This window comes from Arachis hypogaea, chromosome 4, assembly GCF_003086295.3.
Source record: "Arachis hypogaea cultivar Tifrunner chromosome 4, arahy.Tifrunner.gnm2.J5K5, whole genome shotgun sequence".
Classification (NCBI taxonomy): domain Eukaryota; kingdom Viridiplantae; phylum Streptophyta; class Magnoliopsida; order Fabales; family Fabaceae; genus Arachis; species Arachis hypogaea.
In genome coordinates, this window is record NC_092039.1 from 20,581,188 (window position 1) to 20,653,276 (window position 72,089).

A 72,089-nucleotide genomic window follows, 5' to 3' on the forward strand; every position below is an offset into this window, starting at 1 on the left:
GTTTTAAATTGTTTCTTCAATCAATCTTTTTGTGTTACATTTAATGATAGTTCGGATGTTGGTTAAGACATAATTTAGTGCTAGGTAGAATTAATTTTGGTTTTATGTATTTTGTTATGGTTATCTTGATATATGATTTTGTGGATGATGTTGGTTCTTATGCTATACATTCGGTGTTAAATGGAATTAATTATTGTTTTTTATTTTTGTGTGATTTTCATTTAGTAATAAGCTGATCAAATACTTTGATTACAAATATGAATAATTTTGATATTGTTATTAGTTTACAATGGTGTCGTACTTGTAATTTTTTTGTGATTTTGTAATTTTTGTGTGATATTGATGAGTTGTTTGTGACGAAGGTTTGGATGATTTTTAATACATTTTAAAAAGCTGAATAATTTTACAAATGTCGTGATAAGGATGAAAGATGAGGTGGATAATCATCATTAATATGGGCGGTTGATTTTTATTTTCAATACTGAATGAAGTTAAAAATGCAAACTTCACACGCCTATAAATAGAAAAGCAATTTGAGGAATATTACACACAGAAGGAATAAAACACCTTTCTCTCTCTTTATACATTATTAATAGTTTCTCTCTTTCTCTCTCTTTACGTTACTGCATATATTAATAAATATATGAATTATCTTTATTGAGCTAATTATACTAGAGTCTTCTATTTACACATCTTTATTTTATATTTAGTATATCTTTTATTTATTTTACAACACGTTATCAACACGAGACTCTGATCAAATTTTAAGAAGACTCCAGGTAACAAATTTTTATTATGTTGAAACTCTCTCATCTTGAATTTAATGCTCTTGATATATCTGGGAAATAATTATTTATCATGGATACTTGATGCTAAAATCCATCTTGATTCAATGGATCTTGGAGATACCATTAAGGCTGAAACTAATACATCCCATAAGGATAAAGCCTAAGCCATGATTTTCCTTCGCTGTCATCTTGACGAAGGATTGAAAAACGAATATCTCACATTAAAAGATCCTGCAGATCTGTGGAAAGGCCTTGAAGAAAGGTACAATCATGTGATACTTCCTCAAGCCCAATATATTAGAGAAAACTTTCTCGACCTTCCATGCGTCGAAAGTACTCCTGCAGCAGCAGTATCGAGAAAAAAGGCTTTTAAAATATTCTGAGTTAATTTCTTGCCTTCCTGTTGCTGAACGCAACAATGAATTGCTTTTAAGAAATTATGAAGTGCGCCCAGCTGGCGCCGCCCCATTTCCTGAAGCAAATGCGGCAAATCATAACCTCAGAAGAGGTAAATAGCAAGGTTTTGGTAATAAGAAAAATTATGGAAGGAAGAAGAATTATATTCACAAGAAAGGATCTCACCAGAAGTGGGATAAAGAAAGAAACAATAGGCAAAGTAAATCAATTGAGGATAAATACTTCTGTTGGAGTGGAAAGAGTCATTGGTCACGTACCTGTCGTACCCCAAGGCACCTAGTTGATCTTTATCAAGCATCCTTGAAAAATGATGACAAAGAAAAGGAAACAAATTTTGTTTCAAATTATGAAAATTTCACCACTCATTATGATGTACCTAAAGAAAATATTGTCTATTTGATCAATGATGGAATAGTTTAGTATGTGTGTTTGTTAAGTATTCATGTGAATAATTTTACTGTGAATGTACTTTTACTCATTTTATTATTATTATTATTATTTGTTTTTGAAGAAAAATGGCAAGGACATATTGTGAAGATATTTGCCTTGCAGATAATGCAAGTTCGCACACTATTCTTAAAAATATTATATATTTTGCCCATCTTGTGCCAAAAGAAGAATATGTTAATACTATTATTGGCTTAGGCAATGTGATAGAAGGCTCCGGAAGAGCTATAATTTTGTTTTTCGGAGGAACAAAATTCATAATAAATAATGCACTATTGTCTACTAAGTCTCTGAGGAACTTATTGAGTTTCAAAGATATTCGCCGAAATGGATATCATGTTGAGACAATGAATGAGGAAAATCATGAGTATTTATATATCACAACTCATGATTCAAATAAGAAAGTTATATTAGAAAAGTTATCCTCACTCTCATATGTGTTATATTATACCAAGATTAGTGCAATTGAATCACATGCCATTGTAAACCAGAAGTTTACTAGCCCAAATGAATTCATAACTTGGCACGACCGATTGGGTCATCCGGGAACAACCATGATGCGAAGAATTATTAAAAACTCCCATGGATATTCACTAAAGAACCAGAAGATTCTTAAATCTAGTGAATTTTGTTGTGCTGCATGTTCTCAAGGGAAGTTAATTTTAAGGCCATCATCAGTAAAGATTAGATTTGAGTTTCCTGAATTCCTAGAAAGGATTCAAGGTGATATATGTTGACCTATTCATCCACCATGTGGATCTTTTAAATATTTTATGGTCCTAATAGACGCATCTTCGATATGGTCACATGTGTGCTTATTGTCTTCTCGCAACCTGGCATTTGCGAGATTACTGAGTCAAATTATTCGATTAAAAGCACAATTTTCAGAAAATCTAATCAAAGCAATTCGTCTTGATAATGCTGGTGAATTTACTTCCCAAACTTTTGATGCTTATTGTATGGCTAATGAAATAAGTGTTGAACATCTAGTAGCTTATGTTCACACACAAAATGGGTTAGCAGTATCACTTATTAAACGCCTCCAATTAATTGCTAGACCCTTAATTATGAGAACAAATCTCCAACCTCGGTTTGGGGGCATGCTATTTTACATGCCGCAGCACTTATTCGTTTGAGGCTAACGAGTTACCATCAATTCTCTCCTATGCAATTAGCTTTTGGCCAGCAGCCAAATGTTTCCCATTTAAGAATATTTGGGTATGCGATATATGTTTCCATTGCACCACCTAATCGCACCAAAATGGGACTCCAAAGAAAATTGGGGATATATGTTGGATATGATTCTCCCTTTATAGTAAAATATCTTGAGATACAAACTGGGGATGTATTTAAAGCCCGATTTGCGGATTGTCATTTTGATGAATCAAAATTTCCAACATTAGGGGGAGAGAGTAAGCTTCCTGAAAAGGAACTTAATTGGAATGCATCATCCTTGATGCATTTAGATCCTCGATCAGGGAAATGTGAACTAGAAGTTCAAAAGATTATACATTTGCAAAGAATAGCAAATGAATTGCCTGATGCATTTTCCAATACAAAGAGGATAACCAAGTCTTATATACCAACAGAAAATGTCCCAATTTGAATTGATGTCCCAGTTGGATAAATTGCCACCGAAGTAAATACATGCTAGAAGCGTAGCAGGCCTGTCGGTTCCAAAGACAAAAATCCTCGAAAGAGAAAAGAGGTAAATACTATTCCTGTTGAAAAAGACATAGTAAAGACACCTGCAGTTGTCCAAAATTCTGATATAGTTTTAACGCCAGAAGATGTTCAGGTACCTGAAAATTGGGAAAATGACGAGATCTCGATAAATTATGTCTTTACAGGAGAGAAATGGGACCGAAATAACACAATTGTCAATGAAATATTTGCATATAATGTGGCATTAAATATCATGAAAGTAAGGATGTTGAGCCAAGATCAGTCGAAGAATGTCGACAAAAGAATGATTGGCTAAAATGGAAAGAAGCTATGAAGGCTGTTGCAAAACGTAAAGTCTTCGGACCTGTAGTCCGTACACCAGAAGATGTAAAACCTGTTGGATACAGATGGGTATTTGTGAGAAAACGAAATGAGAAAAATGAAGTTGTACGCTATAAAGCTCGACTTGTGGCACAAGGTTTTTCATAAAGGCGCGGTATAGATTATGAACGTATTTCCCTGTAGTGGATGCGATAACATTGCGTTATTTGGTCAGTTTATCTGCATATCATAAGCTGCATATGCATTTAATGGATGTGGTAACAGCCTATTTATACGGCTCATTAGATCGGGATATCTATATGAAAGTCCCTAAAAGGCTAAAGATATCTAAACCATCCAATGAATATTCGCAAGGGTTATACTCAGTCAAATTGCAAAAATCTTTATATGGTCTGAAGCAATCTGGACGAATGTGGTATAATCGTCTTACTGAGTATCTGGCCAAAAATGAATTCAAAAATGATGATATCTGTCCATATGTTTTCATAAAGAAATTTGCATCTGGATTCATTATAATTGCTGTGTACGTTGATGATTTAAATATCATTGAAACTTTTGAAGAGATTCTAACTATTATAAAAGCTCTAAAAGAAGAATTTGAGATGAAAGATCTTGGAAAGACTAAATTTTGTCTTGGCTTGCAGATCGAGCTTACAAAAAATGGGATCTTTATTCATCGAACGACATACACAAAAAAGATCTTGAAAAGATTTTATATGGATAAGTCACATCCCTTGAGTACCCCAATGATCGTAAGATCTTTGGATGTGAAAAAGGATCAATTCTGTCCTAAAAAAGAAAATGAAGATATCCTTGGCCCTGAAGTACCATATCTTAGTGTCATTGGAGCGCTAATGTATCTTGCTAATAATACACGACCCGATATATCATTTGTTGTGAATTTACTAGCAAGACATAGTTCCTCTCCAACCAGAAGACATTGGAGTGGAATCAAACAAATCTTTCGATATCTTCATGGAACGGTTGATATGGGATTGTTTTATCCATATGGATCCAAGTCACAATTAGTTGGCTATGCAGATGCTGGATATTTGTCTAATCCACATAAAGAGAGATCTCAAATAGGATACCTGTTTACATATAGTGGAACAGCTATATCATGGAGATCCACGAAACAAACGATTGCTGCAATATCCTCTAATCATGCCGAAATACTAGCGATTCATGAAGCAAATCGCGAGTGTTTTTGGCTCAGAAGTTTGATCCAATATATTCTGTCATCATGTGGACTGATTGACCATAAGATAGCTCCAACTGTTCTGTTTGAAGATAATACAACATGTATTGCTCAACTTAAAGGCGGATACATCAAAGGTGATAAAACAAAGCATATTTCTCCCAAATTCTTCTTCACTCATGATCTTTAAAATCAAGGGACAATTGATGTCCAACAGATCCGCTCAAGTGACAATTTGGTAGATTTATTTACAAAGTCATTCCCAAAATCCTCCTTTGAAAGATTGGTACATGAGATTGGAATGCGCCGATTTCGAGACATTAAATGATGTCGGCAAGAGAGGGAGACTGTACTCTTTTTTCCTTGGTCAGGTTTTCTCCCATTGGATTTTTTCTTGACAAGGTTTTTAATGAGGCAGTCACCATCACAAAGGATTTTGTACTCTTTTTTCTTCACTAAAGTTTTTTTCCATTGGATTTTTCTTTAGTAAGGTTTTAACGAGGTATAATCCTAAATGGTCATCCAAGGGGGAGTGTTGTGATAAGGATGAAAGATGAGGTGGATGACCATCATTAATATCGGCGGTTGATTTTTATTTTCAATACTGAATGAAGTTGAAAATGCAAACTTCACACGCCTATAAATAGAAAAGCAATTTGAGAAATATTATACACAGAAGCAATAAAACACCTTTCTCTCTCTTTATACACTACTAATAGTTTTTCTTTTTCTCTCTCTTTACGTTAGTGCATATATTAATAAATATATGAATAATCTCTATTGAGCTAATTATACTAGTATCTTCTATTTACACATCTTTATTTTATATTTAGTATATCTTTTATTTATTTTACAACAACAAAGATTATTTTAAATTTTTTCTACTAAAATAAGAAATATAAATATGAAGAGAATTTAAATTAAGAAAAAATCATAAATATAACTTAAATGACACTAAAATCACTATAACTTTTTGTATGATCAAATTACATTAAATCCAAGTAAATGAAATCAAGTATATCTCATTTAAATCAGAATAATACCGAAATTATTTAATTATGATGAGCAACCAAAATTCAAAACAACTATGTTACATGCATGACTGTGATGCATTGAAACAATGATTGCATAACATATTCCCATTTTCCTACTTAACTGAATTCAGTTAAGCCATGTTGACCTGCTAGTCAAGCTTCTCAAAAAAATTCATAGCCATGCAAAAAATGATTTGATGATCATTGTCCCATGAAAGATATAAAAATAGATATCATATTCTCTTGTCTAAACCAAATACATCACAACACTGATTGGTAACTAGTAATTATAATTCACAAATACAAATTGATTTATCAATAAGTAACACTTACTAGTACTTAGATACAAGTACACAACTCATTTTATTTACTTTATGAACGACTACTTAGTTTTATTGATCACTTGTTTAAAGTTGAAAATGATGCTGCTTTATTTGCTTCCTTACTAGAATGATGCCGGCACATGGTTCCCGATCCGCTATCAGTGAAAAGATAAGAAACCGTTAACATCATTCAAAGTCCATAGGTTAAACAATATTTTATATCAACAAAATTGAAATAAGATCAACTTAAAATAAATAAAAAAAAGAAGGTATTACCAATCAAGCTAGTAGTTATTGCATATATCACCACCGTTGCCACTTTGACATAACTTTTTCTGTTATGTTGTTCAAGAATCGGAAGTAAGCATGTCTCCATGAGCGATTGAAGAGGATAGTGCCAAAGATCCCCCAGAATCCAACAAAGAATCCCAACCCCATGCTTGCAAAAAATGCTTGAATAAAACCATCATTCTCATCTTGGGTTTTAACCAAAGATTCTTGACATGGCCCTTCCTTGGGACACATTTTTTTGAGAGGTAGCCCACAGAGATTTTGATTTCCTTCATAACTTGAGGTATTAAAACTCTGCAACTGTGTGCCAGTTGGAATTTGTCCTGACAAATTATTATGTGATAGATCCAACACAGAGAGAAAATTAATTTGTGCAAGACTAGAAGGAATGGAGCCAAATAAATGGTTTCTTGACATATCAAGAGACTCCAATGATAACAACCTTCCAATTCCTGAAGGAATTTTTCCTGTCAAGTTATTTCTTGATAAATTCAATGAAACTAGCTCCACCAAATTCTCAAGTTCTGATGGAATGTCTCCTGACAAGTGATTGTTTGAGAGATCAATAGCTTTTAAAAGCAGGTTATCATTCTCAAATATATGTTCTACACCTTTCCACGTCAACAAAGAAATTATATTATAATCATACCCATACATTCCAAAAGTGTGGTTGACAGTATAAGAATGATAATAGGAATCTGGTAAGAACCTTTCTTGGATCGTCATTGCGCTGAAGTTAATGAAACATTTGGGAATTGGGCCCCACAGATGATTAACCGAGAGATCCAAGACGTGAATGCCATTTAGAAAACAAAGAGATAATGGTATACTTCCAAAAAAGTGATTTTTTCGCAAGCTTAACATTTGCAGTTGTTGTAAGCTGCTTCCAATCCAAGAAGGAATGATTCCTGAAAATTTGTTCTCTCCTGCATCCAGCATCACTAAATTTTTGCAATGCTTCATCGAGAAAGGAAGCTCCCCCGTCAAGCTATTGTTTCTCAATATCAATACACGAAGCTCAAGAACTGATCCCATTGAAGTAGGAATTTGTCCAGAAAAACTATTGTTACTCACATCTATATAAGCTAATGATTTAAAATTCTCCCAACAATCAGGGATTTGACCAGATAAATAATTGTTTGAAATATCTAATTGGCCTAATCTTTCAGCTGTATCATTGGCACATACAAATGAAGTAACATCTGAAAATTTATTGTTGGACAGATCCAGGGACACAGCTCTTCGTAAAAATGCTGGGATTGAGCCTTCAAATTGATTCGCAGCTAGGTATATGGAAGGATATTCCGTAAGCCTCAATGGAAAATCTGGAATTATTCCGGTGAGATTGTTGTACGAAATGTTCATCGTGTTTAGCCTTGTTGATAGAGCCCAAAACCAATTCGGAGTGATATCCGAAATGCCAGCATTAGAAATATCAAGCCGCGTTAATGTTTTCTGTGTCTTCAACCATTTTGGAAAATAGGGACCCAACATGCAATGCTGCAACATTATCACTTGCAACTGAAAAGGTGGAATCCAGTCAGGATTAATTTTCAAAACAAATGAGTTGCCAGATAAGCTCAAGACCTTCAACTTAGACATATTATGAAACAGAGAGTCTGTGATCACCCCTTCCAAAGAGTTTGAGTTCATGATCAATGTCTCCAACTGTGAGGGAAATTGAATTCCTTCAGGAACCTTCCCGTTTAGCTTATTTTGAGACAAATATAAATCTGCTAAAGACGGGAAAATTGAGATGTCAGGCAAAGTTCCATTGAATTGGTTATTTTGGAGATATAAATGTTGGAACGAGTATCTTGCGCATCCAGACAAGTGCTGGATTGCAACTGGAAGCTCTCCCGTCAGAGTGTTGTAGGACAAGTCTAATGATGCGAGATTACATATGTTTCCAAATGACTTTGGAATTCCACCTTCTATAGAGTTCGTACTGATAGAGAAAGCCTTTAACTGAGATGGCAATATGATATTGTCAGGTATTTTCCCTCTTAACTGATTATGGATGAGGGACAAATCTTTTAAAAATGGGAATATTGAAAGGTCATCAGGTATGGAGCCAGTGATCTGTTTGAAGTGAGTGAGTGACACAGCCAGCTGAGAGATTGTGAAGAATTGATTCCAAATCTTCAGTCAAATCGCTACCAAACACCCGCAAAGAAGATAAGGTGCATATATTCGCAAAGGATTTGAAATCCCTGGCTGTGATTTGATAATAAGATATGTCAAGCCGCTCAAGTGATTGCATTGTGATGTCAAAATGATTTGATGTGACAGGTGTGGAACTCCATAAGAGGCCGGAAACAAGGTGAAGTTCAACAAGGTTGGAAGTGACATTGGACAACCATTGGAACAACAGGGAAGAAGTGAAGGTGTTACCAAAAAGATTCAAGATTGAAAGAGAATTAGGAAATTTGAACATGGAAAGACTTAGCGTTTGTGAAGAGATAAAATGATCTGAAAGTTCACATTCGAATAGGCTGAGTTCTGTTGGTGTGGAGATATTACTGATGGCTTGTATCCAGTTATAAGAATTGTTGAGATTCAATATAGAGCTCAAGCCAAGATTGGTTAAAGAGGTAAGAGTGGATAACCATTGTCCTCCACCACCATTCCCATCATCATTCATTTTGAGAGAACCACCTGAACCGTCAAGGTAAAGCTCGTGCAAGCTTGAAAGGTTCCCAAGTTGAGATGGTATTGTTCCTTGAAAATCATTTAGATAGAGATTAAGATACTCCAACTTGGACAGATTTCCAAGTTGATAAGGGATTGAATCCTCTAATTCATTCCAATAAAGATTCAAGTATGTTAAATGAGGAAGAGATCCAAATTGAGTTGGAATTCTTCCACCAAAGCGACAAGATGACAAGTCAAGATACCTCAAGCTGGTGAGGTTACCAAAGAATTCAGGGATATGGTAGTCTTCAAAACCATTGAAACTGAGGTTCAAGTACCTGAGATGCTGCAATTCCACTAATGATCTCGGAATCTCACCTGTTAAAAATCTTTCTACCTCGGTATAGTCATTTCCGAACATGTCCTCACCGTGAAGGTCGAGACTGATTACATGGGCAGTGAGGTTGTTGCAGCGAACACCGTTCCAATGGCAGCAATCACGACCCTTCCACGAAGAGAGCATGCCGTAGTCATCAACCATGGCGGCCTTGAAATCCAGCAGTGCTTGCCTCTCCTGCTCTGCGCACTTGACCTTTCCTCTTGCTACAGTAGCACAAACAAGAAGGAGGTCCACCGTTATAAAGAGTAAAACAGCTTCAATCAAAATCAGATTATTCATCCTCATCATGACTACGCTCGTCCAAGTGAAGTATGAACTCAAGAATGAGTGGTAATAACTGGAATGTGCCTGTTATAGGACCATATATGGATCCAATATGTAGTAGAGGACCTCGATTCATTGCTATTAATTACTGTTACTATCATGTGCCACTAAATTTCCAGAGTATTTCTGACGTTGTTGCAACTTTGAAATTTCTTGCACCATTTTCTACGGAATGAAGCTACACGAGGAGGACCACAATCTTTATAGAGTATCTTCCTTGAAGCAACCATGCATTACTATCAATTATTTTCGTTTTGGGTAAAAAAATATATTCCTAGCATTTAAAATATGAAAAAGTTTGGTAACAAAAAATTTATTTTATTTATATAATTTAGTAATATTTTAATTTTTTATTTTACTCTCTTATCAATCCACTTATCATATTCTTATCAACTCTACTTATTAATGATATTAATTATAATATCATATCCTTAATTATTTGTCATTTTTATAATTACTACTTAATTTTTTTATAATTTAAATTTTATATTTAAGAATATAATAAATACTAATAATAATAAAAAATTGTAATAATAATATTCATTAAATGATTTTAATTTTTAATTCATTTATTTTATTTATTAACATGCCAGAAATTAGCAAACATAAAGGCCTTGTTTAATAGATTTATCATTGTTAGAAGAATCATAAAAGCTTATACTTTTTTATAGGTCAAAAATTACAATTCTAGTTCAATTACAAGCACAATTGAAATATGCCAAGAAAATTTATAAGAAGTTGTCTTTATTATTGCAAATAATATGACATTTGAATTCGATCTTAACACGATATCTATGTCGGAAGGAGTTAAAGAATAATTTAGACAACAGACGAACTCACTCGATGAGATTTTTGACAGTCAACTAATTTTAAAAAATATAAAAAACTACCTTAGCTTTGATGAGATATGCTAATAAACTGATTTAAATTTTTTCTTTTGTATTTTTATGTGCATTTATAATTATACTGTACTAACTAAGTTCATACACATAATATTCATAAGTTTATATACATAACATTTATAATTACGTACAACTAACATTTAAAAATTAAATTCATGTTTATTAGATATTACATTCATACACATATCATTTTTTAGTCATTGCATAAGTAACTATCAAGTTAACACATATATTTTTAAATTTTATCATAATTGAATTTAAAAAAGTGTCAAATTCTTAAATTAATTTATTCAATTGATTAATTTATTCATAACTTCTATAAATTCATACACATAACATCCATAATTTCATATTAATAACATCTAAAATTTTGTACTCATAATATTCATAATTTCATACATATGATGTCTATAATTAATACATTTTTTTAATTAATATTACCAAATTTTAAACTAGGTATCTTATTGTATTCTTTAAATTATCTCATATGTGCATTAATAAGTCATGATTTTAATTATTTTAATATATTTTATTTAATATTCATATGTATGCTTATTTATTGATTTTAATATGAGTTAATAATTATTCTTTAAAATTTATTTTTTAATTTTTGTTTATATTTTATATTTTATTTTTTAATAGTCTATATATAAAATATAAGTTGTATAGTAAAAGTTGTTAAATTTTTTAATCTAACTTCTATAATTTCTGCAGAGAAATTGTATTTTAATGGGTAATAATGTAATTGAGGAATATTAGGAATTTGATTTACGAGAAACTGAAATTGATTTCGAAAAGAATATTAATGACTTCAAGTATGCAGAAAAATAGTGGGTGATAAAGAGAGTGAATGATAAAGAGGTGTATGTCATTTGCTTATCAAGAGAATAAGAATTTTTACATAACATTTCTATATTGTAATTATTTTTTGGTTACCTAGCATTACCGTTAATATATATATACATATATATATATATATATATATATATATATATATATATATATTATTGAAGATTTTTTTGAGAAGTTCAATAAAAAATAGATTTTATCCTTTAATTTTTAATTAGTAAATATTAATTTATTTTAAAATTTAAATTTGTAATTTAAAATTTATAACTATAAATTGAGAAAAAGACAAATAGATCCTTGACCATTTGATCCGCAGACATTTAATTTCTCGAGAATTTAAAAATACACTTAAATCATTGACCTTTTCAAAACTTGAACATATCGATCCCTCATGTTCATTTGGGTATGTCAAGACTCAACGAAAAAATCAAATGTGACTCCCAACTCCCATTGTACTAACCTGATTGATATGGATGCAAGAGTTTTTATTTTTTGAAATTAGACAAATTAAACTCGGGAATCCATATGTTCAGATTTTGAAGATGTTAGGGACTTAAATGTGTGTTTAAATACTCAAGGACTTAAATTTCTATAGATCAAAAAGTCAGGGATTAATTTGTCATTTTCTCTTAAAAATTTATTATTTAAAGTTTAAAATTTAAAATAATAAAATAATTTTTAAAAAATTAACAACTCAATTAATCACAAAAATACATCCAAATCAATTTTAGATAAAAAAAAAAACCATGAATATGCTTAAATGACACCAAAACATCAAATCTAAGTCAATGAGACAAATTGCACTCTTTTAACTCAAAATGACACCAAAATAGTTAATGATAACGACATACGAACTCAATTCAAAACAAGCACACAAACATAATTCAATCAATCATAAAAACACTTGCATGTAATCTTAAATTTAGAAAAGTAATCAATATGGGTTAGATAATACCGGATTAGCACAATTATCATAAAATCAACACTTAAAGAGAACTATTCTCGTAATTCTACTTTAACAAAAAAAAAACACAAAATTAATAAATTTTTGTGTTATTGTAACAAATTTTAGAGTTATTTTTTTATAAATTTTGTACAATTCAAAATTTTTTTATCTTTTTAAAAGAAAAATCAAACAAAGAAAAAAAATAAATATAATATATAATACATGAGAAAGAGAAGATAAAGAATAAATAAAAATAAAACGTAACAATAATAATACCAATAGAAGAAGGAAGATGAGACGAAAACAACGCATATAAAAAAAAAACACAAAAAAAGAAGAAGAGATGAAAATAACGCACATAAAAAAAGAAAAAACACAAAAAAAATGATTTTACACACATTATGTGCGTAAATGTTGTTGACTTTGATCTAATTTAATCAAATTTGATTATAAAAAAATTTAAATATGTAATAAAACTGTTAAAATATAAGATCATCTTTTTAGTTGACCAATACTCCAATAATCTTTTATTGTCATTCCAAATACGTAATATTTATAAATATTTATAAATATATACATATAGATATACCTATTTATCTCATTTGAAATGATAACCAGATAAATAATGAAATGTAAAAATATAAATATTTTAATTTTATTTTATTTTATCACAATATCTTACATTTTCATTTTAATTAAGAAATTTTCATATGTGAAAGAGTTATTAAAATAAGCCAATATGGGCTAAAATAGTAAATAAGACTAATATATTTTCTTGAGAGGAGAAAAATAGCAACCCAACTCGACTTAAATAAATTAATATGTTAAATTAGTATATTTAAAAATGAAACATGTTGATTAAAAAAAAAAGCTTAAAAATAAAAAAATGGCATCTACTTATAATAAATATGATAGATATATTGCAATCAAATTTTAATTTGAAGCAACTAAATAAATTTATAGTTTTCTTCAAAAGAATAGTTATATTTCCCAAGAATAAAAAAGAAAAATATAAAATATAAAAACACGTGACAATCTACTGAAGTGTGAAGTCATGAGTGGATCACAAGATGAATCGGATCAAAATTAACTAATTTTTACTTAAAGAGTTACAGAAATAGGATGAAAATTAACTTAAAATTTTACAAGCTCTACTACAATTTTACGGTTATATATATGGTTTATGTAATAATATCAAATAGTATTTATAATTTTAATATAATTTGGCGTGCATTGGACAGGAGAATAAAATAAAACTAGTTAGAATTACTTCTGGAACGACGTAAGATGATTGAAACAATAAAAATTACTCTAAGGAAACCAAAAAACCAGTGAAAATTAACTAAACCTTGTACTATTAGATTTCGCTGCATGAAACAAACGATCATACCAAAACTCCCTATGATAAATTATGTCTTTAAAGTTTAAATCCTTAAATAACATGAAATTACTAAGCATGCCTACCCTTTTAATTAATCCATATAGTGGAAGGAAAACTCAGATCACTTGTGTTGACTCCCAATGTTCCTTCTTCTCAAATTTGAATCTCTTGTTTTTGGCAACATGCTGAAGAAGATCACAAACTTGCCTTGAAGATGGCCTCTCCTGTGGTGCAGTTTTTGTACACTGCATGGCTATCTCAACCACTTGGAACGCGGCAAACTCCTCGGTGGGTAAAGGCGGCTTCAGCTCAGGATCTATGAGCTCCTGACGCATGGCGGCATCTTGGTTGTGGAAGTGCATCTCCACCCATCTCACCATGTCCATGTTTCCCCTGAAAGCTTCATCTGTTGGCATTTTGCCACTTACAAGTTCCATAAACACAATTCCCATACTGTACACGTCACTCTTCTCTGTTGCCTTCATTGTGTATGCATACTCTGATGGACAATATCCCAATATTAGTTAACTTCCTCATCAAGTAACAATTCTACTATTGCTATAATTCTAAGTCCTAACAAACCTATGTAATTGTTATTCAACTAAGTTTGATCCTACTAAATGAGTTGGACATCTTGGTAAAAAACAATTTGAGAGAAAGAAGAGTTATAATGAGCAGCATGATGATTATTACCAGGGGCTATGTAACCATAAGAGCCAGCAAAACAGGAAGTGGAGTCAGAATTGTCAACGAGTGCTTTTGCAAGTCCAAAATCTCCCAAATGTGCATCCATCTTTGAATCCAGCAATATGTTACTGGTCTTGATGTCCCTATGAATAATCTTTGGAACACAATCATGATGAAGGTACTCTAATCCATGAGCCAATCCCACAGCAATTCTGAACCTTGCATCCCAATCAAGAATCCCTTTTTCCTTCAATGTTCTTCCATGAAGCCAATCCCACACACTCCCATTCTTCATGTACTCATATATCAGCAGATTCCAACCTGAACATCCTTTCTTTCTGTTGCTACAACAACCAATCAGTTTCACCAAATGTCTATGCCTAATCCTCCCCAAAGTCTTCATTTCTCTTATGAAGCTCTTGTTTAAGAGATACTCATCTTTGAATGAAATCTTCTTCACAGCTACTGTCTCTCCGGTGGCCCATTCGGCTCGGTACACCGTCCCGGAACCTCCAGAACCAATGATGAATTCCTCACTTAGATTGTTTGTAGCATCCATGATATCTTCCCACCTGTATTCTCGGTTCCCACCAATGTTAAGAGGAAGCAGAAATCGCTTCTTTGCATGTGAAGAAGAGGAGTAAATGCAATTCACTTCACCAAACTTCCTAAAAATTTCTTGCTTGTTTTTAAGGAAAACTCTGCCTGCAAACATTAGTATTGCAATTGCAACAATACTTGAAACGGAAGAGACTATAACTAGTGCTGACAGACTCATCATTGGTAGCTTATTGCTGTAACCATTGCCTTTGCTGCACTTAGAGGCGCCGCAAAGGTGAAGGTTCCCGGCAAAAGCTTCCAAAGGCCAGCGGCGGCAGAATCGCATATCCAGCTGGCCTTGTAAATTATTGTAAGAGAGATCAAGTTGGTCCAAGCTTGACATTTCACCAAGCAGCAGAGGGACTCCACCACTGAGTTGATTGTGGGAAAGATTAAGAGCTTGCAATTTCAAAAGCGAACGAATTGAACTTGGGATCTCACCAGAGAGATTATTGTAACTGAGGTCCAGAATGTTCTGAAGATTCTGGAGGTTTCCAATCTCAAATGGAATCTCACCACTGAATCCATTTCTTGAAAGCTGCAGCTCATAAAGGTTGATTAGCCTACCAACTGTTTGAGGAATTGACCCAGTGAGATTGTTTTGGCCAAGCCTAAGGACATTCAGTGATGTAAGATTACCAATATGCCCTGGGAGGCTTCCATTAAGGGAATTTCCATCAAGGCAGAGTACTAGCAACTTTGTACAATTGAATAGGCCTAATGGAAGAGACCCAGAAAGTTGATTGAACGAGAGCTTAAGCTCTCCCAGTTCCGGCAAGGTTCCGAGCCACGATGGTATCGGTCCAGTCAGCGAATTGTTGTTCAGATCAATGTGGGAAAGATTGTGACACAAGGAAAGCTCATCTGGTATTGGTCCAGAGAGTGAGTTTCTTGATAAGTCTAACAATGTCATCTCAGTGATTTTCCCCAATGTCCTTGGAATTTCACCAGAAAATCTATTGTTACCTAATCTGAGCCTATCAAGAGAATGTGAATTTCCCAATTGAAAGGGAATCACACCATCAAATTTATTATCAGTTACATCAAAGGAAAGAAATGAACTTGAGCTACACAATGGAGCCAAACTACCATTAAGCTTGTTCCTTGAAAGGTTCACTCTTGTCAAGTTTGCTACATTTGCAAGCTGGTGAGGAAGATTGCCTTCAAGAGAATTGTTGTATAGCATGAGCTGATCCAATCCTCTCAGGAACCCTAATGTTGCCGGAATTGAACCTGATAGCTGATTATTTGCCAGATCAATCATCTTCATCTTTTGACAGTTACCAAGTGTGGCAGGAATTTTCCCCTCAAGGTTATTATTCCTAAGGTGAAACCAATTCAACTCTTTAAGCCTTCCAATAGTGATCGGAATCCCACCACTGAATTGGTTCCCAAAAAGATCAATCAATTGCAACCCTAGACAGTTACCAATCTCCAAAGGTATCTGCCCAGATAATTGATTCTCAAAAAGGGACAAACTTTGCAACTTGCCAAGCTTCCCAATCTCTCTAGGAAAAGAACCATGCAGCTTGTTTCTGTACAAATAAATTTCCTCCAAATTTGTAAGGTTCCCAATAATGAAGGGAGAGATTGAACCACTGAGAGAGTTATTAGCCAAATCAAGAACCTTCAATGATACACACTGAGCTAACTCAATTGGAATCACACCATGAAGCCCACAATCTGAAATACTCAAAGACACCAACTTTGATGCATAATTGGAACACATAGTACTAGGAATAGTACTACCATGAAATTGGTTCCAAGAGAGACTCAAGTTCTGTAACTCTCTCAAGTTTCCAAACTCACCTGGAACCTCTCCAGTGAGATTGTTCATTGACAAGTCCAGAATTTGAAGCTTGCCCAGTTGAAAAAGAGACTTTGGAATGTTACCCACAAGCTGGTTATCCATGAGGACCAAGTCAGTGAGTTCACTCAGCTCCCCGAGTTGACTCGGTAACTGACCCGTCAGCCTGTTACTTGCAAGGTTGAGTATCTGGAGACTGGAGCAGTTCCCTAACTCAACGGGAATCGTCCCCGTCAACATATTTCCCTTAAGAACCAGCTGCTGCAACTCGGTGAGTTGACCCAGATGAGTTGGAATCGTTCCAGCGAGTGCGTTATAGGCGAGTCCAAGAAAGTTAAGCTTGACGAGGTTCCCAAGGGAAGGAGGAATAAAACCAGTGAGTAGGTTATCACCGAGTTTGAGGATTCGGAGAGTGAGCATGGAGCCGAACTCGGCGGGAACGTGACCGGTGAGTTGGTTGGAGAGAAGAAGAAGGGACTCCAATGAAGTGAGGTTAGTGAGAGTGACAGGGATGGGACCCACAAGACTGTTAGAAGAGAGGTCAAGATGAAGAAGAGATTGTAAACGAGAGAGTGACGGTGATATTGAGCCATTAAGTGAAGAGGAAGATAGGTTGATTCCCACGACGGTTTTATCATCATTGCATGTGATTCCATTCCATGAACAGTAGTTAGTGTTGTTGAATCTCCAATCCGCCAGAACCTTCAGTGGGTCTTGAAGAAACGATGACTTGACCTCCAAAAGAACTTTGAGAGTAGTTTCAGTCACGTTGTTGGCGCCATTAGAAAGGCCCAGGAAGAAGAATAGTAGTAGTAGTATCATTAGTGAGAAGTTTACGTAAATGATAATGATGATGGCGATGGGTGTTTAGTTTGTGAGAAGAAGAATGAAGTTGATAGTAATATTTGATAATGAAAAAGGTAAAGTGAAGTTAATGTTAGAAGGTTGGAAAGCGGTGGTGGTTGGTTTTACAGTTTCTTGGATTGTGTGGGAATTGGCAGAGAAATGAATGAAGATTGAAGGAAGTATGGTTTGTGTTATGTGGAAGAGTGCAGTATTGTCAATAAATGATGGAAAATAAGTAGGACTGGCAAAAATACCACCTTCTAGTTCCTAACTTTCTACTACTCTAGCCATGTCTGCTACTTGTGTATTGTGTTAATTAATTAGCTATATATACACCAAGGAGAAAGATAAGGAGAATCCAGTGAGAACGAAAGCCAATAGTAGTTCAATTTCCTTTGATAGGAATTGGTTTCAGTTTACAAAATCGTATGTGTATTTGTAATTTTATATGGCTATAACAAAATCTAATGAATGTAGTGCCTCACAAATTAAAAGCATTGTAATATATTTCCACTCTACATACATAAATTGTTAAATTCCTTTGGTATAATATTTTTGTCTTATATTTAAATTGACATTAAATATTTTTTATTTTTCTTTACTAAAAATATTGCTCTTCTAACCCTTTTTTGTTTTAATATTTCTAATGTCGTAGAGTCAAATTGTATTTATTGGTTGGATCATCATCATCTACCAAAACTAACGTGTCCTGCGTTTGGTCTTTTTGATTGGTTGCATGTTCTGTGTGTTATAAAACCTTTAAAATACTGTGTCTTCAATCTTCATTAGTATTTTTCCACTGAAGGAATCAAAACTGTGTGCTACTGTTCTTAATTTTTTTTTCTTAATTAAGCTATTTGACTTTGTATTACGTTATTTACCCAAATCTATTAGAGAGAGCAAGGATATGTAAATAATTCTCATCAACAATTAAATTAACAATTATCGAAAAGAAAGAGAAATATATATCCATATTTCCTGTACTCTATAGAATTTATTTTTATAGGAATTATTGATGTAAATATGTAATATTTTTCTTTTTAAGAACATATTGATAAGAATAAAGTTGCACTGTATGAACTAAAGATTGTGGCCATTGTGTATTTTAGACATTGGATCGGAATGCGATGATCCTTTTTGTAAATGTCATTTTTATTGAACTGTACAATGTTATGATTATACTAATTCCATGGATCATATCTTGTTTTGGTGTGTCTAAGGTTTGGCGAGTGTGGTCTCTCTTGGGTCGTCTTTTCACACTTTCTGAATCTTCTGATTGGGTTTCGGCTCATTCAATTCTGAATGAGTAGAAATTTTCTATGACAAAGCCCATTAAATAACTAAAAAATAATAATTATGTGTATCTATGAATTTTGTAGAGTGAACTACTAACTCGATCCCTGTCTATTTTTAAGAATGACAAAACGACCTCTCAAAATAAAATCGATCCGCTTCGATTCTTGTCCCCGATTTTCGTCACACAAAGCGGTCCCCATACGTTTTTTCCGGCGAGACTTGATGAAAAACGCTGAGCTGGTTCATTTGGTGCGTGACCTGTCATATGAGCTGGATGATATATTCATTCAGTGCTGAGATGAACAAGTTGAAATGGACAGGGGCTGATTTGTCCACCCCTTCACCCTAAAAATGACGTCGGTTGCGCAGAAAGCAACGTTTCAGTTGCTTCTAAAACGGTGTGTTTCCATAAAACTCCTTTCTCCAGCCTTCACATTTACAACTGAAACGTTACTTCCCGCGTAAACGACGTCGTTTTTAGGGTGAAGGGGGTGGACAAATTAGTCCCTGTCCATTTCAACTTGTTCATTTCAACACTAAATGAACATGTCATTCAGCTCATATGATAGGTCACGCACTAAACGAGCCAGCTCAACTTTTTTCGTCAAGTCTCACAAAAAAAAAAACGCATGGAGACCGCTTTGTGTGACAGAAATTGGAGACAGGGACCAAAACGGATTGATTTTATTTTGAGGGGTCGCGTTGTCATTCTTGAAAATGGACAGGGATTAGGTTGGTAGTTCACTCTTTTGTAAATGCTGACAAAAATATCTATCAAATAATAAAATTAACGTTATATCCATAAAAAAATAAATTTTGTAGGATAAAAATATCTAAATATTCATTTTTATTAATTTTTAAAATTTTTAGATTATCTCATTATTTATTTTCAACCTCAACTCCACCGTTATCGTCTCTTTTTTTTCAAATTTTAAACTTTTTTAAAATATGTGGGTACAAATATTAAATGGAGATACTTTTATATAAAATAATAAATAAAAAATTTTAAATAATTTAATATATTTAATTAAATTCTTTAATATTATACACCTTCTATTTGTGTTGACTAAATTATTATTCTGCAAGAGTGAAGCCTCGCCAGCTGTTATTGAAATGTCTCCTCTTACTATAGCATTTTCTAAACCAAATTAAAAATCAATAAAAAAAATTCCCAACCTAAAAAAAAGAAAAAAAAATTATATCAACTAAGTTGTTCTAAATAATGGATAATATGTGTTTTGATTTTTTAAACAAAAAATTGAATTTGATTTTTAAAAAAATAGAATTAAAAAAATGTTTTCTTAGTTGAATTAAGTTCGTATAATAATTCTTAACAAAGAAAAACTAAAAAAAACTTACCAAATATATTGAATGACAATCTCACTGTCTAATTAAGAAGGATTCTATTAATTACTCCTGTCAATTTTAGTTGAGTTGGACTTTAAAACCCATAAAAAAAATACACTTCAATTACTCAAATTTATCATAATTTAGAATTATATTTTATCACTTTTTAATGGAAGTATTTTTTTTTACTGGACCAGTGTCTTTTTATATGGTCGTATCTTTTTTATTAAAAGTATTTTTGTAAATGTATTTCCTCGATGTGTCTCCTTATGCATGTATCTTTTAGTGGAAGTATCTTTGATTGAATTGAAAAGGTGAAAACGAGATAGCAGGAGCGCGCTGTGGTGGATGGCGGCGATGCAGATCGCAAGGGGGAGGGTGCCGTAGTGATCCTGCAGAGGAGAAAATTACGCTTGCAAATAGCGCGTTGTGGCGACGGAAATTTGTTCCGAAGGGCACCGGTACTGGCCAGAGGATCGTCGGGGTAGAGGCCCCGGCAGTGGCGTAGACGCGAACCAGCGCACGCATTCCGAACAGTGCAACTAACGGCACGACGCAGCTGCGAAAACTCCACGGGGAGGGGAATCCGCATGGCGGTGAAGACGACGGTGGTGAAGGAGGAACGACGTGACGACAAAGACAACAGTGTGTCGAATGGTGTGCGCGGCGTTCCGGTGAGGACGCACGCAAGTTCGATGATGCTGTTGATGACCGAAGAAGGTAATTGTTACTTGATGTACTAGCTTAGCAATTAGTTAGTTGATTTATTAGTTGTAGCAACAAGTTAGTTAGACAAATAGCCTATAACAGAATTTTTAGTTAGCCCCCTAATTACTCAAACTCAGTTGGTTAGATGAACAATATATATATATATGTATGATTGTTGTAACAGTGTAAAGTGTGATTCATCATTCTGTATATTGAGTAAACAAGAACTCTCATTTCTTCTCTCTGTTTTCACTTCTGCTTTGTTCTCACACTCCCCTTGTGCACCTTCAACATGGTGCGGTGAGCGTGGAACCCAAAGAGGTGAGAATAGAAGGAACAACGATTGAGGAAAGAGAAGCTCAGAATTCAAATCAAAGCACACATCAAGTGCACGATCTGAAACCTAGTGATGGATCCAACTCAAAATTTAGAGCAACTCCAAATGAACCAAGGCAATTCCTTCCAAGGCCTCGATCCTCAAGGTATCGCGGAGTTCTTGAACCAGATCTCATCGATTCAGGCTCACCTCAACAGGAACGGCAGCAACCCTGGTCAAGATTCATTGAGCCACTTCTACCTTCATCCTTCCGAAAACACTGGTATTCCCCTCATCCCTACCATTCTTGATGGCAAGAATTACAGTAGTTGGAGCAATGCGATGTTGTTAGCCCTAAAATCGAAAAATAAGCTGAAATTTGTTGATGGAAGTTTAAAAAAACCTGATAAGAATGATCCGTTGTTCGAACTGTGGGATAGATGTAATACATATTTCTTAGCCTGAATTAAAATCTCACTGAACCCTGAAATCACCCGAAGCGTGATGTGGAAAAAGGTTGCATATGAGCTATGGGAAGACCTAAAACACAGGTACCATAAAGGTGATAGATTTCGAATTACAGAACTGCAGGAGGAGCTATACGGAACAAGACAAGGAAAAATGAGCGTGACACAATACTTCACAAAATTGAAGTCGTTGTGGAAAAAATTTGATGATTTTAGGCCAATTCCACCCTGCAATTGTGAATCTGTGTGTACTTGTGGATTAAGAGAAATGCGAAAATATAGAATGAAAGATCATATAACTTGATTCCTAAGAGGACTTAATGAACAGTTTGCGAATCTTAGAGCTCAGGTCATGCTAATGGAACTCCTATCAGATTTAAAGACTGTGTTTTCCATGATGACTAGACAAGAAAGGCAAAACCAAACCATGGATGATCCATAGACCCCAAGATCTTATTACACTCTACCAATTCCTTCAACACTGCCGAGGCCTCACAAGGCAGAGGGAGAGAAAAAGGTAGAGGAGGTAGACTCCAAGGCTCTGGGAGAGGACAAATGGGAAAAGGTAGAATGCAGTGTTCATACTATGATAAAGGAGGCCACACAGTGGATGTATATTACAAGAAACATGGTTTTCCTCCTCATCTTAGACAGAAAAATCTGAACTCGAATGGAGGTTTGGGAGCAGTGAATTTCAGTGCTGAAATAAATGGCGATGGCATTGACGATTCTGGTTGTGTGGAAGAAAATGAAACTTCCAATGTTGACTTTACTCTAGAGCAGAAATCAGCCCTACTAGCTCAGCCCTACTAGCTTTATTCAACAGGGGAGAGGCAAAGCAGATCCACAGTGCTAACCAACTCACAACTCTAGAACAAGTACCTCATCAAGGTAACTTGGTGTATATCATGCATTTTAAGTCAAGCGTGTTGGCTTTAAACATTTCTGCATCAAAATATGGTTCTTGGATAATAGATACAGGAGCTACTATTCACGTATGCTATTGCCTAGAAGATTTTCAAACTCATTTCAAGATAGCTCCTATAATCATTCGGTTGCCTAATGGTGCACAAACCATTAGCAACATAGATGGAACTATCAAATTTTCAAACAAATTGCACCTCAAAATGCACCACCACTGCCCCTGTTAATGCTGTCAAAACAGTCTTGGATGATAGGTTCAAAATCAAGGATATTGGAGATTTGAAATTCTTTATTTGGGTGGAGGTTGCACATTCTTCTTAATCAAAGAAAGTATGCTATGAACATCTTGAAGGATGCTGGTTTTGAGAACTGTAAGCCTGCTTCTACCCCTATGGATTACAGTACCAAACTCAGTAAAACTGAAGGCGTTCCCCTCTCAGATTCTACGGAATATCGAAAGTTAGTTAGCAAATTGCTCAATTTGTCCAACACCCGACTTGACATTAGCTTTGCCATAAAGTTAAGTCAATACCTTGACCATCCCACTACTTCTCACCTCAGTGCTGTCCATCGAATCCTCAGATACATCAAAATTTCACCTACCACTAGTATAGTATTCTCGGCCACCTCTGATCTCTGTGTCACTGGATTTGCTGATTCCGATTGGGCGGCATGTCCTGATTCAAGAAGATTTGTGACAGCCTACTGCTTCTACATCGGCACTGCCCTGATTTCATGGAAGAGCAAAAAGCAAGTGACAGTTGCTTGCAGTTCAGCCGAAGCTGAATATCGGGCGCTCGCCGCTGCTACTAAGAAGGCTATTTGGCTCAGTTTCATTTTGAAGGACTTAGGAATGCCTCTCACCAAGCCCATCAGCACCTACTGTGACAGCCAATCTGCAATTTACATCGCCTCCAACACGGTGTTCCACGAGCGCACGAAGCACATAGAGGCCGATTGCCACATTGTACGCGACAAGTTCCAAGAAGGTCTTATTCATCTGCTTCCCATCTCTAACACTGAACAGGTTGCGGACATCCTGACCAAACCGCTGCTTCCGTCTATGTTCTCCACACTCTTTGGAAAGTTAGGATTGGTCAACTTGTACAAGAACTCTCATTACTTCTCTCTGTTTCCATTTCTGCTCTGTTCTCACACTTTTCTTGTGCACCTTCAACAGTAATAGAGAATTGAAAATAGCGTGACTCTTATTACTTCACGTTACAAACACTTCCAATGGTTACGACCCTAATTTTTAAATATCTAATTAATTGATATCAATATCTTTTTAATTTTAATTTAAAAATAATAAATAATTATTGTTGTCAAATGTTGGTTTTCTATATTTTTCATTCAATAATGCTCATACGGTGATCAATCATGCAGTCATTAGTCCTCATACCAATGACAAATAATAAAAGAAAACACATATTAATTTATTTCATGCTAGACATGATCGACTTTGCATTTAAAAAAAAAAAGGAAAACAATGCTACATGCTAGCATGTCATGCATGCATAATAATTTGGTGCGCCCCACGTTTGTCTATAATACATGTATATACTACTAACCACCAATGCCTCTAATCTTCATGTATATATCACACAGAAGGAAGAAATTTATTATATGACAATTCATATAAAGTGAATATGGCAAATTCTTCCTTCTTCACATTCCTTCTCCTTTTGCTTCTTTACACCATTGTAGCCTCAGCCAACAATCCTAATGATGATGAGACAGTCCCAAGTGACAATGTTTTCACACTCCAAGTTCCAACATTAGATGATAGCATTTTGGATAATCTTCTTTCTTTTGGTTACTATCTTAAAAGTTGTCCTGAATTTGAATCCATCCTACATAACAAAGTCAAAGTATGGATTCAAAAGGATCACACTTTGGCAGCGAGTCTTCTCAGGTTGCAATTTCATGATTGCGTTGTTAGGGTATGTATGTACTTTTCATAACTATTAAACTAAATTTATTGTCGTCACTACTGATGTTTAAAAGAGAAAATTTAGGGTATGTACTTTTATTAAAATCTGGTTAGTACTTAATTATTAAAAGAAAAATGAATAATTTTATATTATTAAAAATACTGATAATGATTAATTGATGACTATACATTACAAATTCTGCTAACTCCTCTATTTAAAAAACTGTGACTATAATTAAAAAAGCATTGCCAGTTTTGTGGTTATGTTTTTTTTTTTACTTTTTGATACGCTTTTAAACGTGATAAAATTAAATTTTTTTTATAGTGTCTAAACATTAAATTGTAAATTCTAAAAAATAATTTCGACAATAAAAAAATGAACTGATGTCGACTAATCTAAAAAATAATTTCTTATATATTTTCATTTATTTTACTCTTATTTTTATAAGTGGGACTAGAATTTAAGAAAAAAAAAAACAATATTAGAGATGCTCTTGAAGGATTCTTTAAGATCCGAACTCAAATTACTTGATCAATTATTTGATACAGGGTTGTGATGGGTCCATTCTATTGGACCATGATGGGAGTGAGAGAAGAGCAGAAGCAAGCAAGAAGCTAAGGGGGTTTAAAGTGATTAATGATATAAAGGAAGAGTTAGAGAGAATTTGCCCCAACACAGTGTCTTGTGCTGACATTCTAAGTGCAGCTGCAAGGGATGCCACTGTTGAATTGGGTGGACCCTATTGGGCAGTTCCTTATGGTAGAAAAGATGGCAGAATCTCCATTGCTAAAGAAACTCAAATCATTCCCATTGGCCGTGAAAATATTACTTCTTTGATTGAGTTCTTTCAATCCAAGGGCTTGACTCTCCTTGACTTAGTTGTTCTTTCAGGTAATCTAACAAAATATTTATAACTCAACTATTATTTTTTTCAATTTTATTATGGGTTACTTTTATATTAGTTTTTTTTTAATAACTAACATGTATTCTCTTTGGTTTATTAATTAAAGAGTAAAGTATTGTTTTTGTCCCCAACGTTTGGGGTAAATCCTATTTGTATTTCTTAATGTTTAAATCGTCCTATTTGTATCCCTAACGTTTGTAAAAGTGATTTAATATTATCCTGCCGTCAATTACACAACATGAACGCTGTAGTTTGAGTTTTAAAAATCTCTTCTTGAAGTTAGAATACAAATGTTTGGGATAGAATCGTTGATCCACTTTGAAAAATAGCTCATCAAAAGTTGAAACTAATTCCTACAATATTTACATAATTCACTTTTTTAGGGACATAATTGAATCTAAACACAAATAGTGAATATAATATTAAAATCGAACACATTCAAGTGGGACCTAATTGAGAATGAATATATCCAAGTGAGAATAATTAAAAGATATAATCTGATTTGTTAGTATAATTGATAGTAGGATAACATTGAATCACTTTTATAAACGTTAGGAATACAAATATGACGATTTAAATGTTAGGGACACAAATAGGACTTACCCCAAACATTGGGGACAAAAACGATACTTTACTCTTAATTAAAAAATAATATTCACCAAAAAAAGATTTTAAAATAATCTAAATACATAATTAATTAATAATAATAATATTTTTATACAGATGTTAAGAGTATTTTTTTAGGTTTAATTATTTTATTAGTTCCTATAATTTTACTAAATTTTTAATTAAGTTTTTATATTTTTTTCTTTTTAATTAGGTACCTACATTATTTTTAATTTTATAATTTGGTCCTTCTTAATGTAAAAAATATTAAAGTTAATCAAATATCTCTTCGTAAATTAAAGGTATTCATACTTAAAAACCTAATTAGATTTTTTACCGCATATATTGTAGAAAAAATATTCTGTTAATTTTAACATTTTTGACATAAAAAGAATATAATTATAAAATTAAAAATAGTGTAAAAACTAAAAAAAAATATAAAAACCTAATTAAAAATTTAGTAAAATTATAAAGACTAACAATAATTAGACTTTTTTTAACTAAATGTTAACCGTATTTAGTGTATGAATAGTATTATTTTTTAACCTTAATTATGATTATTCATAGAATACTAGATTTTAACTAATATTGTTTGAATTGTCTCTATTCATAGACTAGTTGTTTTTGGACATTCCATGCAGTATAGAGTTCAGCCTACTGTATATCACTAACATGTTAATTAAACAAGCAATGATATAGGTAGGTTATTCAGAATCTAAAGATAAGATGTATGTAATTGAATTCTTTAATTTGATATAATTCCATGATCAACACTCTTTTGGTCAAAGTGATAGATAAAATTATCCTTTTTCAATAGTTTTAAATTTAAATTATTTTAATTTCGCTCTCTTCACCTTTTAATAAGAGAGATTTTTTTTTGTTGTCCATGCTATTCTTCAACCTGATGGGACAAGGATTAATAATTCGTTGCGGATCTAAACTTCATTTAAGGTTCTATCGCTAGCCAATGTATTATTATATATACAAGACGAGATTCAAAGTTTTCTTTTAATAAAAGAGATATTAAACCAAATTAATTGAATTTCAAATAATAAATTTTGAGTAGTAGTTGAAGCCCAAAATAAACCCAAAAAAAAGCTTTCAATTCCATGGTTTATTTTCAAACACCCTTTTAAACCAATAAAGTGCTAGCTAACTTGGATTTAATTGGGAAATATTAGCAAGAAATTACTTAAAAATGTTGAACTAAACATTTCTATATTACCAATGCATTTGTAGGGTCTCATACAATTGGAAGAAGTTCATGTGGATCCATTCAATATAGGCTATACAACTACCAAGGGAGTGGAAAACCAGACCCAACAATAGATCCAAAGTATCTGAATTTCTTGCAAAGAAAGTGTAGGTGGGCCTCAGAGTATGTGGATCTTGATGCCACAACTCCAAACAAATTTGACAACAATTTCTACATTAACCTCAGCAAAAGAATGGGGTTGTTGTACACAGACCAATTGCTTTATTCTGATCCAAGAACTTCACCACTTGTTTCTGCATTGGCTTCAACACCCTCCATTTTCCAACATCAATTTGCTGTGTCTATGTCCAAGTTTGGAGTAATTGATGTTCTCACTGCTCAGGATGAAGGAGAAATCAGGACCAATTGCAATTTTGTCAATGCTTATTGATGAATATTGATTATTTCTCTGTTTTTTTTTTATTATTTGTACTTTGATCTCGTTATTTTCTACTTAATTTCTTCTTTTGGTGCATACTTTTACTGTTGAAATTGTTACATCATATATTAATTTTATTTCAAATGTGACAAAAAAAATAAGCACGCTATGATAATAAAACATTAAAGTAAAACTACCGCAATGGCCCAAACTTACTGAATTTACAGAAAGGCCCTATCTTACTTGGTTAGAAACCTCCACCAATTTGTTGAAATTAAATTCTTAGCAACGATAGAGGGAGGACTACAACCCTTCAATGGGAATCCTTCTTTTTGAGGACAAATATAAAGCTTGGCCGCGCACTCTCATGTCGATCTTGAAAATCATGGTCTTAGTGAAAACTCAAATGCACTCAACTTCACGTTAAGTTAATAGTTGAGAACAATTAGATAAAAATTTAGTCAAATAAGTTAAATTATTTAATGACTTTTAACTATCAACTTCACATGAAGTTGACTGCACTTGAATTTTTACCTTTTTCTATACAAATGTCTACATAAAGAAGTTTTTTCAAGTTTTAAAAATCGAATTGGTGATCGAACCGATAAACTTAGATATTCAAAAGTTTAAGTAAAGTTTAACTTGAGTTGAAATCGAATATAATTAAATAATATATTTATATATAAAATATATAATTAATTTTTTTGGTATTTTATTAACTAAATTGTATCCACCTAATAGTCAATTTCTATTTAACTCAGTTAAGCCGATTAATTTGATTTGGATCTCAAAATTATGAGTTTTGTACAGTCATTTAATAATTATTTTTTATATTTATTATATATATTATCATTTAAAAGAAAATAAATTTGATTAAATAATAATGCAAAAAATTTTAGACAGCATTAAATTGCTATAAACTAGCGTTGATTTAGCAGTTTTAGATAAATCGTGGTAGATTATTATGTTTTGGTCAGGACATAAAATAATAGTAAATTTGCTTGTGGGAGACAAAAAGTACAAAATGAAAAATCATAGCAGATTGGTGGGTTTTTAATTTGAAATTGTATATAATACTTATTATGATTTATATATATACAAATATAGTGAGAATGAAGGTGAGAAAACTTCAGTTGAAGCTAAGTAATGTTTGAGAGGGGAAGAATATACAAAAACAAAAAGCAATATAATAAAAAACAATAACAACAAAAATAGTTTCACACGTTTTATATAACAGATAATTAAATCTAAATTAAAAAGGAAAAGAAACCAAAATTGTATTTCTAAGCCAAATCTATCATATAAAGTGATGGAATAACGCTGCAATTCGTGCAAAATCTATCTACCTAATTTAATCAATTTGTGTAAAACTTGTCAAACGGAAAAAAAATACCCACATAGGCACATATTACTAAATGATAAATCCAGCCACATGTACAATCCCATTAAATATAAGAAATATATATTTTTTTATATTTGGTTTTATACATTAAGATGACACACATTTCTTATTTGATAAAATATATATGATTCATACTAGATATGTCATATATGTATATTAACTTTATGCACAATAATAATCAAATAGACATGATTCATATTAGATATATAATTTGACCCGTTTAGTTTGTCCCCAACTATATTCTATACCCTTAAAGGGAAACTTCACTCATATAGTCATAGTCTCCTTTCCTCTTTACCTTATCACATCACCTTCATTGAGCTTCACCTCCAAAAAGTTTCTTTGGACAATTCTCATATACTAAAGTCCCTTTCAATATTGTTTTAGATTAACTAAGCTCTAGTACTTTGGTTTTTTGTATGATCATCAAATCTTCTTGCATGGCTAGTACTAGTAGTAGTAGTAATGATGCATCATTTTCATTTCTCTCTACAACTTCCACAATAACAACCCTCTTCTTATTGTTGATCTTTTTATCTTTACACTTCACTATGGCCACCCAAGAACACACCCTCTCTACTCCGTTAACTTCTAAAAAGGATGGTGCCATGATGAAGATGATAAAACTAGCTGCATCAACAAGAAGAAGAGGAGTAGGCAGTGAAAAAATCCATGTTCATGCTGATAATAACGAAGTGATGAAGAATGGTCTAAAGAGATCAGGAAAATCTATTAGGATTCCAAAGTCTTCAACAACACTTCAATGGCAAAAGAGAATCTTCAATGACAATGAGCATGAAGTTCCTAGTGGTCCAAACCCAATTTCCAATTAGCAGGTAACATCAATGTACCAATTAAGCTAGAACAAAAAAAAAAAAATAAGTAATATCAAGACAAGGTTTGTGATAAAGTTTTCAGTTTCTGTTTTTTTTTTTTTTTTTTTTTTTTTTTTTTTTTTTTTTCATTTTAATTTGTTCTCTGTTGATCTCTCCTTTTGATATGTATATAATATATAAATTTTTGGCCCTGATTATCTTACTATATCATATATAGTATATATTAATTAATGAATTTGCCAAAAGAAAAAAATAGTATCAATAATGTTTGGGATTGAAATGATTGTCACATACCAATCATAAGGACATGAAAGAAATGCGCTGTGTATGCATGATATTCTTAATTATTCAAAGTAATCATGATGTTTATATATTATTATTGCTGATTTTGTCATTATTGTTATGGTCATAGATACATATACACACGCGCTCTTTCTATGTCTTGCAATTCGATAATAGTAGAGAGTTGCTTTACCTAGCTATAGACAACATATAATATGAATAGCAATTTTATCATTAGTTAATGAGAGAAATACTAAAGAGTCTTTCGAATTTATTATTTTTTATTATTATTTTCAGTTATTAATTTAGTTTTTTTAGTTTAGTAATTTAAAAATATACATTAATCTATAATTTTAAACATTAATAATATTAATTAATAATAAAAAATAATAAATTATGATAACTCTCTAATATTTTCCGTTAATAAATCGATCAATCATTCAAACTTCACACGAGTTTATTTTAGTTGTAATTGTAATTTGCTTTTTCATTGCTGGACTGCTGGTAATTTATTTCCTATGCCCAACTCAAGAGGAAAATAAGTAAGACATTACGGTGCATGTACAACCCTACTTTATATTAAAAATTTATCAAAAATATATTTTTTACATACAAAATAATAAACAAATATGACATTCTTACTAATACTCACACTCTATGATTAATTTTATAATAAGTATTGTTTATTTTTTATATATAATATGAATCTATATTTTTTTTTTGTTTGGTATCATATAATATGATATGAATTTATAAGTTTAATTTTGATATATTGAAAATATAAAACGTTTTATACAGTCATGTAATTATATTCATATTTTTAAATAACCATTCACGTGGTTAATATAAAAGTAATTATTTTTATATTTTATATAGTTATATAATTATACATGATCAATATAAAAATAATTATTTTTATTAATATGATATTATATAATTAGATCTGATGTATAAAATTATTTTACAATAATCGTGTATCAAAATTAAATTGTATATGTTAAAACTCTAAAGGCTAAAGAGATATATACATGCATGCATGGAAAACTAATAAATATGGTGGGTACTCCCATGAAGATATTATAATTGTCTTCATGTGATGATTTTTCTTTTTGACCTTTAGATGATGGATTGTAGAGTTAGATTTTGATATGTTATAAAAGTGTTGTTTTTATTTGAAGTGTGGCCAAATTAATAAATCACACTTTTATACAAAGCATCTTCATAAAAAGATGTTTTTTACATCTTCATTTGAGTAGCTCCCAATAAATATTACTAAAACAGAGAGAGTAATGAATGTGGGGTAAATTATTCAGTTGTTAAACGGCACCACCGTGCAAGTGGCTCAGTAGGCATTGGACAATGGTCCAATCAACCATGAAAGTAATGATTCATTCAAAACTACAATGGCTACGAGGCAGAACAAATTATGAAAGAAGCCTCACTCATCAACAACCAAATGCCATTGTTTTGCGTGAAAAAGTTATATGCGGATTTGGTATCCAAAGAAGTCTTTCAAACCCCAACATGCACTGCTCAAAGCCGAATTCAGGATACATAGTTTCAGAACATGAATCATTTTGAATGGAGCGTAAACTTTATTATCTTTTTTTATTATTAAATTAATTTTGAACATTAAAAAATAGATGTTGTAGTTAGTAAGATTTTTAATAAGAGTTTAATGTAAACATAAGCGGATTTTTTAATTAAAATAAGAAATATGCTAAAATTTAGATATATTAAGTGTCCATATAAAATAAAAATTTTAGATATTTAAACAATTTTTTTAACATCTTTCATCCTCAATTTCCCACAATGTATATACTCATCATTTTGCCTGCTACTCCCACAGCACAAGCTGTCTCTTTCTTTTAAAACTCATGCAAAATATTATTTCTTTTTTTTTTTCCCCTCTAAAGTTAAAGGATACGTGATATGATTATGGTCCAAAAATGGATAGCCCAGCGAAATCTGAAAATTCATCCCTAACTATTCAAGAGGTCTATTTTAAAATTTTAACTTGATTTTAGATTCGATAAAAAAAATTTTTAGACTATAATTATATCGGATTTAAATTATATATATTTTGAGATTTTAGACTTAAAACAGATTACATATATCAAGAAACATATATAAATTAAACTAAAATTAAGATAATTATAATTTTTAAATAAAGTAGAAACTTATTTAAATTTTATAATTTTATCTTTTAACAAAACATACCTTAAAAATATTTATTGCTCTCTAATCTTGATCACATCCTTTATTATTATTAGGATCAAACCAAGAACATCTAACTATGTTACAACATCATAATACAATAGGATAAGTATGATTTTGGTCCCTAACATAGAGGACAAAAATTTATTTCGTTCCCGGCCTTTTTTTTGTTATGAAATGATCCACAAGGTTTCAATTTGTTTTAAAACCGTCCTTCGGACCAAAATGCTCCTATCCCTTCCCTTCTTCCCCAAAATCCTAAAAGCACAAGCAAAAACACCAGAAGCACAAACAGAAGCATCAGTAGAAACAACAACAGTTATCAATTAAACAAAGTAGCGACAGGACAACAACAACAATGAAACACCAATGAAACAACAAGGGAATCAAATAGAAACAGAAGAAGTAAGAGCAGAAACAGAACAACAATAACAATAATAATGTAACAATATAATCAATCAAGCAACCAGAAACAACAATAATAAAAAATCAACAACATAATTAAAGCAAAAGCAGAATGGAAGAAGAAGAAGAAGTGGTAGACGGACAGTGGCGGGATCAGAGACGGCAGGGTAGCGGTGCGGTGGTGCGCCAGTGCGGTGGTGAAGAAGAAGCGGTTGGGCAGTGGCGGGATCACAGATGGTAGGGCGGCAGTACGATGGTGCGGTGGTGCTGCAGTAAGAAGAAGAAGAAGAAGAAGAAGCAGCGGGCGGCGGCGGTGGGGCGGCGGGAAGAAGAAGCGGCGGGAGGCAGTGCGGCAGCATGGCGTCCCCCTTTTCTCCAACCTCCACCCTCCCCCACCCCCTTTCCCGGCCCCCTCCCCCCTTTCTTTCTTTCTCGGCCCCCCTCCCCCCACCCCGCTTCTCTGATCCCTTTTTTTTCTTTTTTCTTTTCTTTTATATTTATTTTATTTTAAATTTTTTTAATAAGGGGTAATTTGGTAATAAAAAATAAAATTGGTAAAAAAGACGATTTTAAAACAAATTGAAACCTTAGGGACCATTTTATAGCGAAAAAAAGGCCGGGGACGAAATAAATTTTCGGCCTCTACGTTAGGGACCAAAATCATACTTATCCCTAATACAATAGGAAAAAACATATCCAAACAACATCACATTGCATTAACAACTTTAATAATTTGTTCATCATATTTCCAAACTTCTAATTCATATTTTTTAAATTTTGGATTCAACCGAGTCAGATGAGAGACTGAAATCTTGGTCTCAACTGGTTGAATGGTTTTAGTCGGACCAATTTTTTAAGACTTTAACCCTAATCATATTTAACTTGAATTTTATTGGAAGCAACTTAGTCACCTTCTTTTTCCATTTATCTCTTACTACCTAACAATTTATTTCTATATGCTTTGTCCTCTCATGAAAGATTAAATTTGCTGTAATGTGTAATGTTGATTGACTATCACAATAGATCCCAATTGGTTTTTCTAACTTCACATTCAGGTCCTATAACACATATGTGATCCACTGAACCTCCCTTGTCGCCATTGCCAAAGCTCTATATTTGACTTTGCAAGAAAAGCTTGCCACTGTGTTTTGTTTCTTACTCTCCCAAGAAATAATAGACTTCCCTAAGAAGAAACTGTAACCTGACACAGACCTCCTACTCTCCAGGCAGGTTTCCCAATCGCTATCTAAATATCCTGCTGGCTCTAGGCTAGTTTGAGAAGAGAACATTAAGCCCAGTACTGGTGCACCCTTCAAATATTTGAGTACTCTGATCGCAACTTCAAAATGCTTATCTGTAGCACAGTCTAGAACCTGACTAAGTCTTCCAACTGCATACCCAATCTCTGGTCTAGTATTTGTTAAGTAAAGAAGCTTGTCAACTGGTGCACGAAATTTACAATCACAATTTTGTAATTCCGCACAACTAACCAGCAAGTGCACTGGGTCGTCCAAGTAATACCTTACGTGAGTAAGGGTCGATCCCACGGAGATTGCCGGCTTGAAGCAAGCTATGGTTATCTTATTATTCTTAGTCAGGATATCAATAATGGTTCTTAGTTTTAATTGCGAAAAGTAAAAGAGCATGAAATAAATACTTGTTATGCAGTAATGGAGAATAAGTTGGAGTTTTGGAGATGCTCTGTCTTCTAAATTTTTGCTTTCCTACTGTCTTCTTCTTCACACACGCAATACTCCTTCCATGGCAAGCTGTATGTTGGTGGATCACCGTTGTCAATGGCTACCATCCGTCCTCTCAGTGAAAAAGGTCCATGTACATGGCTAATCATCTGTCGATTCCCACTTATGTTGGAATAAGATCCATTGATCTTTTTGCATGCTGTCACTGCGCCCAACAATTGTGAGTTTGAAGCTCGTCACAGTCATCCCTTCCCAAATCCTACTCGAAATACCACAGACAAGATTTAGACTTTTCGCATCTCAAGAATGCTGCCAATTGATTCTAGCTTATACCACGAAGATTTTGGCTTCTTTTGGCTTCACAGATTTGAATGCTTTGTTGTCAGAAGAGGCAATCAAACTCGTGAACCAGAAACCCAAGAAATACACACTCAAGCTATTACAGATAGAATAGAAGTGATTATCAGGCACGCATTCATAAGTTGAGAATGATGATGAGTGTCACAGATCATTATATTCATCACGGTTAAGTGCGAGTGAGTATTTTAGAACAGAAACAAGCGTTATTGAATAGAAAATAGAAGTAATTGCATTAATTCATCGAGGCACAGCAGAGCTCCTCACCCCCAACCATGGGGTTTAGAGACTCATGCTGTGAAAGATACAAAATTCAGATCTAAAAATATCATGAAGTGCTGAATGAATCTCTAAAAGTAGTTTTTATACTCAACTAGTAACCTAGGTTTACAGAAAATGAGTAAGCTAAGATAGATAGTGCAGAAATCCACTTCCGGGGCCCACTTGGTGTGTGTTTGGGCTGAGCAATGAAGCTTTCACGTGCATAGACTATTCCTGGCATTTAACTCCAGCTTTTGTGCCAGTTTGGGCGTTTAACTCCAACTTTTAGCCCAGTTCTGGCGCTTAACGCCAGAATAGGGTAGAAAGTTGGCGTTAAACGCCAGTTTGGGTCTTCAAAACTCGGGCAAAGTATGGACTATTATATATTTCTAGAAAGCTCAGGATGTCTACTTTCCAACGCAATTGAGAGCACGTCAATTGGGCTTCTGTAGCTCCAGAAATCCATTTCGAGTGCAGGAATGTCAGAATCCAACAGCATCTGCAGTCCTTTTTCAGCCTCTGAATCAGATTTTTGCTCAGGTCCCTCAATTTCAGCCAGAAAATACCTGAAATCATAGAAAAACACACAAAATCATAGTAAAGTCTAGAAAATATGATTTTTGCATAAAAACTAATAAAAATATACTAAAAAGTAGCTAGTTCCTACTAAAAACTATATGAAAATACCCCCAAAAAGCGTATAAAATATCCGCTCATCACAACACTAAACTTAAACTGTTGCTTGTCCTCAAGCAGCTAGATAAATAAAATAGGATAGAAAGAAAATCAAGAGGCAATAACATCTCAGAGTTTTATATGAAGCTCAAATTCTCATTAGATGAGCGGGACTAGTAGCTTTTTGGTTTCTGAACAGTTTGGCATCTCAATTTATCCTTTGAAGTTCAGAATGATTGGTATCTATAGGTACTTAGAATTTAGATAGTGTTATTAATTCTCCTAGTTTAGTATGTTGATTCTTGAACACAGCTACTTTATGAGTCTTGGTCGTGGCCCTAAGCACTTTGTTTTCCAATATCACCACCGGATACATAAATGCCACAGACACATAACTGGGTGAACCTTTTCAGATTATGACTTAGCTTTGCTAAAGTCTCCAACTAGAGGTGTCCAGAGTTCTTAAGCACACTCTTTTTTGCCTTGGATCACGACTTTAACCACTCAGTTTCAAGTTTCTCACTTGGACCTGCATGCAACAAGCACATGGTTAGGGACAGCTTGATTCAGCCGCTTAGGCCAGGATTTTATTCCTCTGGACCCTCCTATCCATTAATGCTCAAAGCCTTGGATCTTTTTTACCCTTGTCTTTTGGTTTAAAGGGCTATTGGCTTTTTCTGCTTGCTTTTTCCTTTTCTTTTATTTTTATTTTTTTCGCAAGCTTTTGTTTTTCACTGCTTTTTCTTGCTTCAAGAATCAATTTTATGATTTTTCAGATTATCAATAACATTTCTCCTTCTTCATCATTCCTTCAAGAGCCAACAATTTTAACATTCATAAACTTCACTATAAAAAAATATGCACTGTTTAAGCATTCATTCAGAAAACAAAAAATATCACCACCACATATAAATAATTTGAATTTTTCTTATTAAGAATTCGAAAAAAATTGCCTCCTTATTCTAAAAAATCTGCTATTTTATTCATGTTTAATGATGATGAGAAAAATAAATTATAGCTTACTTGGAGATGATAAAAATAAAAATACTAATTACTACTATTCATATGACTCCTAAGGTAGATCTCTAATAGCAGAAGCTATCACAGAGTTAAGATTAGGACTCAACAATCTTTATTTTGGGAGATGTGTGCTCCTTCAATCTGTGGTGTGTCTGGTCCTTCAAGGGATAGCTTCTGGCTCTTCAGATCCTGTAGTTCACACCTGTTGATACCCTGGGTCGAGCTGTCCGACCCGGGATGTTCTACAGACAAAGCGACCGACCTCTTCAGGTCGGGACAACCCGACCTCTTCTCAAAGATCTCGGCCAAGTCACAGGAAAGCCCAAACAAAGGGCCCAAATAGAGGAACACGTCCCAAATCCAAGGGCAGCCCAAGCCCACAGAGATAAAGGCGGTTCCCTTAAAGATGACCTCACTTAAAGATAAGATAAAGATAAGATAAGATAACTAAACTTATCTTATCCACAGAAGGTCACATCTCACCATTATAAATATACTAGAGCACCCAGGTATAACTCATACTCTGATTCTACTCAATACCTGCTTAATACCCTTGCTAACTTAAGCATTGGAGTCCCTTGCAGGTACCCCCACCCTCCGGGGACGAAGGATCAGCACCACCACCAAGTCCAACAAGTCGGACACACCAGCTTTGGCCGCCGTACACCTGCCGGACACGTCGGCTCCGACCAACACAGAAGATCTCATCCGAGATCGACCTACAGTTTCAGGTAACCCTCGGAACATTGGCGCCGTTGCCGGGGACCTGGAAGTCATCCCATTAACATGGCAGATGACCATGACAACGACCACGATTCAGGTTTGGAAGACAGAACGCCGCATAAAAACACGGACACAATACTCAAAGATACTCCAGAAACCAACGGAGACAAAAATTCATCAAATCCAGGAGTAATAGAAGCACTTCAAAATCGATTGGAGCAACTTGAGAAAGAAGCCCAACATCAACGTGAAAAAGATGAAGATCTACACCGGGAGATAAGGCAGCGCCGAGAATTAGAAGATAAGCTCATAAAACTCGAAGCTGATCTCAAAACTAAAGCTACTCGACCATCCACAGAGGATAGCTCTCAGAAAGATCAAGATCCATTCACCAGAGAAATTATGAAAACCAAAATTCCGAAAGATTTCAAGCTTCCGGATATGACTCTATATGACGGCACCTCAGACACCAACCATCATCTCAGCAACTTCAGAAGTAGAATGTACCTCACTGATGCCTCAGATGCAGTTCGCTGCAAAGCTTTTCCAACAACTCTCACCAAGACAACCATTAAATGGTTCGACAACCTACCTCCAAAATCCATCTCGAGTTTCGACGACCTGGCCAAGAAGTTCCTGGCCCGATTCTCCATACAAAAGGACAAAGCCAAACACGCACCTAGCCTACTAGGGATCAAGCAAGGAGATCGGGAGAGCCTTCACAACTACATGGAAAGATTCAACAAAACATGCATGGACATACAAAGTCTTCCAACAGAAGCTGCCATTATGGGCCTCATAAATGGCCTACGAGAAGGACCATTTAGCCAATCTATATCAAAGAGATACCCGACATCCTTAGACGAAGTACAAGAACGGGCACAGAAATACATCAACATGGAGGAAAATTCTCGACTTGGCGAAGCCTCAAGGTTCGGTTCGGCCTACCGAGATAAAGAATCCAAGAAAAAGAAGGATCGCTCCGGAGAGAAAATCAAAAAGTATCATAACTATACTCCTCTTAGGGTATCCTTGGTAGATGTTTACAAAGAAGTCTGCCATACAGAAAAAATCCCTCCAGCTCGGCCACTTAAAGGCAAAAGAGGAGGAGGAAATCGGAATGAATACTGTGAATATCACCGACTTCGAGGACATTCCACCAATGAATGCTTTGATTTGAAAAACGTCATAGAAAAACTAGTAAGAGAAGGAAAACTAGATCGGTTTTTGGCTAATCGGGATGACGAACCAAGAAAAAGAAGAAGGGATGAGGATGTTGGATGATCTGAACGATCACCTCGCACACCAGAAAGACACGTTCACGTAATACACGGCGGATTTGCTGGAGGAGGAATCTCCAAATCATCTCGCAAGCGACACCTCAAAGAGGTGTACCACGTCGAACGAAAAAAGGAAGCCCCAGACATCCCAGCAATCACGTTTACCAAGGAAGACGCATCTGGAATCATCTCGGGACACGACGACCCCATGGTCATTACGATCATATTGGCAAACGCCAACTTTCACCGTACACTAATTGACCAGGGAAGCTCTGCCGACATCTTATTCAAAACTGCCTTCGACAAACTCGGCCTAGAAGAAAAAGAGCTAAGAGCGTACCCGAACAGCCTGTTTGGACTAGGAGATGCCCCAGTTCAACCGCTGGGATACGTATCGTTGCATACAACCTTCGGGAAGGGGAACCAATCCAGGTCGACGTAAGCTCAGCCTACAATGCCTTAATAGTTCGAACAACGTTAAATCAACTCGGCGCAATAGTTTCAACTCCACATCTATGCATGAAATTTCCAACTGCGGAAGGGATGGCTACAATAAAGGCAGATCAAAAGATGGCACGTCGCTGTTATAACGAAAGCCTAAACCTCCGAGGTGAAGGAGGAGAGTTCCACACAATCGAGCTCGGTGGAGTTCAGAGGCGAGAAGAATTCCGACCACGACCCGAAGGAGAAGTAGAAAGAGTCCAGATCGGAGACACCTCAGATAAAACAACTAATATTGGCACGATCCTGAAAGGAGACACAAAGGAATCACTAATACAATTCCTACGAGATAATGTTGATCTCTTTGCATGGAAAGCTGCCGACATGCCAGGCATTGATCCCGAACTAATGAGCCACAAATTGGCAATCTACCCGGGATCCCGGCTGGTACAACAAAGACAAAGAAAACTCGGACTAGAACGAGCTCAAGTTGTAGAAGAACAAGTACAAGCGCTACTAGAGGCCGGGTTCATAAGGGAAGTCAAATACCCACTATGGCTAGCAAACGTCGTCTTGGTGAAAAAGTCAAATGGGAAGTGGCGAATGTGCACCGACTACACCGACCTCAACAAAGCCTGCCCAAAAGACCCTTACCCACTCCCAAGCATCGACGCTCTAGTAGATGCTTCATCAGGATATAAGTATCTCTCGTTCATGGACGCATATTCAGGGTACAACCAAATCCCTATGTATCTGCCAGATCAAGAAAAGACCTCGTTCCTAATGCCGAAAGCAAACTACTGTTACATTGTGATGCCTTTCGGTCTCAAGAACGCAGGAGCTACTTATCAAAGGCTAATGAATAAAGTTTTCTCAGATCACATCGGGAAAACCATGAAAGTTTATGTAGACGACATGTTGATAAAGACACAAAGCGAAGATACATTATTATCCGACCTGGCTCAAGTATTTTACACTATCAGGAAACACGACATGCGGCTCAATCCCACAAAATGCACCTTCGCAGTAGAAGCAGGCAAATTCTTGGGCTTCATGCTCACACAAAGGGGGATTGAAGCAAATCCAGACAAGTGTCAAGCCATACTCAACATGAAGAGCCCAACTTGTGTCAAAGAAGTACAACAACTCAACGGGAGGCTGGCCGCTCTATCCCGATTCTTAGCAGGAGCTGCAATAAGATCTCTTCCCTTCTATGCTACTTTAAGAAAGGGAAAACAGTTCGAATGGATGACAGAATGTGAGCAAGCCTTCCGAGACTTCAAAGAGTTCTTAGGACGGCCACCTATTCTATCTCGGCCATGAGAAGGAGAACCGCTCATATTATATCTCGCAGTAGAGAGCCGGACAATAGCCTCAGCACTAGTCAGAGAAGACGAACATGGGCAAAAACCCGTCTACTTCATCAGCAAAGCGCTACAGGGATCTGAGCTGAACTACCAGAAAATAGAAAAGTTTGCCTACGCTCTGATCCTCACATCCCGGCGGCTTCGCCCATATTTCCAAGCGCATACCATTAAAGTTCGGACCAACCAACCCATAAAAGGGATATTGCAGAAAATAGATCTAGCAGGAAGAATCCTACAATGGGCAATTGAGTTGTCTGAGTTCGACCTCCAATACGAGGCGCGGACAGCCATCAAATCACAACACCTGGCCGACTTCATCACAGAATTCACAGACACCCCATAAATCCCCATAGAATGGAACATATATGTAGACGGATCATCGAATAAAACAGGAAGCGATGCGGGCGTGATAATCGAAAGCAACCTAGGAACTCAACTTGAGCTCTCCCTTAAATTCGGATTCCCGGCCTCGAACAACCAGACAGAATACGAAGCATTATTAGCAGGTTTGAAGCTGGCTAGGGAGGTTGGAGCTCGGAAACTCAACATCTACAGTGACTCACAAGTCATCACCTCACAAATAACAGGAAGCTACCAAGCCAAAGATCCGACCATGAAAAAATATTTGGATAAAACCAAAGAACAGCTCGGACAACTCGGGGAATATAGGATCTATCACATACCTCGTGAGCAAAATGCCCGAGCTGACGCCCTTTCAAAATTAGCCAGCACCAAACCAGGGGGCAACAACAGAAGCCTCATCCAGGAGATACTACAGAACCCGTCAATAGCGGAAGAAGAAAAAATCCTAGCCATAATAGGTCGGAATCAAGGATGGATGACCCCCATAATAAACTACCTCAAAACAGAAGCACTCCCTATAGATAAAAAGGAGGCAAAGAGGCTGAAAAGGGAGGCACAGTACTACACTTTCATAAACAACACACTATACAAAAGAGGGATATCAACACCTTTACTAAAATGCGTACCGACTTCTAACACAAAGGAAGTCTTGGAGGAAGTGCACAGCAGCATTTGTGGTAATCATCTTGGAGCGCAAGCTCTCACCAAAAAAGTACTACGGGAGGGATTCTATTGGCCAACTCTACAAAAGGAGGCTACAGAATTTGTGAGGACATGCCCACCATGCCAGAAGCATGCCAACTTTCACATTGCTCCACTAGAAAAGCTCATCAGCGTGACCTCACCCTGGCCATTTGCGAAATGGGGACTCGACCTTCTCGGACCTTTCCCACAGGGATCGGGACAAGTAAAATTCCTCATAGTAGGAGTAGACTATTTCACAAAATGGATCGAGGTAGAACACCTAGCCAATGCCACCACTCAAAGAAGTCGAAAATTCCTATATAGGAACATTATTACGAGGTTCGGAATACCATACTCCATCACCACGGACAACGGTACCCAATTTACAGATGCAGGCTTCAGAAAACTAGTGGTCGACTTGAACATAAAACACCAGTTCACCTCCGTTGAACATCCCCAAGCCAATGGACAAGCCGAAGCGGCCAACAAAGTCATATTGCCCGGACTAAAGCGGAGGCTACAAGAAGCAAAGGGAGCTTGGGTCGAGGAACTTCCACAAGTCCTATGGGCGTATCGAACAACCCCCCATTCTACTACAAACGAATCACCATTCCGACTAGCATACGGAGCGGAGGCAATAATTCCGATAGAAATCGAGGAAGGATCTCCCCGAGTAGTCCACTACAATGAACGAGCAAACTCCCAACTTCAGAGAGAAGAGCTCGACTTGTTACCCGAAATCCAAGAAAGAGCTCGGATCAGGGAAGAAGCTCTAAAACGCCGAATGGCTTCCAAATATAATCAAAAGGTAGTGCCAAGAAGTTTTGCAAAGAATGATCTCATCCTAATCCAGAATGACATTGGAACAACTCGACCCGGAGAAGGGAAGCTGGCAGCAAACTGGAAAGGACCCTATCGAGTCATAGAAGTACTTGGGAAGGGCTACTACAGACTGTCCGAGCTTGAGGGACGAGGGCTTCCCCGATCGTGGCACGCCTGCAACCTAAGAAGGTACTACAGTTAGAAAAGGTCAAGGATCTCACTAAATGGATGCGCTCTTTTTCCTGAAAAGGTTTTTTAATGAGGCACCATGTTGAGATCTAGATCATGCCCGACTTAAAGGATAAGAAAATTTTCACATGTATATATTTGCATTTTTTCTTTGAATAAAGTTTATTTAGATATTCCACACGAGTCCAAGACGCATTAATCTGAAGTATTCATCGTCTGATTATAAAGCAACAGGTCGGCAGAAAGTGAAAAACAAATTCACTGCCCGACCACGATAAAGATAATCGTCCGATAAAGGTGAAAACGCGATTTACCCAAAGGACGATCTAAAGATGCCAACCATTTTCTACAAATCGGCAAAGATGAACACAGAATAATGTAACAAGTTATCGAAAGCAATCCAAAAAAGAACCTGACGAGGTCTTACGGATAGCTAATATAATAACTTAAAGACTGGCCGACGTGTGGAAGTCGGACCAAGTCAAACCAAGTTATAAGTAAACCCTGGAAAGAGGTCTGGCCAACCCTATTAAAGAGGATTACTTTAACTTAGAAGGGCCCAATATAATAAAGTCTGCCCAAAACGAAAAGTTATACAAGTAGTCCCTAAAAGAGATCTGACAAAGATCCAAGAAAGAGGACTACGAAAAATAACTTAAAGGAGACCGATACAACCAAGTTGGACTCCTATCACTAAAAAAGTTATACAAGTAGTCCCTGAAAGAGATCTGACAAAGATCCAAGAAAGAGGACTACGAAAAATAACTTAAAGGAGACCAACACAACCAAGTCGGACTCCTATCACTAAACAAGTTGTAAAAGTAATCCCTGAAAGAGACTTAACAAAGGTCCAAGAAAGTGGATTACAAAAAGCAACTTAGAAGAGATCGACCTAACGAAGTCGGTCTCCTACAAAACAAGTTGTAAAAGTAATCCCTGAAAGAGACCTAACAAAGGTCCAAGAAAGAAGATTACAAAAACAACTTAGTAGAGATCAACCTAACGAAGTCGGTCTCCTACGGAACAAGTTGTAAAAGTAATCCCTGAAAGAGACCTAATAAAAGGTCCAAGAAAGAGGATTACAAAAACCACTCAGAAAAGATCGACCTAACGAAGTCGGTCTCCCACAAAAATAAGTTATGAAAGTAATCCCTGACAAAAGGTCCGGGAACGAGGATTACAAAAACAACTTAGAAGGGGACCAACATAAAGAAATCAGTTATGAGGTACTAAAAATACAAACAAGAGCGAGGAAACCGAGAAACAAGTCGGACCCCCCACAGGCACGGCCTCAAAAGGATCCAAGCTACAAACAATAAACACGAAAGCAACCTAAAGAGGCCAGACAGCAAAATTTCAACAGATATCATGCATAATACGATAAAACTTCAAGGGGTCACCACAAACCAACCTCGGAAGCTACTTTTGTTTTTCAAAAAAGTTGCAAGGCAGACAACTAGAAGCGTCAGCAGTTAAGAAGAACAAATAAAACAAAGTTCAAAAAGCCCACAAACCGGGCTATTTACACAAAATATTCAGAAAAAGATCAGCTAAAGATCGGGAGCTTTCCCGGCAGCATCAGTATGGGGAGAAGGAGGACAAGTCTGAAGGGGCACAGTATCTACAGTTCCATCATCCCGATTAAGGATCTGGCAGTCCGGATCAGACGTAACGGGAGGAACTGAGGAGGTCGACACCTTAAGAGAAGGCACTGGAGGAGGATCAGCATCATCATCATCTTGGTCATCAGGGACAATCTTACCATCCCTCACGACATTGTCCAGACTGATGAGAGTCAAGTCGGCATCAGGAGCGACAACCCGGAACTGCTCTATCAGGTTCTCGGAGGCGGCAGTCACGCTGCCCACAAGATGACCCTGAAGCTCACCATAATTAACCCGAGCAGTCTCCAAATCATCCCGGAGACGCATCAACTCCCTGTAAGCTGATACATAGCTATCCTTGTGCTTCAGTGCCATGTCCTCAGCCAGCTTCAAAGAAGCAGCAAGGGCAATAGAGCTGGCCTTCTCACCCTCCAGCTCCTTCTCCACCTTTGCCAACTTCACCTCCAACTCCTCCTTCAGACCCTTGATCCGATCAAATTCTGACTTGGCTTCCTCCATAAAAGATTTGGTGGCATGAATCGGAATCCCCTGAACTGTTCGGAAAATAGCCGCACCCATATGAGCCATCTTCACACTATTTTTAGTGATAAAATCCAAATGCTGAAGAAGAGACACCTCGTCCATGGAAAGCCCACCATAGGGGGCAATTTGCTGGTCAACAAACTCGATGGCATCAAAGTCTGGGGCATCCAAGTTAAAAGGCTCGGATGTTTTTTGCTTTTTCAAGGGTGGGGCACCAGAAACAGCAGCAGAAGTCTGAGGAGGATCGACCTGATGAAACTGAGGAGTAGGAATTACTTTCCTCGACCCAAGGGAACTCGGCACAGGAGGCTTCACGGGGACCTGTGAAGATCCCTCGCCGGCCACCTTGGCCGAGATGTTCAGAGCAGCAGTTGCCTTCTTTGCCCTTTTGAAAGCCTTCATAGAGTCGTTGTTCTTTGATATCTCTACAAACACAAAAACAGCCACGACAAAGTGTTACAAAAGAGGAAGAAAAAGGAAATAAGTATAGAAACAAGTCAGACAAATCGACAAACAAATACCCAAAGCAGTCCGAACCAAGGACGGATTAGTCAAAAATCTTTTTGTATCAAGATGAGGTGGTTTTCCCCAGAGATCCTCAAGAACAACTACAAAAGCGCGTTCGACATCATCAAGCATCTCCCAAGTATAGCGAGACACTCTTACATCCTTCTGCCACTCTAGAGGGAAGGAGGGCTCGTCATTTTCATCAAGAAAAAAGGGGCGGGCCCCCTCAATAGCTTGAACTCTAAAGAAGTAGTTCTTGAAGTCCTTAAAGGACTCATCATACATTGCAAACACTTTATGGCCCTGGGCGGACCAGAAAGAAACCCAAGAAGCTTTCTTTTTTGAAGAACCGCTAGGTTTGGCAGAAACAAACAAGTAAAGAAACAGAGTCTGGGAAGGTGTTACATCTAGTTCACGGCAGAGAAGTTGAAAAATTTTAATAAAACCCCAGGAATTGGGGTGAAGCTGGGATGGAGCTATATTACACGACCACAACAGGTCGGTTTCAAAAGCAGTAAAAGGAAAAGTAACATTCAACTGACTGAAAAAGTATTCATAGGCATAGAAGAAGGGACGCTCCCTCTCAATGGAAGTCGGAAAGCAAACCCTCTCATCAGAATCAGGAGCAACAAGCTTGTAATCCCCCTCGCGAGCATTGTTACCATAAATCCTATGACGCTTCCTCAGCTCTGTACAAAATTCAGCATCCACAACGGAAACACACAACAAAACAAGGGAGTCCAGCCAATCAGACATCCCCTCGGGAACTCTGGAAGACATCTCTACAATGTTATTGCAAGAAGACATGAGGCCAACTAAATCCTACAAGTAAGAAAAGAAGATAGGGGTTACTACAAACATCTCGGATAGGGAGAAAACAACTCGATCAATACTTCTCAGATGATGAAACCACGAAAAGAAAAATCCCAAGACTCAAACCAAAGTCCTGGGGCATCTTTTGGAGGCAGCCATAAAGCAAGGTTTCCAGAAATACTCTACAGATCACATCCCAGCATTTCTAAAAAAGGATTCAAAACAACAAGCACTTTTCATCAAAGAAAAACGCAGCAAATCGTTACAAAGCCTACCAAACAAAAACATTCCCAAAGCAACAAAGCACGGGACCATTAAAGATGCAACCTTTTTCAAAGATCAGATAGGAAGCAATCTCCAAAAGTAAGAAACAGATGCAGATTTTCTACCAGTATCAAAAGCATATCACAGCAACAAGTAAAAGATCGCAAAAAGGTCCAAACTTTCAAACATGCAAAACCAGAACATTCACCAAAATTCAAGACGAAGCTACAGAAAAAGCAAGAAAAGCTAGTACCAACCTGGAAAAGAGCAGCAAGCTTCAAAGAGGGAAGACGAAATCTGGAAATGCCTTCTCACAAAGAATGTGAACAGGAGTAATGTCGCAGGAAGAAATGCAAGATCCCAAGCGCCTGAAAACACCAAATGACGCCGCAACGAAAGGAAAGTAGAAGTGCAAAAACAGAGAGTGGAGAGAACTGAGAAAATAAGTTACGAAAGAGCAAAAGGAGAGAAACTGTTTTCAGGTTTTTTCAAAATCCAAAGTAAAGAGCCTAGGAGAAATGGGGCAATTAATGCTCAAAATTAAAAGCATTAAACCCTCGCACGTTCCCAAAAATGCGCCGGTGTAAAAGCGCGCGTCTTCTAGAGGAAACGTTCTACATTCAAAGCTGATACAAAGGAATCGACAAAATGCTTGAGTTCGGCTTCACCAAAGAAGGACCGAAGTCAAGGACTCGGCCTCAAAAAAGAAGACCGAGCTCAAGCAGGGGCACTGTTCATACCCTGGGTCGAGCTGTCCGACCCGGGATGTTCTACAGACAAAGCGACCGACCTCTTCAGGTCGGGACAACCCGACCTCTTCTCAAAGATCTCGGCCAAGTCACAGGAAAGCCCAAACAAAGGGCCCAAATAGAGGAACACGTCCCAAATCCAAGGGCAGCCCAAGCCCACAGAGATAAAGGCGGTTCCCTTAAAGATGACCTCACTTAAAGATAAGATAAAGATAAGATAAGATAACTAAACTTATCTTATCCACAGAAGGTCACATCTCACCATTATAAATACACTGGAGCACCCAGGTATAACTCATACTCTGATTCTACTCAATACCTGCTTAATACCCTTGCTAACTTAAGCATTGGAGTCCCTTGCAGGTACCCCCCACCCTCCGGGGGCGAAGGATCAGCACCACCACCAAGTCCAACAAGTCAGACACACCAGCTCCGGCCGCCGTACACCTGCCGGACACGTTGGCTCTGACCAACACAGAAGATCTCATCCGAGATCGACCTACAATTTCAGGTAACCCTCGGAACAACACCCTTGTTTCTCCTGTCCCTTAAGCAGTTTGCAGAGTATGCTATTTTGATTTTGCTGTTCTTCTTTCATTTGATCCATGGCTTCTTGCAGCTTGGTGATAGATGCTTCTAGGCAGGTCCAGTAGTCAATTTGAGAGATTTTTGGTAGGAACTCCTGTGCCCTCCTTTTGATGGAGTTATCTGGCACTTGTTGTCCATCCATTGACGTCTTGGTGATTGGGTGGTCGACTGGAATATATTCATCCACTTTCATCTTTACCCCAGCATCTTTACACAGCAGAGAGATTAAGCTTGGGTAAGCCAATTTGGAATCAGTGGAGTTCTTGTTTGCAATTGTGTAAAACTCACAAGAAATTAGATGATGAATCTCCACTTTGTTTCCCAGCATAATGCAATGGATCATCACTGCTCTTTTGACAGTGACTTCAGAGCGGTTGCTGGTGGGCAGTATAGAACACCCAATGAAGTCCAGCCAGCCCCTAGCGACTGGTTTGAGATCTCCTCTCTTGAGTTGATTTGGGATACCTTTTGTGTTGGTTATCCACTTGGTTCCAGGGATGCATATGTCCTCTAGAACTTGGTCCAAGCGCTTATCTAATCTCACCATTTTCCTATTAAAGGATTCTGGATCATCTTGTAGTTGAGGCAGCTTGAAGACCTCTCTTATTTTGTCCAGGTGAAAGTAAATAATCTTCCCTCTGACATAGTTCAAAAGGTATAGAAGGCGGTTCCAGTCATTCTCTGCTTATCTATTTGCCACAAATTTGAGTAGAATTCCTGAACCATGTTTCTACCTACCTTTGTCTTAGGATTAGCTAGAATTTCCCAGCCCCTGTTTCGAATCTACTCTTGGATCTCCAGATATTCGTCTTCTTTCAGATCGAATTTAACTTCCGGGATCACTGACCTTAGACCCATTATTTTGTAGTAATGGTCTGCATGTTCTTTGGTTAAGAACCTCTCTTGATTCCAAAGTGGTTTTGGAGTGTTCTCTTTCTTGCCTCTTGAAGTGGTTTGTTTTCCCTTAGGAGCCATGATCTTAGTGAATCTTAGCTCAGTGATAACGAAAAATACACCAAACTTAGAGGTTTGCTTGTCCTCAAGCAAAAGAAAGGAAAGAAGAGGAATAGGAGGAGAGTCAAATTCGGGTTGAGGTGGAGAGAGGAAGGCCGACTGTGAATTTAAAAGGGAGGGAGTGGGTTCGAAAATTTTGAAAAAGATATGATAGAAGATATGATTTGTAAAAGATAAATATGATATAAAAAAGATGTAATTTTAAAATTGAAGAGATATGAGATGGATTTGAAAAAGATAAATCTAAATTTGAAAAGATAGTATGATGAGTTAAAAAAGATTTGAGAAGAAATTAAAAAGATAGATGAGTTTTGAAAAAGATTTGAAAAGAAGTTGTAGAAGATTTGAGAAAGATTTTTAGGATTAAAAATTTATTTTTAATTTTAATTTTTTTTATATTGAAATTGAAAGATGATAATTTGTAACATGTTTATGCAAGAAATTTTTGATGGAAACATGAAAATTTGAAAAAAATTTGAGTTGGAAACAAAACTTCCTCTCCTCCACATTACTGGCATTAAATGCCCAGAATGGCATCCATTCTGGCATTTAACGCCCATTTGTTGCTTCTTTTGGGCATTTAACGCCCAGCCAGGTACCCTGGCTGGCGTTAAATGCCAGAAAGCCTTTATCACTGGGCATTTTTCTAAACGCCCAGGATGCTACAATTCTGGCGTTAAACACCCAGAATGATACCCATTCTGGCGTTTAACGCCCAGAAAAGTAACTTTACTGGCGTTAAACGCCCAGAATGGTGCCCATTCTGGCGTTTAACATCCAAAATACCCCTTATTGGCGTTTTTGCGCCAGTGAGCTCTTTTTTCTCTGCTTTATGCTCTGAATCCTTCTGTAACTCTGTGAACTTCTGTAATTCAGAATCAATGTTGAAGATAATTTATATCAAACTCCTATAATTATTATTTAAATAACAAATAAACTTTACCAATGGCTGTGTTTCCTCCCAGCAAGCGCTTCTTTATTGTCTTTAGCTGGACCATACTGAGCTTTAATCTAGTCTCAGTTTTGAGCATTCTTGCTAAACATTGCTTTCAAGATAATGCTTGACTCTCTGTCCATTAACAATGAACTTTTTGTCAGAGTCAATATCCTGAAGCTCTACATATCCATATGGTGACACACTTGTAATCACATATGGTACCCTCCACCGAGATTTTAATTTCCCAGGGAATAGTCTGAGCCTAGAATTAAACAGCAGAACCTTCTGTCTTGGCTCAAAGACTCTGGATGATAGTTTCTTGTCATGCCACCTTTTTGCTTTCTCCTTGTAAATTTTTGCATTTTCGAAAACATTTAGTATGAATTCCTCTAACTCATTCAGCTGGAGAAATCTTTTCTCTCCAGCTAATTTGGCATCAAGGTTTAGGAATCTGGTTACCCAGTAGGCCTTATGCTCCATTTCCATGGGCAGATGATAGGCCTTGCCATACACAAGCTGGTATGGAGAAGTTCCTATAGGAGTCTTGAATGCTATTCTGTATGTCCACAGAGCATCATCCAAGCTCTTTGCCTAATCCTTTCTACGGGCATTTACAGTCTATTCCAGAATTCTTTTTAGTTCTCTATTTGAGACTTCAGCCTGCCCATTTGTCTGTGGATGATATGGAGTTGCTACCTTGTGGCTAATTCTATATCGGACCATAGCAGAGTAAAGCTGTTTATTGTAGAAATGAGTGCCCCAATCACTGATTAGTACTCTAGGAACACCAAACCTGCTGAAGATATATTTCTGGAGGAATTTTAGCAGTGTCTTAGTATCATTGGTGGCTGTTGCAATTGCCTCTACCCATTTAGATACATAGTCCACTTCCACCAGAATATAAGTGCTTGAGTATGATGGTGGGAAAGACCCCATGAAGTCAATACCCCATACGTCAAATAACTCGATCTCTAAGATCCCTTGTTGAGGCATGGCATAACCATGAGGCAGACTACCAGCTCTCTGGCAACTGTCACAGTTACGTACAAACTCTCGGGAGTCTCTATAGAGGGTAGGCCAGTAGAAGCCACATTGGAAAACTTTTGTGGCTGTTCGCTCACTTCCGAAATGTCCTCTATATTGTGATCCATGACAATGCCATAGGATCTTCTGTGCTTCTTCTCTAGGCATGCATCTACAGATTATTCCATTTGCTCATCTCTTAAAGAGATATGGCTCTTCCCACAAGTAGTACTTTGCATCAGAGATCAATTTTTTCATTTGCTGCCTGCTGTACTCCTTGGGTATGAATCTCACAGCTTTATAGTTTGCAATGTCTGCAAACCATGACACTTCCTGAATGGCAAAGAGTTGCTCATCGGGGAAGGTTTCAGAGATCTCAGTGGAAGGGAGGGATGCTCCTGCCACTGGTTCTATCCGGGACAAGTGATCAGCCACTTGGTTCTCTGTCCCTTTTCTGTCTCTTATTTCTATATCAAACTCTTGCAGAAACAACACCCATCTTATGAGCCTAAGTTTTGAATCCTGCTTTGTGAGTAGATATTTGAGAGCAGCATGGTCAGTGTACACAATCACTTTTGATCCTACTAAATAGGATCTAAACTTGTCAATGGCATAAACCACTATAAGCAGTTCTTTTTCTGTGGTTGTGTAGTTCTTCTATGCGTCATTTAGAACACGGCTGGCATAGTAAATAACATGCAGAAGTTTGTTATGCCTCTATCCCAATACTGCACCAATAGCATGATCACTGGCATCACACATTAGTTTGAATGGTAATGTCCAGTCTAGTGCAGAAATGACAGGCGTTGTGACCAACTTAGCCTTCAGAGTCTTAAAGGCCTGCAAACACTCTGTGTCAAAGACAAATTGTGTATCAGCAGCTAGCAGGTTACTCAGAGGTTTTGCGATTTCTGAAAAATCCTTTATAAACCTCCTGTAGAATCCTGCATGTCCCAAAAAACTTCTGATTGCCTTAACATTGGTGGGTGGTGGTAATTTTTCAATTACCTCAACCTTAGCTTGATCCACCTCTATTCCTTTGTTCGAAATTTTATGCCCAAGGACAATTCCTTCAGTCACCATAAAGTGACATTTTTTCCAGTTTAAAACCAGGTTAGTCTCTTGGCACCTTTTCAGAACAAGTGCTAGATGATCAAGACAAGAGCTGAAGGAGTCTCCAAATACTGAGAAGTCATCCATGAAGACTTCCAGAAATTTTTCCACCATATCAGAGAAGATAGAGAGCATGCATCTCTGAAAGGTTACTGGTGCATTGCAGAGACCAAAAAGCATCCTTCTGTAGGCAAATACTCCAGATGGACATGTGAATGCTGTTTTCTCTTGATCCTGAGGATCTACTACAATTTGGTTATAACCTGAATAGCCGTTCAAAAAGTAGTAATAGTCATGACCTCCTAGTCTTTCTAGTATCTGGTCTATGAATGGTAAAGAAAAATGATCCTTTCTGGTGGCTGTATTGAGCCTTCTATAGTCAATACACATACGCCACCCTGTAACTATTCTTGTAGGAACCAATTCATTCTTTTCATTGTGAATCACTGTCATGCCTCCCTTTTTGGGTACAACTTAGACAGGGCTCACCCAGGGGCTATCAGAAATAGGATAAATAATCCCAGCCTCCAGTAATTTAGTGACCTTTTTCTGCACCACCTCCTTTATGGCTGGATTCAGCCGCCTCTGTGGTTGAACCACTGGCTTAGCATTATCCTCCAATAGAATCTTGTGCATACATCTGGCTGGGTTAATGCCATTAAGATCACTTATGGACTGCCCAAGAGCTGTCTTGTGTGTCCTTAGCACCTGAATTAGTACTTTCTCTTCCTGTGGCTCTAAAGCAGTGCTTATGATTACCGAAAAAGTGTCACATTCTTCCAGAAATGCATATTTCAGGGATGGTAGTAGTGGTTTGAGCTCGGGTTTAGGAGGTTTCTCCTCTTCCTGAGGAGTTTTCAGAGGTTCTTTTATTTTCTCTGGTTCCTCCAGATCAGGCTGAACATCTTTAAAGATGTCCTCTAGCTCTGATTCGAGACTCTCTGCCATATTGATCTCCTCTACCAGGGAGTCAATAATATCAACGCTCATGCAGTCTTTTGATGTGTCTGGATGCTTTATTGCTTCAACAGCATTCAGCCTAAACTCATCCTCATTGACTCTCAGGGTCACTTTCCCTTTTTAGATGTCAATGAGGGTTTGTCCAGTTGCTAAGAAAGGTCTTCCTAGAATGAGAATTGCACTCTTGTGCTCCTCCATCTCTAGCATTACAAAGTCAGTGGAAAAGGCAAATGGCCCAACTGTGACAATCATGTCCTCAATTACGCCTGATGGATATTTAATGGAGCCATCAGCAAGTTGAAGACAGATCCGAGTTGGTTTGACCTCTTCAGTCAAGCCAAGCTTTCTGATAGTGGATGCAGGAATTAGGTTGATACTTGCCCCAAGATCACATAGAGCTGTCTTGGTACAAGTACCCTCCAATGTGCATGGTATCATAAAGTTCCCAGGATCCTTAAGCTTCTCTGGTAAGCTCTTTAAAATGACTGCATTGCACTCTTCAGTGAGGAAGACTTTTTCAGTTTCCCTCCAATCCTTTTTATGATTTAAGATCTCTTTCATGAACTTAGCATAAGAGGGTATTTGCTCAAGTGCTTCTGCAAATGGAATCTTTATTTCAAGAGTCCTAAGATAGTCTGCAAAGCGGCAAATTATTTATCCTATTCCGCTTGGTGGAGCTTCTGAGGATAAGGCATCTTGGCTTTGTATTCTTCAACCTTAGTTGCTGCAGGTTTATTTCCTACAGAGGTGGTTGGAGATGCCTTCTTAGAGGGGTTACTATAAGCACTTGCAGGTGTCTGATCCCTCATTGGCATTTGAACGCCATGATTGGGGGATGGATGGGCGTTTAATGCCAGATTCCCACCCTTTTCTGGCATTTGAACGCCAAAATTGGACATGGATTGGGCATTTAATGCCAACTTTTCATCCTTTTCTGGCGTTTGAATGCCAGAACTGGGAATCCACTGGGTGTTCAACGCCAGTTTTTCACCCTTTTCTGGCGTTTGAACGCCAGAATTATTCCTCTCTGGGCTCTTACTGTCCTCAGAGGGATTTTGGGTGGCAGTTTGCTCATTCTCTGTTAGTTGTTCTCTTCTTGACTTTCTGCTGCTTTGAGTTGAGGTATCTAATATTTTTCCACTTCTTAATTGAACTGCTTGGCACTCTTTTGTTATTTATTTAAATGACTGCTATTTTGTCTGATTCAATTGTGTTTCCATATCCTTATTGGCATTTGTGGTTTCTTGTAGCATCTCCTTAAATTCTGCTGACTGTTTTGTTATAGAAGATAGTTGCTGATTGAATTCAGCAACTTGTTCCTGAGGACTAAAGTCAGTGGATACTGCCTTAGCTTCTTCTTTAATGGAGGACTCACTATTTAAATATAGATTCTGATTTCTAGCAACCGTATCTATGAGCTCTTGAGCTTCTTCTATTATTTTTCTCATGTGTATAGATCCACCAGTTGAGTGGTCTAGAGATATCTGAGCTTTTTGTGTAAGCTCGTAGTAGAAGATGTCTAACTGCACCTATTCTGAAAATATTTCAGAGGGGCATTTTCTTAGCATCTCTATGTACCTCTCCCAGGCTTCATAAAGAGATTCATTATCTCCTTGTTTGAAGCCTTAGATGTCCAATCTTAGCTGTGTCATCCTTTTAGGAGGAAAATATTGATTCAGGAATTTTTCTGACAGCTATTTTCATGTTCTTATGCTTGCTGTAAGTTGGTTATTTAACCACATCTTAGCTTGATGTTTCATAGCAAATGGAAACAGTAATAGTCTGTAGACATCCTGATCTACTTCCTTATCACGTACTGTGTCAGCAATTTGTAAGAATTGTGCTAGAAACTCAATAGGTTCTTCCTATGGAAGACCGGAATACTGGCAATTTTGCTGCACTATGATAATGAGCTGAGAGTTTAGCTCAAAATCACTAGCTTTAATAGGGGGTATATAGATACTACCGCCATATGAAGCAATAGTAGGATTAGCATATGACCCCAAAGTCCTTCTGGACTGTTCATTTCCACTTAGATCCATGTTGGAGAAAGGGATATGATGTTGATTGTAAACAAAGAATTTTTATTTATTTTTATTGTATTTATTATTATTATTATTTAATTTTTTTTTTTAAAATAAAAGAAAATTGAAAACTAAAATGATTAATTAATTAAAATGATATGAAAATTTTTTGGGTGAGGATTTTCGAAAAATAAAGAGAGAAAAAGTGGTTAGGAAGTTTTGAAAAAGAAATGATTTCAAAATTTTAAATGTTGAAACTTTCTTAATAGGAAAATACCAAACGTAAAATTTTTCAATCACAATAATAGAATAAAACTAAAATTTCGAAAATTATGAGCAATTAAAGGAAATGATATATATTTTTTATTTTTGAATTTTATGAGGAAAGAGAAAAACCACAAAATGACACCAAACTTAGAATTTTTAGATCAAAACAAGGAAACGAACAAGAAAACTTTAAATGTTAAGATGAACACCAAGAACAAATTTTGAAAATTTTTAAGAAAATAATAACACAAAGGACACCAAACTTAAAAATTTTTGTACCTTGAACACTAACAATTCGAAAATGTATAAGATAAAAAGTAACAAAAGACACCAAACTTAAAAGATGAAACTAGACTCAAGGAAAAGAAATTAATAAAGAAAAATAAGATTTTTGAAAATGCTTTTGAAAAGAAAATAAAAGACTCTAAACTATCAAAAAGACAATTTTTCCTAATCTAAGTAACAAGATGAACCGTCAGTTGTCCAAACTCGAACAATCCCCGACAACGGCGCCAAAAACTTGGTGCACGAAAATTACAATCACAATTTTACAATTCTGCACAACTAACTAGCAAGTGCATTGGGTCGTCCAAGTAATACCTTATGTGAGTAAGGGTCGATCCCACGGAGATTGCCGGCTTGAAGCAAGCTATGGTTATCTTATTATTCTTAGTCAGGATATCAATAATGGTTCTTAGTTTTAATTGCAAAATGTAAAAGTGCATGAAATAAATATTTGTTATGCAGTAATGGAGAATAGGTTAGAGTTTTGGAGATGCTCTGTCTTCTGAATTTCTGCTTTCCTACGGTCTTCTTCTTCACACACGCAAGACTCCTTCTATGGCAAGCTGTATGTTGGTGGATCACCGTTCTCAATGGCTACCATCCGTCTTCTCAGTGAAAAAGGTCCATGTACATGGCTAATCATCCATCGGTTCCCACTTATGTTGGAATAAGATCCATTGATCTTTTTGCACGCTGTCACAGCGCACAACAATTGTGAGTTTGAAGCTCGTCACAGTCATCCCTTCCCATATCCTACTCGGAATACCACAGACAAGGTTTAGACTTTTCGGATCTCAAGAATTCTGCCAATTGATTCTAGCTTATACCACAAAGATTCTGCCTTCACGGATTTGAACGCTCTATTGTCAGGAGAGGCAATCAAACTCGTGAACTAGAAACCCAAGAAATACACACTCAAGCTATTACAGATAGAGTGGAAGTGGTTGTCAGGTACGCGTTCATAAGTTGAGAATGATGATGAGTGTCATGGATCATCACATTCATCACGGTTAAGTGTGAGTGAGTATTTTAGAACAGAAACAAGCGTGATTGAATAGAAAATAGAAGTAATTGCATTAATTCATCGAGGCACAGCAGAGCTCCTTACCCCCAACCATGGGGTTTAGAGACTCATGCTGTGGAAGATACAAAATTCAGATCTAAAAATATCATGAAGTGCTGAATAAATCTCTAAAAGTAGTTTTTATACTCAACTAGTAACCTAGGTTTACAAAAAATGAGTAAGCTAAGATAGATAGTGCAGAAATCCACTTCCAGGGCCCACTTGGTGTGTGTTTGGGCTGAGCAATGAAGCTTTCACGTGCATAGACTATTCCTGGCATTTAACTCCAGCTTTTGTGCCAGTTTGGGTGTTTAACTCCAACTTTCAGCCCAGTTCCGGCGTTTAACACCAGAATAGGGTAGAAAGTTGGCATTAAACGCCTATTTGCGTCTTCAAAACTCGAGCAAAGTATGGAATATTATATATTGCTGGAAAGCTCAGAATGTTTACTTTCCAATGCAATTGAGAGTGCATCAATTGGGCTTCTGTAGCTCCAGAAAAACCATTTTGAGTGCAGATATATCAGAATCCAACACCATCTGCAGCCTTTTTCAGCCTCTGAATCAGATTTTTTCTCAGGTCCCTCAATTTCAGCCAAAAAATATCTGAAATCAGAGAAAAACACATAAACTCATAGTAAAGTCAAGAAAATATAATTTTTACATAAAAAATAATAAAAATATACTAAAAAGTAGTTAGTTCCTACTAAAAACTATATGAAAATACCCCCCAAAAAGCGTATAAAATATCCGATCGTCATCAACTAATTTTTATACACATACGTGGAGCTTAAGGGTGTTCTTGAAGTCTTCGAGAGCTGAGTTGTATAGTCCATTGGAGTTGATATTGCCTTTGCTTTAAGTAATCTATAGTCCTTGAGTAACTCAATGCAGTAGTTTCATTAGCAAACCGAAAACCCCCTCTTGCTCCAAGCAACTTCTATACCAAGAAAGTATCTGAGCTCACCGATGCCCTTGATTTTAAACAAATCATGAAGATGCTGTTTGATGGAGTTAATTTCTAGCAAATCAATTCTTGTCACAATGAGGTCATCGACATAGACTAAGATGACTGTGGTATGAGACCCTAAAATTTTGGTGAACAAGCTGTAATCATGGCAAGATTGTACAAAACCAATAGCATTGAAGGAGTCACAAAGTCTGGAATTCCATTGTCTGCTAACCTGTTTAAGGCTGTAAAGAGATTGTCCAGCTTTCAAACTAGATTAGAGGTAGGAAAATCCAATCTGGGAGGAAGCTTTATCAAAACTTCTTCCAACAAATTGTCATGTAAGAAGCCATCATTAACATCAAGCTAGTGTACATGCCAATTCCTCACTGCAGCAATGGATAACACAATCCGAAGAGTGCTGATTCTCAAAATTAGACTGTAGGTCTCGTAATAATCCACTGATAAACCCCATTTTGTAGGGTTTATCTTGTATTGATTTTAAGGAATTTTATCACCTTTTACCCACATTTACTCAATGAAATAGCATGGTTTTGTATATTCTTCTTTAATTGTGCTTAAGAGTGAAAACATGCTTTTTAGGTCTTAAAATAGCTAAATGTAATTTACCTTGATTCCATTAGATGCCTTGATATGTTTGTTAAGTGATTTCAGATTTAGGAGGCAAAGATTGGATCAAGGGAATGAAGAAAAAGCATGTAAAGTTGGAGAACTCATGAAGAAATGATGGAACCAAAAAGCTGTCAAGCCTGACCTCTTTGCACTTAATTGACCATAACTTGAGCTACAAAGGTCCAAATGATGCGGTTCCAGTTGGGTTGGAAAGCTAACATCCAGGGTTTCAAAATGATATAAATTTTGCCATATGTTGCTTCGCGTTCAGGGGCGCGCATTGCGCGCGCGCGCCGATTCTGTCCGTGGCCCACTTTAATGAAATCGTCCCCAGCGGTTTTAGGAGCCTTGTGGGCCCAATCCAACTCATTTCTGATGCTATTTAAGTCAAGTATTGAAGGGGAATCAATATACTTTAGATACTTGTCATCATTAGTCATAGTTTAGTTTAGAAGTAGTTAGAGTTAGAGAGAGAAGCTCTCTCTTCTCTCTAGAATTAGGATTAGGAATTAGGGTTAGATTAGGATCTCATAGTTCTAGGTTTAATTCAAGTCTCCTTCTACTTCTACCTTCACTTGATGATTGCTACACTTTGGTTCTTCTTTCTATCCCTATCCTCTTGTTGTAATTTCTCTTATTTTGTTTCTAGGTTTTGTAATTGAGATATTTTTGTTCTTTTGTTTTCTTTTAATAATGCAATTTGAGATAATTCATGTGATTGTGATGTTGTTGATTGTTGTTTTGTTAATTCTTTGTAATTGTTGGTTGTTGATTCCTTTTATTCTTACAAATAAAAATGCTTCCTTTCATTACCCTCCAAGTGTTTGATGAAATGCTTGAGAGGATGTTAGAGTAGAGTTCTATGTTCTTGGCTTGAGAAGGTGACTTAGGATTTCTTGAGTTTCTAGTGTCCAATTGATTGATAGTTGATAGCCATTGACTCTAGCCTTCAATAATCCAATTAGTGAAAAGCTAGGACTTATGGACTTGGATTGATATTACTCACTTGACTTTCCTTTGCTACTTGATTAAAGGATGACTTAGTGGGATTAATCCTTGCGACTACCATACTTGTGGCTAGTGATAATGATGAAAACCCTTGACAACCAAACCTTGCCAAGACCATTTTGTTAATAAAGTTTTCTTACCATTTACTATTCATATTTCTCATCCGAAACCCCAAAATAAACAAGTCCATAACCAATAACAAGAACACTACCCTGCAAGTCCTTTGAGAGACGACCCGAGGTTTAAATACTTCGGTTTATAGATTTTAGGGGTCTGTACTTGTGACAAACAAATTTTTGTATGAGAGGATTATTGTTGGTTTAGAGACTATACTTCAACGAGATTTCATTTGTGAAATTCTAAACCGTCAAAAATCAAATCATCAAAATGGCGCCGTTGCCGGGGACTTGCAATGGTGTTACATTATTGGTTATTGTGAATATTGTGAATATGTTTGTCTTTTGCTTGTTTGTTAGTTTTTGTTAGGTTTAGGACTTCGTTGCTTATCTTTGTTAATTTTTGTTTTCTTTGCTATTATGAATTCTCATCCTCACTTTGGCTATGAGTTTGGCTCAAATTATGTTGTAAGAAATAGGAACTACAATGGTAATATGCATCAAGGATTTGGGCACAATCAAAGATGGGAAGAGCCTCAAGGGATTGATCAACCTTCTTGGCAACAACCTCCAACTCCTTTTGGGTATAACTCTTATCCTAATGCATATCAATCTAATGGATGTGGTAACCCTTATTGTGATTGTCAACAACCACTACCACATGCCTATGAACCACCTTCTCAACATGATTTTGAACCACCTTGCTCACAACTCACAAGCCCCATATCACCAAAACCCTCTATATGACCCCAATCCTTATCCACCATACCCACCACCTTATGAGCCATATGAACCATATGTAGAACCACCACCATTCCAACACAATTACTCTCAAGAACCACCTCAATGCACACCATCTCCATACCCTTACCAAGAAGAACCACCTTCCTACTATAAACCCTCTCTCCAAAATAATGAACCCTCTTATCCACCCCAAGCCCCAATAGATGACTCTCTCACATTGCTACTTCAAGGACAAACGGATATGCAAAGGAACATCGTAGAGTTTGTGACTAACTTGACCAAGGTAGTGTTTACCTTAGCCTACAAATTTTTGAACACTCAAGGTGCTTCCGTGGCCACATGTGAAGAATCCATTGAAGATCATAGCATGAAGGAGAGATTGAAAAACCCGGTGGAAAATGAGGGAGGCTATGTTGTATTAGAGCAATTGGAGGAGCCTATGGTTATTGAAGAAAAGGAAGAAGTGGTTGAAGATTTAGGAGACGTTGAGAGTCCATGGGAATGTAGCATCATGAAAAACTCTTCCAAGAAGCTTGACATTGATGTTGAGGAGGGTGCGCAACCTCCAGCATATCATGGTTGAAGACTTTGAAGAGGTTGATCAAGAGATGGATTCAATTATTGATGAGTTCCTATCCACAATTGAATACTCTCCCATTGAGCTTGACATAGAGGGTAAGGAAGAAGATACCTCACCTCCCATACCCTTGGTAAGCCACGAAGAAAATATCAAATTGGAAGGAAGCTACCAAGAGGAAGAGGTTGAAGTTGATATAAGTTGTCAAGAGGTGGAAGTTACAAGGGAAGAGCATAAGAGCGTAGACATCGCAATGGCTAAGTGTGGGGAGGCCCCCTTCCCAAGCCACTATCACCTAACATAACATTCAAGTGGGTAAAATTTCTATCCCTAAGCTTCACTTTCTCACTTGAATATGGTTTGATTGAAAATGATGGGCAACTTAGAGCTCTTTGTGGAGTTAAGTGTAAGAGGGAGTGGTGTAATGGTTGGAAAAAGAATGTTAGGCTCATTAAGGTTAAACCCTCAAGGCATAAATACTATGGTTGGAGGAATGCTAAATTGTATGGGTCTAGAAGGAGAATTTGGTGCATAAATGAGAATTCTATATGCCTACCACCCAAGTTGAATCATGATGATCAACTAGAAGATGGGTGTGAAAATAAGATATGGGATCCCGGATCACAACATGAAGACCAATTTTGGGAGCTCATATCTTGGGGAGAACCTCACCCTAAGTTTGGTGAAGATGGTTGGAAATTCTATCAACCAATTGAGAGGCAAAGATCCTTGGAGATTCAAGGATGAGTACAAACATAAGCCACCATGACAATGAGCTCCTCAAAATGTCCAACTTAAGGACAATAAATAAAAGTGCTAGGTGGGAGACACCCCACCATGGTAAACTCTCTCCATTCTCTTTTAGTTTTGTTTAATAAGTGATTTGAGTTGCCATTGTAGGTAGATTTTCATTTCATATTGATTTGTTTGTAAAGATTGATTGTTAGTATGTTGTATTCATTAGTAGTAGATGAATAAATCCTAAAATCAAATTGCATTTTTGTGAATTGTTTGATATTTGATTGAATAAAGAAGAGTTTTGGACATTATAGGGAGCTCTTGGGCATTTTTTTCTACTTTTTGGGCCAAAAAGAAAAAAAAGAAAAAAATGGCCATCGGCGCGCTAGCACGCTGTGCGCGTGCGCGCACATTGCACTTCCGCAACTTCTGGTACAAAAACCAGAGAGTTGTGCATGCACTGTGCCAGCATTGTGCTGGGAGCACAACCTCATCCACGCGTAAGCGCGCTGTGCGCGCGCGCGCTGATTGTCCCTGCTGCATCCACGCGTAAGCGCGCTGTGCGCGCGCGCGGATTTGCACCCTGCTTTTCTCTCTCGTCCTTTCTCCTTCTTTCCTCTTCTCTTCTTCCTCTCTTGAAAGATTTTTTTTCTTTTCTCTTTTAATAAAAAAAAATTTAATAAAAAAATATAATAATAAATAAATAAATAAATAAATAAATAAAATACTAAAAAAAATAAAAATAAAAAAATTATTAAAAAATATAAAAAAAAATTTTCTCTTCTTCCATTTCCTTTTGTCTATTACATTTGCATACTTTTATTCTTTGCATTTTAATTTTGTTTCTATAATTTGTTCTCATTTTATTTTCTAAATTTCTCATTTTAATAATGGTGTTGAATTCTCTCACTCAATTGTTGAGAATCTCTTGCATTTGTTTTGGTGCCTCATGACTTGTTACATTAATTGTAATATTTGTCAACACACAAGATTAGTGCTTTAGTCCTTCCTAATTCATTACCCTTTGTTTTTTTTTTCTTGTACCGCTTCATCATTGAGTTAGGATAGAATTAAATGCTTTCATGTGTATCACTAATCTTGTTTGTGTCAATTCTTATTTGATCTTGATGCTCAATATACTCTCCATGCTTTAACTTTACTCTTGCATCAAGTATCAGTTGATATGCCTTTTGCTTATTATGATTTCTCACTCACATGTTGTAGCTACCATGTAGTAGAGAATCATACTCTTATTTGGCATTAGCCCCCGCCTATGTTCTATTTACTTTGATATCTTTGTTGTAGGTTTAATTTTCTTTCTTTTTCTCTCCTTTTAGGCTGGCCACCAAGAAAGGAGGAAACAGAAAGGCTTTTAAATGGGGCAACGAACAAGTCATCCGCACAACCTTTCGAAGAAGCTCATCAATTGTAGCAACCCATCCACCTTGCTCTTCTTTGCATGCACCGAGGACGGTGCAATCTTCAAGTGTGGGGAGGCCGTTCGACCGATCTCCATGGGTAAAGATTTCCTCTTCAACACCAAATTTTTTATTTTCTTTGTTAGATTAGCTATTGCATTGCATGATAGGTTGCATGTTAGTTAGAATTTGTACATATTTTTACCACTTCTTTCTTATTAGGACTACTTGGTTAGGATGATGATTTCCTTTCCAAGAAACTGTTTTAGGGCACCCTACCAATTTGAAAAAGAAAATTTGTGGAACTTGCTTGAAAGAATTTATTTTGGAACATGGTTTTTGAGCTAATAACACAAGCATGTGAGTTTTGAGCCTAATTGTGTGGTTACATCTTATAACCACTTATTTTCCTTCTTGTGTGTAATTGTTCTCTTTCTATGATTGTAACCTTTGATTTGTTTGAATCTATATGTCCTATTATTCCTTGTATTCATGCATTTATATGATTGAGGCCATCATTTCATTAGCTCACTTACCCAAATGGCCTTACCTTTTATCTTCCTTTGTTAGCCAAATTTGAGCCTACGATTAACCCACTTTGTTCTTATTTTAGCACATTACAAGCCTTAAAGTGAAAAACAATAATTGTCCCTTATTTGGATCTTTGATTAGCTTAGGCTAGTGTGTCTAACATTCAAGTGTGGAAACCTTGGGACATTGGGTGAATAAAAGGGTAGTTTTGTATTATTAGTGTAAATATTGGAAATTGGGTACATACTCATGTATTGATCAAATGTAAAATCTTATGCATTGATGCTCTTGTATAAAAAAAAGTGAGAAAAAGAAAAAAAACAATATGAAAAAATAAAAAAATATATAGAAAAGAAAGAAAAAGAAAGAAATAAAAAGGGGACAAAATGCCCCAAAGTAAAGTCCAATAAAGATCAATGCATAAGTGCTGTGAAATGAAAAGGGATACATGAGTATGTGAAAAAGTGAAGAATGGGTAGTTGGGTTAGAATTTAATTGTATAGGATGTCATAGGTTAGGTGGGAAGTCTAAGCCTATCAAAGATTCAAACTTCAAGCTCACTTGACCAAATATGCATCCTACCTTAACCCTAACCCCATTACAATCTAAAGAAAAGACCTCATGATAATTGTATGCGTGCATTGAATAATTGTTGATTGTTAGATGAAAAACAAATTTTGGAAAGCATGATTAGGGGAGAATTGAGTGAATCAACCCCAAACACTTGAACGACTAGAGTGCAAACACTTCCGGTGAGGATTCGATGCTCAATTCCATGATTCCCGGCTTTCATAAGCTTTCTTCTTGCAAGTCTATTTGAACTTCAATTTTTATATTTAAATTGGTAGGATTCATGAATCATTATATGATCTTGACCCTACTTGTGCATGTATGACTTGGAGAATTGATTTATTTTTAACCAAGTAGGTAAAACCATTTTGTATTTTAGTTGCATATAGTTTAGGTTGCATATAGCTCATTTACATGGAATAAATGTTGATACCCTTTGTTTCTCTCTTGGCTTAAGCATGAGGACATACTTGGTTTAAGTGTGGGGAGGTTGATAAACACCATTTGTAGGGTTTATCTTGTATTGATTTTAGGGGATTTTATCACCTTTTACCCACATTTACTCAATGAAATAGCATGGTTTTGTATATTCTCCTTTAATTGTGCTTAAGAGTGAAAACATGCTTTTTAGGTCTTAAAATAGCTAAATGTAATTTACCTTGATTCCATTAGATGCCTTGATATGCTTGTTAAGTGATTTCAGATTTAGGAGGCAAAGATTGGATCAAGGGAATGAAGAAAAAGCATGTAAAGTTGGAGAACTCATGAAGAAATGATGGAACCAAAAAGCTGTCAAGCCTGACCTCTTCGCACTTAATTGACCATAACTTGAGCTACAAAGGTCTAAATGATGCGGTTCTAGTTGCGTTGGGAAGCTAACATCCGGGGCTTCGAAATGATATAAATTTTGCCATATGTTGCTTCGCGTTCAGGGGCGCGCACGCGCACTTTGCGCGCGCGCGCCGATTCTGTCCGTGGCCCACTTTAATGAAATCGTCCCCAGCGGTTTTAGGAGCCTTGTGGGCCCAATCCAACTCATTTCTGATGCTATTTAAGTCAAGTATTGAAGGGGAATCAATATACTTTAGATACTTGTCATCATTAGTCATAGTTTAGTTTAGAAGTAGTTAGAGTTAGAGAGAGAAGCTCTCTCTTCTCTCTAGAATTAGGATTAGGAATTAGGGTTAGATTAGGATCTCATAGTTCTAGGTTTAATACAAGTCTCCTTCTACTTCTACCTTCACTTAATGATTGCTACACTTTGGTTCTTCTTTCTATCCCTATCCTCTTGTTGTAATTTCTCTTATTTTGTTTCTAGGTTTTGTAATTGAGATATTTTTGTTCTTTTGTTTTCTTTTAATAATGCAATTTGAGATAATTCATGTGATTGTGATGTTGTTGATTATTGTTTTGTTAATTCTTTGTAATTGTTGGTTGTTGATTCCTTTTATTCTTACAAATAAAAATGCTTCCTTTCATTACCCTCCAAGTGTTTGATGAAATGCTTGAGAGGATGTTAGAGTAGAGTTCTATGTTCTTGGCTTGAGAAGGTGACTTAGGATTTCTTGAGTTTCTAGTGTCCAATTGATTGATAGTTGATAGCCATTGACTCTAGCCTTCAATAATCCAATTAGTGAAAAGCTAGGACTTATGGACTTGGATTGATATTACTCACTTGACTTTCCTTTGCTACTTGATTAAAGGATGACTTAGTGGGATTAATCCTTGCGACTACCATACTTGTGGCTAGTGATAATGATGAAAACCCTTGACAACCAAACCTTGCCAAGACCATTTTGTTAATAAAGTTTTCTTACCATTTACTATTCATATTTCTCATCCGAAACCCCAAAATAAACAAGTTCATAACCAATAACAAGAACACTACCCTGCAAGTCCTTTGAGAGATGGCCCGAGGTTTAAATACTTCGGTTTATAGATTTTAGGGGTTTGTACTTGTGACAAACAAATTTTTGTATGAGAGGATTATTGTTGGTTTAGAGACTATACTTCAACGAGATTTCATTTGTGAAATTCTAAACCGTCAAAAATTAAATCAACATCCACCCCATTAGTTTGGGTGAATCCTTGGGCCACCAATCTGGCCTTAAAAACCCATTTACACCTAACTAATTTCTTTCCATCAGGTAGCTTAGTTAGTGTCCATGTCCTATTCTCCTTTACAGCTTTCAATTCCACATCGATTGCCTCTTGCCAAATTGGATCACTGATGGCCTCAGCATAGCATCTCGGCTCTTTAAGTGAGTTTGAGGCAAGAGTATTGATAAAGTGTTGAGTGTGTAAACAATGTAACAAAGATTTTGACTTACAGAATAGTATAGTTGACTGTTCAAAAAAATCTTGTAAAATATCAAGAAAAGACACAGACAAATTGGTGTAATTAAGTGCAGACAATGCAGTCATGTAATAAAAATCATCTAAATATGTCGGTCTATTCCTAGTACGAGTTGAATGTCTAGTGTTGAGATGTTGTAAGGGTGATCTAGATGCATATATTTGTGATCTCTGAGGCATAATGTCAAATGAGCTATCTGTATTATGCATTTGAATATCCGATAATGTATCAATGTTATGTTGGTATGCTGCATTATTGTCTAAATGAGGCATGTTTTGAGGCATGTTTAGAGAAATGCATGGATTAGTAGAAAAGGAATCTTTAAAGCACAAAAAAAGGATTTAAAGTACTTGTTAATGACTTTGTGATAGATGTGTCACTGGTTTCAAAATCAAAATGTGTTGCAAAGGGGAATTCAGTTTCATAAAAGAAAATATCCCTTAAGAGAAATATTTTTAGCTGCTAAATCATAGAGCAAATACTCCTTTACACCATTCTTGTGACCTAAAAAAATACACTTTCTGGCTCTTTTATCTAATTTTGTCCTTTGTACTTGCAAAGTGGAGGCATGAACCAAACAACCAAACACTTTTAAGTATGAAATATCTGAAAATTTTCCTTTTAAAATCAAATAAGGTGATAAATTTTTCAACAAGGAGCTTGGGATCCTATTTATAAAATGTACTGCATGAGCAGTTGCAAAATTCTAGAATTTCTTGGGCATGCTTGAATGAAACATCAGAGCCCTTGTTACAGCCAAAATATGCTGATGTTTCCTTTCAACTATGCCATTCTGCTGAGGTGTTTCTATGCAAGTTATTTGATGGATAATACCTTTTGATGCATAGTAATTGTATAACAAGAACTCTGGACCATTATCAGTCCTTATTTTCTTTATTTTTGTATCAAATTGAGTATCCATCAAGGTTACAAAATTCTGAACTAATGCACTAGCTTCATCTTTGTTTTTCATAAAGAACAACTAGGTGAATTGACTTTTATCTTCTATTATAGTCAAGAAATACATATGAACAGAAATTGAGTTTACACTAATAGGTCTGCATATGTCCATGTGTACTAAGTAAAACAAATTTGTTGATTCAAAAATTCTATTAAAAAATAATAGTCTTTTTTGTTTGGCATAGTGACATGGATGACATGATTTATTACAACCAGCATTCTTTAGAAAATTATAATCCCTTTGCATAACAGAAATTGTACTATTAGGTATATGTCCAAGTCTAAGGTGCCATAGTATTTCTACTTGTATTTGTGTAGCTTGTGCAATGAGTGTAGATGCATATTTTGTGATTGTGCGTGTAGCTAAAACAGGTACTATGCTCTCAAGTGCATATAAGTCCATTCTTTATTCAGCTACACCAATCGTCTTCCTGGTGATTTTATCTTGAATTTCACAACAATCTTCATAAAAAAATAATTTGCATTTTGAATCTTTAGTAATCTTAGACACTGGAATAAGATTGAACTTGAAATATGGTATGTAGAACACGTGTGTGAGGTGAAAATGATCTGAAAAATATACTATTCCTGCTAGCTTAGCTATTGTATGATTGCCATCAGACATGTTTATCAAGAATGGTTTAATTTCATTAAGACACTAAAATGACTCTATAGAGAAAGCAACATGATTTGTGCCTCCTGAGTCAATGACCCATGAACTTGGGGCAAATACTGAAAGTGACATGACATAGGATATACCTTTGTTAGAGGGAAGTGTTGTGACTAAAATTTGATTGACGTTATGCCTTGGTTGTGAACCCTGATGGTTCAATTGAACAAGTGATGCTTCCTTTGTACCTGAACTTGAATCAGATATGGAACTTCCCTCACCATCCTTCCGAGAATTCAAGCTGATTTCTTCATAATTCTCATCAGCAATCATATTAATTGAGCCAGTATTTCCACCATCCTTCAAGTGTGGAGGATATCCATATTTCTTATAACACACATCCACCAAATGTCCAGTCCTTCCACAGTAAGTATACAATTTTGAGCTTCTTCCTCCGCTGCTATAGTTGCCTCTACCATCTCTATTTCTACCTCTGCCCCTAAAGCCTCCTGAATTTGCATTAGCAAACACAATTCTGTCTTCTCCTATCTCTACGGTGTTCATCTGTCTTTCTTGCTGTAGTAGTGACAAGAACGCCATTTCGACATCAGGCAGTGACTTCATCAACATTAGTTGTGATCTGTCAGTAGAGAATTGCTCATTTAGGCCTCACAGAAACCTCACAACGCATGCATCTTCCTTATATCTTCTCATCACGTTCAATCAATATCTACAAGTTTCTTCACACATGACACAGGAAGGAATTGGTTTGAAATTGTCCAGCTCTTCCCAGATTCCTTTCAATCTGGTGTAGTACGCAGTAATTGTTGAATCTCCTTGCGTTGATGCGTAGAGTTCTTCCTTTAGTTCTACAATTCTAAACGCATCCCCTTGGCAATACCTCTTTCTCAATTCTTTTCACAACTCCGAGAATGAATCAATCCACATCACACTTTTCATAATTTCTGGACTCAATGAGAGGTTGATCCAAGAAACTACAAAATTGTTATATCTCTCCTATGTTCAAACAAAGAATCACTCTCCTATAGTTTCTTGATCGAGCCATCCACAAATTTCACCTTGTTTTTCAATTTTAATGCGTGCAACATCGCCTTTTCCCATGCATGATAATTGTTGGCTCCAAGAACAGTTGCGATCAATTGAGTTCTAGGACTTTCTCTAGGATGAAGAAAGTATGGACTTGTTGGATCTAATGTTAGATTTGTCTGAGTTCTTGGCTAATTCATTTGCATGATGTTGATCTGTTGGAGCAGATTCGCAAGAGTCTAAACATCAATCGAAGAAAACTAAGATGGAGTGTCATCCATGGTTTTAAACCTTTCAAGATTCTGGATTTGTTCGACGTTCATTTCTTCTATGCACCTATGAGATCCTCTGCTCTTCTTTCACGCTCACCGCACCATATAGAAATTGATGAGTTCAGAAGAGTAAGAGCTCAGTTCTTGATTAGATGCAATTAGAAAAGTGATGAAGTGAGTGAAAAAAGAAGAAAGAATGAAGAAAAGAAGGAAGAATCTGAGAGAGAGTGACAGAACTTTCTGGATCATTTTTTGTGTTTAAACTATTTGAGACTAACAAGAACAAATCACACTTTCTAACTTACACTGTTGAGTATTTATATCAATTCACTATCCTATACCTTAGTTACAGATGATAAATATCTCCTAACCAATTTGGGAACCACTTGCATGCTAGCTCTATTAACTCTATGCTTACACTTGTAACTAATTATATTGCTAACCATCTTCATGTTATATAATAAATTTTGAAAACTAAATCAGTCAATTATGGCAAAACTTTTTTTCAAACCAGGGTAAAAGTTACAAATTTGACTTATAATTGAAAAATCTTTTAATTTATAAAAATGATTTTACCATGTGAGTGATTTGGTTTTCAATTTTCAAATTAAATAAATAATTAACATTAATCATAATTACACAAATAAATTTTTCAAATGTCTATTGAATAAATCATAGAGGATAATCAATCTTTTTTATAACCAACCTTTTATTTATAAGAGTTACTACAACAAAAACAGATTTTAACAACGTTAAAATTTCCAACACCATAAAATCATTCTATAAAATAGTTTTAGATAACGGGTTTTACAATGTTATTGTTGAGGTTTAAATTTTCAGTATTTTACAGCAACAAAATAAAATCATTCTATGAGATCATTATAAGGAATGGTTTTTGAATTGTTACCATGATTTTTTATTAAGCAACAATTTTTAAATGTTGTTTGAATAACTATTCAAAAGCTACACATAAAATTATTCTCTATAAATATTAAATTTGTAAAACACCCAAAAACTATTGTTATAAATGTATAACAAATAAATCTTAGAGCGGGAAACAAAAAAATATTCCCTTCAGAAATAATAAAATAATATTTATTTTTAAACTTAAAAAAAATGGTAAAAGCTTTCGAAAGCACAATGCAATTCTCTTTTCCTCGCCCTCTAGTCCTAAACCCAACACTCATCAGAGTCATCATCATCTAAAAATCAAAATTCATCAGGCAGCCCTCACCATCGTCGAAGCAGTTCCCTGTGTGCTATCGCTGCTTCTCTGTAACACCCTCACTATCAGAATATCACGCTTTCGACTGCGCCACTCTGATAGCAAGAAGTATTACGACGACTTCATATACTCAGTAATAAAATAGGAGCCTTTAACTCGAAACCGTACCGCTGTTTTCTTTGAAAAACTGGAAAAATACTTTATCCTGAACACAAACAAGCATATACAAATATACATAACTTCTTACATAAGTAGCTTATAAATATAATATACATACACAACATACAATTCCTATCCCTCTTATAAGATTATAATAATAAAGGCGAAGGAAAGAAAATAATATCTAAACTAAAACATAACATAAGAAAAACACAATAAAACTCTTCCGAACCTTCTTCATCCGTTCCCTGAAAAGATAAAGCTGTAGGGGAGTGAGGACCTAACCACACGGTCTCACCTCGAAGTTTCAGAATTGTCATAAAAAGATACTTAATAAGAAACTATTTTCAAGCTAAGTGATTATCGTTGTCTTATGAATCTTTTGAAAACCGACGGTCTAACCATCGAAAAATCCAAAACTTTTTTTTAAAGAAATTAGTTAACTATGAAAATCAAAAACCTTTCTTTTCGTATAAGAAAAATCTTAAAAAGTTTTCTAGACTGTATGAAGGACCAACCTATTCCAAGCATAGGTTCATTAAGTCTATGCTGAACCAACTTGATTTTTCATACTTAACAAACCCTCAATCAGAAACCAATCACGGCCTCATGCCCATTCACGCAATCAATCAGCATTTATCATGAATTCAGCACCAAAAACTAATCTCTAAAGTACCACACCGGAGCAAACACAGGCAAAACAGACAAGAAAAATATAGATATAGATAGCAGTTATAGCAAGTAGCTCAGATAGCAGTTAATAACAGTTAAACAACTAGGCAAATCAAAACAAATTCAAACTCAAACAAAGCATGAAAATGCATATGATGCATGTCTGCCCTATGGCTAATCCAGACACTGTCTATCTAGTGCATATTAATATCATTAGAGGGAATACGTGCCTTATCACCATTAGAGGGATTATGTGCCCTGTCACCATTAGAGGGAATAGGTGCCCTGTCACCCTTACAACCAAAGAGAAAACACAGACATACTTGTCATCAATCAACCACAATCATGCCTCGTTCATATTCATTCAATTTCATAATTCAAACTTAGTTTTCATCATTCTTCTTCTCATCTCTTTCCCAGAGCAGGTGGACAATGCCACTACCTTTTACCCGGGGTCACATATCTCATTCACTTACAAATTTACTTTCAAAATCATTCTCATTATCATTCAATTTTCATTCAAAAATCATACTTTGAAATCATAATCTCATCATTCATCACTCTCATACAATCATCATTATTTTTCTCATTCCGTTCATCAATAATTCAAAATTAAAACATAATTCATTCTTTTCTATATAAATCAAACTCAAAAGTAAAACTTTTTTTAATGACTCAGAATCAAATCATATAATCCTTAAAATCAAATC

General features: G+C 36.0%; 4 protein-coding genes across 4 annotated transcripts; 1 reads left to right on the forward strand and 3 right to left on the reverse strand.

Annotated features, from left to right (window-relative positions):
* Positions 1-6,095: 6,095 nt before the first annotated feature.
* LOC140173009 (receptor-like protein EIX1) lies at positions 6,096-9,827 on the reverse strand. The gene is made up of 2 exons (XM_072235325.1): positions 6,491-9,827; positions 6,096-6,369 (listed from the first exon to the last, which is right to left on the reverse strand). The coding sequence occupies exon 1, from the start codon at positions 9,825-9,827 to the stop codon at positions 8,568-8,570; it is 1,260 nt and encodes a 419-aa protein (XP_072091426.1). The 3' UTR covers positions 6,096-6,369; positions 6,491-8,567.
* Positions 6,518-8,107, reverse strand: LOC112794735 (receptor-like protein EIX2). Its single transcript, XM_025836718.2, has one exon. It carries the CDS (start codon positions 8,105-8,107, stop codon positions 6,518-6,520), a length of 1,590 nt encoding a protein of 529 aa, XP_025692503.2.
* Positions 9,828-13,899: 4,072 nt separating the features above from the next.
* LOC112796474 (uncharacterized) lies at positions 13,900-17,987 on the reverse strand. The gene is made up of 2 exons (XM_025838939.3): positions 14,635-17,987; positions 13,900-14,440 (listed from the first exon to the last, which is right to left on the reverse strand). Exons 1-2 carry the CDS (start codon positions 17,855-17,857, stop codon positions 14,058-14,060), a joined length of 3,606 nt encoding a protein of 1,201 aa, XP_025694724.1. The 5' UTR covers positions 17,858-17,987; the 3' UTR covers positions 13,900-14,057.
* Positions 17,988-24,566: 6,579 nt separating this feature from the next.
* On the forward strand, positions 24,567-28,223 carry LOC112794247 (peroxidase 7). Its single transcript, XM_025836349.3, has 3 exons — positions 24,567-24,882; positions 25,422-25,764; positions 27,623-28,223. Exons 1-3 carry the CDS (start codon positions 24,589-24,591, stop codon positions 28,027-28,029), a joined length of 1,044 nt encoding a protein of 347 aa, XP_025692134.1. The 5' UTR covers positions 24,567-24,588; the 3' UTR covers positions 28,030-28,223.
* Positions 28,224-72,089: the final 43,866 nt, after the last annotated feature.

Bases quoted from the DNA above. Each gene is read 5' to 3' on its own strand.
- LOC140173009 (XM_072235325.1), bottom strand. From the start codon at position 9,827: ATGATGAGGATGAATAATCTGATTTTGATTGAAGCTGTTTTACTCTTT.
- LOC112796474 (XM_025838939.3), bottom strand. From the start codon at position 17,857: ATGATACTACTACTACTATTCTTCTTCCTGGGCCTTTCTAATGGCGCC. The intron at 14,441-14,634 runs GTAATAATCATC...ATTGTCCATCAG, and splicing joins TTATGGTTACATAGCCCCTG to AGTATGCATACACAATGAAG.
- LOC112794735 (XM_025836718.2), bottom strand. From the start codon at position 8,107: ATGTCTAAGTTGAAGGTCTTGAGCTTATCTGGCAACTCATTTGTTTTG.
- LOC112794247 (XM_025836349.3), top strand. From the start codon at position 24,589: ATGGCAAATTCTTCCTTCTTCACATTCCTTCTCCTTTTGCTTCTTTAC. The intron at 24,883-25,421 runs GTATGTATGTAC...TATTTGATACAG, and splicing joins TTCATGATTGCGTTGTTAGG to GGTTGTGATGGGTCCATTCT. The intron at 25,765-27,622 runs GTAATCTAACAA...ATGCATTTGTAG, and splicing joins TGACTTAGTTGTTCTTTCAG to GGTCTCATACAATTGGAAGA.